This window comes from Gorilla gorilla, chromosome 19 (genome assembly GCF_029281585.2).
Source record: "Gorilla gorilla gorilla isolate KB3781 chromosome 19, NHGRI_mGorGor1-v2.1_pri, whole genome shotgun sequence".
NCBI lineage: Eukaryota > Metazoa > Chordata > Mammalia > Primates > Hominidae > Gorilla > Gorilla gorilla.
The window spans coordinates 30,504,574-30,576,662 of NC_073243.2; the positions used below are offsets into that span (position 1 = coordinate 30,504,574).

Below are 72,089 nucleotides of genomic sequence, written 5' to 3' on the forward strand. Positions count from 1 at the left end.
AAAAAAGAAAAAAAAAATCAATCTCATTTATGAACAGCAAAAAAGCTATAATAAAATGCTAGCAAAAAAAAAGGCAATGTATTAAAAGAACGATGCACCAATAAGAAGGGGCCTTTATTTCATTAACAAACCATTCAATGTTTAAAAAACTATTAATAGGATTTACCACAGTAATTGTTTAGAGGCAGAAAAATAAAACAGTCTTCCTGATAAAATCTGAAAAGATGGTAACATTTAATATAAATTATTGGTTAAAATCCCTGTTGAGAATCAAGAAATATTAGCACTAGCATTGCCATTAAATTCAGAAAAAGAGAAAGAAAACGATGTTCATTATCACATCTATTATTTGGCATGTTTTGGAAGGCAATAAAGAAAATTAAGAACTTTTGGGAAAGGAAGAAGAGGCATATTATCTCTTTTTTTTCTGCTTTTGCTCATGGTGTGATTATTTACTAACATGTGAAAAGCTAAAATAATTAACTGGAAAAATATTAGGGAAACTCAAAAACACAGTTCAGTAAGGGAACCAAGTATAAAACTGGTTTAGAAAATTCAACTGGTGACCAGGCACGGTGACTCATGCCTGTAATCCCAGCACTTTGGGAGGCTGAGGGTGGTGGATCACCTGAGGTCAAGAGTTTGAGATCAACCTGGCCAACATGGTGAAACCCCATCTCTACTAAAAATACAAAAATTAGCTGGGCGTGGTGGTGGGCACCTGCAATCCCAGCTAATTCAGGAGGCTGAGGCAGGAGAATTGCTTGAACCCAGGAGGCAGAGGTTGCAGCGAGTGGAGATCAGGCCCCTGCACTCCAGCCTGGGTGACAGAGTGAGACTCCATCTCAAAAAAAAGAAAAAAAAACTCAGTTGGTTTCCAACATGCCCACAAGAACTGACAATAAGATATAGCGGAATAAAATCAATTCACGAAAGCCACAAGGTATGTGAATGCCTAGAAACAAGGTTAATATATATTAACATATTTATTAATGAAACTCACTAATATATATTCATCTTTATAATGAAAACAAAAACTTTAGTAAAGTATAAACAAAGAACTAAATAGAGTTATTCATACTATATATCTGCTTGGGAAGATATTAATTTTCCCCCAATTAATTTATAAGTTTAACCTAACTCTTTCAAAATAAAAACTGAATGTTTGTTTTTAAAATGGAAGGGCCTTCTTGTATAATAGCTTACAGCAGATAAATTCTGGCTGAGAACTACTGGAAAATCTGGGTAAAATACCAAAAACAAAACAAAATCTACTTAAAAGCATTGAGAGATACCAAAGCCATCAGGACCTGACGGACTAGCAGGTTAGAGAAAAGGAAACCCACTGAAGTTAGCCCAACACTCTTTCCTGAACTTCCCCTTAAGGAATTTGCCAATTAATAAACAGACCAAGAGGTTGAAAAGTCCTGAAAGAAAATGCTAAGGGCAGAAAAACTAAGCAGAGTTTTCACACCCAAAAGCGTTAGGGAGACAAAATTGGAGTTGTGGTCTGCTAAGGCATGAAGTGCATGAAGGGTACACGATTCTGGAAAGAGAAGAAAGGCAAAGGAGCAAGCCAGCCACCCTGGACAGCTATTTCCCTCCATGCATTTGCCATTCGGTAAACAACACACTCCCTGAAGTCTGAAAGCAGAGCAGAAAGCAGCTGCTAAGAGGACAGTTTCTAATCAAAACTCCATTTCTGTAAATTCCTAAGACTGAAATATTTCTCAGAAGTGCCCAAGGATGGAAAATAAAAGTCATCAAAACAATCCCCTGGGAAAACCCAAGATTGCGTTAGTGAAGAAATATGTTAACTGTTCATCTCCAATATCCTGTTTTGCTTCATCTTGCTCAGAAGGAATAAGAATCTCATCCCTTCAAAAATAAAAATAAAAAATAACCAAAACCACAAGAATAAAAGGTGTATTACTTTTTTTTTTTTTTTTTTTTGAGACGGAGTCTCACTCTGTCGCCCAGGCTGGAGTGCAGTGGTGCGATCTCGGCTCACTGCAAGCTCCGCCTCCTGGTTTCACGCCATTCTCCTGCCTCAGCCTCCTGAGTAGCTGGGACTGCAGGTGCCCACCACCAAGCCCGGCTAATTTTTTTGTATTTTTAGTAGAGATAGGGTTTCACCATGTCAGCCAGGATGGTCTCGATCTCCTGACCTCGTGATCCGCCCACCTCGGCCTCCCAAAGTGCTGGGATTACAAGTGTGAGCCACCGTGCCCGGCCAAGGTGTATTACTTTTTAAACTGAAAGAACAGACTTAATTAGAGAATTAGCAACAGCTGGAGCAAACAGCTGTTTCTTTTCTTTTTTAACATCTTTATTGAGATATAGTTCTCATACCATAAAATAGACCCAGTTACAGTGTACAATTCATTGGCTTTTAGTATATTCACATTTCTGTTTTTAAATTATACTTTAAGTTCTGGGATACATATGCAGAACGTGCAGGTTTGTCACATAGGTATATACGTGCCATGGTGGTGTGCTGCACCCATCAACCTGTCATCTACACTAGGTATTTCTCCGAATGTGATCCCTCCCCTAGCCTCCTACCCCGCAAAGGGCCCTGGTATGTGATGTTCCCCTCCCTGTGTCCATGTGTTCTCATTGTTCAAGTCCCACTTATTAGTGAGAACATGTGGTGTTTAGTTTTCTGTTCTTGTGTTAGTTTGCTGAGAATGATGGTTTCCAGCTTCATCCACGTCCCTGCAAAGGACATGAACTTGTCCTTTTTTATGGCTGCATAGTATTCCATGGTATATATGTGCCACATTTGCTTTATGCAGTCTATCATTGATAGGCATTTGGGTTGGTTCCAAGTCTTTGCTATTGTGAACAGTGCCACAATAAACATATCTTTATAGTAGAATGATTTATAATCCTTTGGGTATATACCCAGTAATGGGATTGCTGGGCCAAATGGTATTTCTGGTTCTAGACCCTTGAGGAATCGCCACACTGTCTTCCCCAATGGTTGAACTAATTTACACTCCCACCAACAGTGTAAAAGCGTTCGTATTTCTTCACATCCTCTCCAGCATCTGTTGTTTCCTGACTTTTTAGTGATCACCATTCTAACTGGCGTGAGATGGTGTCTCATTGTGGTTTTGATTTGGATTTCTCTAATGACCAGTGATGATGAGCTTTTTTTCATGTTTGTTGGCTGCATGAATGTCTTCTTTTGAGAAGTGTCTGTTCATATCCTTTGCCCACTTTTTGATGGGGTTGTTTGTTTTTTTCTTGTAAATTTGTTTAAGTTCTTTGTAGATTCTGGATATTAGCCCTTTGTCAGATGGATAGACTACAAAAATTTTCTCCCATTCTCTAGGTTGCCTGTTCACTCTGATGATAATTTCTTTCACTGTGCAGAAGCTCTTTATTTTAATTAGACCCCGTTTGTCAATTTTGGCTTTTGTTGCCATTGCTTTTGGTGTTTTAGTCATGAAGCCTTTGCCCATGCATATGTCCTGAATGGTATTGCCTAGGTTTTCCTCTAGGATTTTTATGGTTTTAGGTCTTATGTATAAGTCTTTAATCCATCTTGAGTTAATTTTTATATAAGGTGTAAGGAAGGGGTCCAGTTTCAGTTTTTTTGCATATGGCTAGCCAATTTTCCCAACACCATTTATTAAATAGGGAATCCTTTCCCCATTGCTTGTTTTTGTCAGGTTTGTCAAAGATCTGATGGTTGTAGATGTATGGCATTATTTCTGAGGCCTCTGTTCTGTTCCATTGGTCTATATATCTGTTTTGGTACCACTACCACGCTGTTTGTTATTGTAGCCTTGTAGTATAGTTTGAAGTTAGGTAGCGTGATGCCTCCAGCTTTGTTCTTTTTGCTTAGGATTGTCTTGGCTATGTGGGCTCTTTTTTGGTTCCGTATGAAATTTAAAATAGTTTTTTCTAATTCTGTGAAGCAAGTCAATGGTAGCTTGATGGGGATAGCACTGAATCTACAAATTACTTTGGGCAGTATGGCCATTTTCACAATATTGATTCCTCCTATCCATCAGGCTCCTCTGCTGCAGGTCTGCTGGAGTTCACTGGAGGTCCACTCCAGACCCTGTTTGCCTGGGTCTCACCAGCGGAGGCTGCGTAACAGCAAAGATTGATGCCTATTCCTTCCTCTGGAAGCTTCGTCCCAGAGGGACACCCAACAGATGCCAGCCAGAGCTCTCCTGTATGAGGTGTCCGTTGACCCCTGTTGGGAGGTGTCTCCCAGACGGGAGGCACAGGAATCAGGAACCCACTTGAGGAGGCAGTCTGTCCATTAGCAGAGCTCGAGTGCTGTGCTGAAAGATCTACTGCTCTCTTCAGAGGTGGCAGGCAGGAATATTTAAATCTGAATCTGCTGAAGCTGTGTCCACAGCCACCCTTTCCCCCAGGTGTTCTGTTCCAGGGAGACAGGAGCCCTGATTGGGGCTGCTGCCTTTCTTTCAGAGATGCCCAGCCCAGAGAGGAGGAATCTAGAGAGACAGTCTGACTATAGCGGCTTTGCTGAGCTGCAGTGGGCTCTGCCCAGTTCGAACTTCCCAACAGCTTTGTTTAGACTGTAAGAGGAAGACTGCCTACTCAAGCCTCAGTAATGGCTGATGCCCCTCCCCTAACCAAGCTCAAGCATCCCAGGTCAACTTCAGACTGCTGTGCTGGCAGTGAGAATTTCAAACCAGTGAATATTAGCTTGCTGGGCTGCTTGCGGGTGGGATCCACTGAGCTAGACCACTTGGCTTCCTGGCTTAAGCCCCTTTTCTGGGGGAGTGAAGGGTTCTGTCTCGCTGGCGTTCCAGGCACCACTGGGGTATGAAAAGAAACTCCTGCAGCTAACTCAGTGTCTGCCCAAACAGCCACCCAATTTTGTGCTTGAAACCCACGGCCCTGGTGGCATAGGCACTGGAGGGAGACTCCTGGTCTGTGAATTGCGAAGACCATGGGAAAAGCGTAGTATCTGGGCCAGCACGAACTGTTCCTCATGGCACAGTCCCTCACGGGTTCCCATGGCTAGGGAAGGGAGGTCCCCAGCCCCTTGCTCTTCCTAGGTGAGGTGATGCCCCACCCTGCTTCTGCTTGCCCTCCGCGGGCTGCACCCACTGTCTAACTAGTCCCAGTGAGATGAGCCCTGTACCTCAGTTGGAAATGCAGAAATCACCTGCCTTCTGCATTGATCTCCCTGGGAGCTGCAGACCAGAGAACCTCCTATTTGGCCATCTTGCCAGCTGCTGTATATTCACATTTCTTAAAGGATGTGCAATCATCACCATGGTCAATTTGAAAACATATTCATCTTCTTAAAAGGAAATATCGTATCATTTAGCTAGTACAACCCGACATTCCCTTTCCAACTCCCTAGGCCTAAACAACCACTAATCTACTTTTTTTTCTCTATGGATATCTCTGTTCTGGGCATTTTGTATAAATGAAATTACATAATATGTGGTCTTTTGCAATTGGTTTCTCTCATTTAGCTTAAAGTTTTCAAGGTGTATCCGTATTGTAGCACGTATCAGTAACTCATTCCTTTTTATAGACAAATAATGTTCTAGCGTCATTCCTAGCATCAAATAATGTTCTAGTATATAGATATACCAAATTTTGTTTATCCATTCAACAGTTAATGGACATTTGGGTTGCATTGTAAATAAATGCTGTTATAATGCTGCATATCCATGAATTTCTGTAATACTATATAATATTAGATAATTCACCTTTTATTAATATAATAATGCTGATTATCTGTGTATGAATTTCTGTGTGGACATATGCGTTCATTTCTCTTTGGTACTAACCTAGGAGAGGAATTGCTGGGTCACATGGTAACTCTATGTTTAATCTTTTGAGGAACTGCCAGAATGTTTTCCAAAGCAGTAGCACCATTCACATTCCCAACAGCAGTGTAGGAGGGTTCCAATTTCTCCATATCCAATGTGTGTTATTATCAGTCTTTTATATTCTGGCCAACGTGGGTGTAAAGCAATATCTCATGGTTTTGATTTGCATTTCTCTGGTGACTAATGAGACAGAGCATCTACTCCTGTGCTTATTGGCCATTTTTATATCTTCCTTGGACAAATGCCTTTTCAAGGCCTTTGCCCACTTTTTATTGGAATAATTATCTTTTCATTGAGATGTAACGGTTTATTACTTATTCTGGACACAAGGCTCTTATCAGCCGTATGCTTTGCAAATATTTTCTTCTATGTGCTGCATTGTCTTTTCACTTTATTGATGGTGTTCTTTGAAGCACAACAATTTTGAATTTTGTTGAAATCCAATTTACCAACTTTTTTGTTGCCTATGCTTTTGGTGCTATATCTAAAAATCCTTTGCCAAATACAAGGTCATGAAGGTTTACCTGTAAGTTTTCTTCTAAGAGTTTTATAGTTTTAGCTCTTACATTTAGGTCTTTGTTCCATTTTGAGTTAATTTTTGTATATGGTGTTAGATAAGGGTCCAACATCATTCTTCGGCTTATGGATTTTCACTTGTCCCAGCACCATTTGTGGAAAAGCCTATTCTTTTCTCATTGAATGATCTTGACACCCTTGTCAAAAATCAGCTGACTTTAGATATGTGGGTTTATGTCTAGACTCTCAATCCTATTCCACTGATTTATGCATATATTTTTGTGCCAATACCACACTGTCTTGATTACCATTGTTGGATAGTAAGTTTTGAAATCAAGACAGTTGAATCCTGCTACATTGTCCCATTGTTCTTCTTTTTCAAAATTGTTTTGATTATTCTCGTTCTCTTGCAATTCCATTTGAATTTTATAATTGGCTTAACAATTTCTATAAAGAAGTCTGCTGAGATTCTATTGGGGATTGCATTCAATCTGAAAACAGGGTGGGAGCATTACCATCTTAACAATGTGAAGCTTTCCAACCCATGAACCTGGAATGGCTTTCCTCGTATTTAGACCTTTTTAAATGTCTTTCAATAATATTTTATAATTTTCACAGTATAAGTTTTGCAGTTCTTTAAATTTTTTTCTATTTATTTTATCCTTTTTGATGCTATTATAAGTAGAATTGTTTTCTTAATTTAATTTTTAAATTTTTAATTGCATTTGAATTTTAGAATCAGCTCACCAAATATAATTGATTTTTGTATATTAATTCTTGCTGAATTTCTTTACTAGTTCTAATAGGCTTTTAGTGGATTCCTTAGGATTTTCTATATACAAGGTGATATCATCTATGAATAGATATAGTTTTTATGTTCTTTTCAAATCTGGATGCCTTGTATTTCTTTTTCTTGCCTAATTGTACTGGATGGAACACCCTGTATAATGTTAAATAGAGGTGTTGAGAGCAGACGTCCTTGTCTTGTTCCTGATCTTAGAGACGAAGCATCTAATATTTCACTAGTAAATATGATGCTAGGTATGGATTTTTCATAGTTGTCTTTTATCAGGTTGAGGGAGTTCCCCTTCATTACTGGTCTGCTGAGTGTTTTTATCATGAAAGGATATTGGATTTTGTCAAATGTGTTTTCGATTCTAATGAAATGATCATGTGATTTTTGCTTTTTATTCTGTTTATGTTTTACATTCATTCGTTTTCAGATATTGAGCCAAATTTGCCTTCCTAGGATAAATCCCACTTGTCTGTGGTGTATAATGCTTTTACATATAGCTGAAATAGTTTGCTATTATTTGGTGAAGAATTTTTGAATTCATATTCATAAGAAATATTGGTCTGTAGTTTTTATTTCTTGTGATATCTTTGGTTTTGGTATCAAGGGAACACCGGCTACATAAGAAGAGGCCAGTGTTACCTACCTTACTTTTCTATTTTTTAGAGGAGTTTGTTAAGAATTGGTATTAATTCTTCTTTAAATATTTGGTAGAACTCAGTAGTGAAGCCATTTGGGCCTGGGCTTTTTTGTTTGTGAATAATTTATTAGTAGTAGTATTAACAGATCAATCTCTTCACTCATTATAGGCCTATTCTTATTATCTATTTCATATTGAGTCAGTTTCAGTAATTGTGTCTGGGGAATTTGTCCATTTCATCTAAGGTGTCTAATTTGTTGTATACAATTGTTCATAGCATTTCTTTGTAATTTTTTGTTGTTGTTTGTGTAGGGTCAGTATAATGTCCCTTCTATCACTGCAGATCCTCAAGGCAGACAGGTTCCCAAGGAAGCGAAGCTGTCCCCATAGGTGAGAGATCAATAACAATCATGACCCAAGGAACTGATAGCAGATAAGCTGTTTTTACTCAAGTGTTTTATTCTAACCCTTCTCTGTTTGGGGGGACTCCATGAGTTACATGTAGAATGTAAGGCTCCACTGTCAACTGAGTTGGTGTAATTTTCCTGGAGACTAAGCTGAAAATACCTATTAGATTCTTCAAAATATACACACCCTCTGTTTTGGCAACATCCTTACCAGAAATTTAAGATTTGGATATACTTTTAAAAAGTCACCAATGTTCATGTACAAGGATGTCCACAGAAATATTTTGATTAATACTAAAAAGTAGACACAACCAAAATATCTATCAATGGAGGGCTGGTAAATAAAGGTTTGTACAACAATACAATAAAATACTATGCAGAATTTTGAAAGAATAAAATAGTGTTCACTAAAAAGCATGAGGTATATGCTGGTATAGAATGGTATAGAATGATCCCAAATTTTTATCATTAAATGAAAAGGTGCAGAACAGTGTGAGTAGTATGATCACTTTTGTGTACATTTTAAAAATACATAGATGGATGTACATATGTGGGCAATTTTCTTTCCTGGAAGAAATCATAAGAAACTATGTCTTACGGTTACCTTTGGCAAAAGACTATGGGTAGGTGGGAAAGAGGCTTTCAGATTGTATTTTTCCCTCTAGATACAAGATAGGATGTTATAATCCTAGATATATGTTTTTTTTTAAATGCCAAGAGTGTTACCTGGGTAGGGAGATTTAGGGGCCGTTTTTGCTTTTCTTCTTTGTTCTTATCCCTATTAATTTTTAATCAAATGTTAGAAAAGTTTATGAAATAAAAGTGTATGTTTTCAAAGTACCAGCTCGTGAAATAAAATTCCTAGTTTTCTTAATCTCGCATGCATCTCATGGCCACCTGTGCCACCTTAAAACTATCTGAGTCAAAAGCAAAGTAGCAGTCACTACTGAAAACCTCAGAAAAGAGAAGTCCCTCCGTCACAGACACCCAAAGACAGAAGAGCACAAGGTACCTGAAGGTGGCTTTATGCTAGGCCCTTGCTACTCAAAGTGTGGTCGGTGGACAAGCAGCATCCACCTCACCCAGGCACTAACTGGAAATGCAGAATCTCAATCCCCACCTAGGCCTAAAGTTTCAGAATCTGCATGCTATCGGATTCCCAGGTGATTCACTAGCATGTTGAAGTATGAGACCTCCTGCACTAGCTCAGAGGTGTCATCCCCAGTTGCATGCTGTAATCACCAGAAGTGTTCTTTAAACCATGATGGGTGGGTCCCATCATGGAAACAGGGAATCCAAATCTCTAATGGGAACTCCTGCGTGGGAGATTCCAGTGTGCAGACTGACACTGAGAATCCTGCATAACAGTCAATGTCTCTCCTACATGCTCTTTCAAATATACCTCTGTTGTAACATATGTGATAACCACTCTAATCTATAGAGTCTCTCTAGGTACTAGTCACTATGCTGAACACTTTATCCATATAACTTCCTTTAAATCCCCTCAGCCCTATACCCTTGGTATTGGCATCCCCGTTTTATAGATGAGAAAACTGAATCTTAGTGTTTACGTAAACTTTTCAGGCTCCTATGGCTGGTAAGCAGCAAAGGACAGGCTCAAACCCAGGCTCTCATTTCTATGTTCTTAACCCTATTATAATATAGTCACTTGTTTACTTGTACCTCTCACTAAAATGTGACCTTTCGACGTTAAGATATATGTCATTCCTTCTTTATCTTTGGTACCCAATTCAAAATAGTTGCACAATAAATATTAAGGACTATCAACCACATCATTTGCTTGTTATTTTGCAGACACACAACAAAAGGTCGACGGGTAAAAATATGGACGCATGAGACACAACTCAGAAACCCTGAGCTGGGTGACAATGGTGGCCTTTTCTCTCCTTCAGGATGACATTAGGAGCTTAGTTGGTGCCAACCAATGTTTTATCTGCAAGTGTGGCCTCAAGTCACCATCATTCAGACCTTTCACCATATCATACCTCAAGGCGAGGGATCTGATATGCTTCTGCCAACATTCCCAGTATATCAGGGCAGCTCATGACATGCCTCCATGTCTTCCATGTGGGTCATCAGACAACAGAGCACCAGAGAGGGTTGAACTAAATGAATACTCAAGTGCCTTCCAGTCCATTTACAGCTTCCATTTCAGCTGCAATTCCCAACTGTCTCCAATTAGCAAACGTTTGCACAGACATCATGAAGGCATCATGTGCTCCCTGTAGCTTATAAAACAGCTATGATTTTGGTGCCTTAGCACCATCCTGTAACCCAAATCTCCAGCTCAACTTTGCTTTCCACTGAAGCTCTTCATCCTGCTCCAACAGGCACCTTGTACCCACACCCAAGTTCCCACAAAAACTCAAGAGAGACCAGTGAGTTACTCTGATGTTTATTTTAATGCATCTTAGTCCACACAGTTGGTATAAAATCAGAAAATGCAAAGCAAAAACAAAAGGTCTGGAGTCTTAGCATCAGAAGGGCACCATATATACATCTACAGTTGGTGGCCAATACAAGTCATCGCCAGACAGTCCTTGGAGGCACAGAACAGCCTAGACCCAGCCAAGCTCTAGGAACTCACGGTCCCAAGGAGTCTAGACACTTGTTCTGATGCTCCGACCGTAAGAAAAATGTGGGAGTGATGAAGCCTTTATGATTTACTCATTATAGTAATAATAGCAGCCTAGCTAGGTACAAAAGCAGTTATAAACCATTTATATTACACAGAATTATTCAGGTCTCCATTCTATCTTATGTTGTAAAATTGTTAATTGGATTTCCAGTGAGTCGTTTAGATGATTAGTGATAATAAGGAATGGTAAATCCATAGCACCATTTCAAAGATTTGTTGTCACTGATTTCTCATTTAGATGTGTGACGAAGATACTCCACCTGTAAGGGCAAGTATGCCAATGCCACAAGCCGTGTTTTTGCGAGGGCTCCAGTTTGGGCCTTTTGTCCGTGTGCGCGTAAAGCTTCACACAGAGGTTTGGGCAGCGGCTGTTTCTGTTGGATGCACTGGGTCACCCACCAGAAAAGGGCTTTTGGACATTTGGGGTTTCTACCCACACTTTGGTTTTCTAAATGAGGTGGACTGGGAGGGAGGTATCTTCTTTCAGATGAAAGGGAAGGGGCAAGATGGAGTTATCTTATTTCTGGGTAAAACAAAACAAACAAACAAAAAACAAAACAAAAATACTGAGCTGGATTATACTGTTAGGATGTAAAGTTCCTTAGCTACTTCTTTAAGGCTCAACACGAGGCTGATGGTCAACATAAAAAGCAAACAATACTATGTACATATATGTAAAAAGTGTTATAAATAGGTTTTATAAACCAGAGATATTATATACATCTTCAATCAACAGCAACCCCCACCTCCACTGCTTTCTGTTTGGTTTGGTTTGAGTTTGGGATTTTGGGCTAGCTCTTTTTTCTTTTTCTGCTTTCTGGTTTCCCTTCCTCCCTTCCCTATGTACGCTCAGAGCCTCAGACAGACCGTCTGGGCGCCTCATTCGCGTTTCCGCAAGATCACATAGATGACACCGCTGAGAAGGGCCAGGGGGAAGGCCACCCAGGCCAGGATGTAGGTGAAACCGTAGGAGTAATCCAAGTTGAGATGCCACTCCGGGTGCCTCACCGTGTAGATGGCCGCAGCACTCATCACGCACAGACCTGGGGAAGGAGAGGGGCAAGCTGGGTGAGGGAGAGTCCATGGCAGAGCGGCCCCCTCTCCGCCACCCCGGATGCTGACAATTGCTGGGTAGGAAGAACATTTCTACCTCTGGAAGGAAATCTGCTTCCAGGTCCAGAATTGAAAGGAGGTAGCACAAATATATGGGAACAAGGAAAACAACTTGCTCTCTACTTCCAATCTTGGCCACCTAGGCCTTAATATCTGAGGGTTTTCTTTACATTTTCTGCCCTATTTCTCTTTCTTTCACTGTCACCAATTCCCAGGCCACACTACATGGCCAGCAGGCATTCAGGCTGCAAGAAAAACCTACCTGTCTCTTTCCAAGGGTGGTTGGGTATGGAAACCCCTGGAAATCTATATGCCACTCTACAAGTGAGTGGTGGCATTACCTAAAGCCAATGGAAGTGAAGTGACATTTTACCATTATTGGAGTCACACCATGGTAAAAGGATTAAGCTCCACGCAGACCACAGGGGCCTATGGTCCCCCTAACAGAGTTGTCACATACCAGGTGAAGCAAGCAATGCCTATGGGCACTGCCAAACAGACAAAGAAATGTGTGGAGAGGGAAAAAGAAAGTGAGGAAGAAATAAGGATGCAGCAGACAGTATGACTGGGAAGCCACGCTGCAGAGGGGGAAGATGATCAAAGGCAAGCTCCATTTCCCTGGGTGCCCCAAGGTTGCATTTGAAGCCCAAAGAAGGCTAAAGGGCATTGGATATGCAGGTGGGTCAGGCCACCCTCCCTGGCCCACCAATGCAGCCCTTCGGTGTCGGAAAGAGAAGAAAAGCCTCCATCTTGGGCCCTGTGGAGCAGCCACGCTCAAACTGATGGCCCCAGCTCACGTGACAGTCAGCGTCCCCCCACAAGGAGGGGTCCAGTGATGTCAGCACCCCAGGCTGGAGCTGCACAAAGCCTGGTCTGTTTCCTCCCTGAAAACAGGGTCTTTGAGAAGCTCTGAGTGACTCTATTATAAATCCAGTATGCCGTGTGGGATTCATGCGGTTCCAGAGTTCCCAATGCACCCGCCCCCCCGCCTGCCCGGCCACCTACATCTAACCTCACTGCTATTTGGGCTGCTGTTTTACTGGACACTGCAACTTTGTTTGAAGACAGTGCAGAAGTGGGAATACGCCACAGGAACCACCCTGTTAAGCCTGTCCTCCTGCAACTCAGAGGAGAAAACTGCCACTTGACTGGCCCCTGTCAAGAGAGCCACACAATAGTCTTGGAACCAAAATGGGACAGCATCCAGGACCTGCCACCTACAGGAAGTTCAGAAGACAGCAAAGATGGCCATGTCAGGAGCGAAATCATTGCGGGTTAATTGTTGATTGCAGAAAACAGCAGTTTTGATCTGCTGGGGACACACTTTATTTGCCTTGAGGTCCAGGATCCTTAATTATCTTGCCCCACTCTTCCATGGCTTGCCTCTCCAAAGTGCTAACTCTTGTCTTTAAGAAATACTGAAGTTGTCTCTTGGGCTCTGTCTGACTTATCTAATGAAGGCAGGGCTATAAAAAAGGAAACATGACCTTGGCAGAGAGCAAGGTGTTAACAGAGTGCTAGCAGGGCAGGACAACACTTATCATCATGCAGGCAGGGCTCCCAGATGGACTGTCTAACCAGATCTGGCATGAGAAATGCCTCAGGAGCTGAGTGGACCAGCTACTCCCCGATTTCACTGGCTAAGAGGAGATATCAGATTCCATCCTTGAACAAGAGGGACAGAAAGAGGCAGTATAGAGAAGTGCAGTGACTAACTACACAGCTTAATGTGTATGACTTTCATCTTAGTAGAATCTCAGAAGTGAATGACTCTAAGCTTAACCGTGATAAGCAGTAAACTTAGATACCTACAAAGCCAAAGAGAGGATACACACTTCATATGATTGTTGTCATGAGACTGATGTTTTAGGGAATATATTATTACAAGATTGTCTGCATGTAAAGCAATAGATGTACACTGAAATAGAGAAAAGGATGATTCTTTGGCTGGGTTCCCTCTGTCTGCAACCCAAGACAGTTAATGTCATCCAGTAGTCATCTCCAAAAGCCAAATACCCCTAGTAAGTGGACTGTGACTCACTTTCTCAGCAACCAGTAGGTGGAGATGTATCACCAGGTCCCTGTGGCAAGGGTAAGTGAGGCCCTGAGGCACAGGCAGATGTTCTGCTCTTTGGCAATGACCAGGACTCCCTGGGAGGGGCCTGAGTCTGGGAGCATAGGTCATCTTTAAGCAGAAGGACACTGACCCTGTCCAGACAATACAAATGTGCTGAGCATTCAACTTACAGGAGTTTCTCCCTGTCTCAGGATGGGTAGGTCTGCAACAACTTCCTGCAAGTTCTGCCTAAAGCCCTTTTGAAGAGAAAGTCTTAAGCTCCTTTAACAGTGACTGCAACCCCATGAGAGTGATTAGAGCCCAGAGCCTCTGGAAGGAAGCACCCAAGGGGCCAAGGTCAAAGGAAGTAGTTGAGGGAATTCCCAGTACATCCTTATCATCTCCATTCCCTTTGGTTCAGTGAACATTTAATGAGTGCCTATTGCATGCGGGCACTGTTCTAGCTGCTGTTCTAGATGTACCAAGATAAGTGAGACATGGCTCCTACCTTAAGGACTGTGTGTCTAGAAGACAGACATTTGCATATAATTTCAATACAGTTCGATGGAATTTCGAGACAGGGAAGGAAATGCACCAGATGCCCCAAGAGCATAGACGGGCACTGAGTCCAAACTGGAGAACTGGCGAAGCCACACGGACTCCCATATAATAGGCTGATTAGCTCACTAAGGGTCAGGAAAGAGAGGGCCTTACATGACATGTTAAGGAAACTGTGATGAGAAGCCTCTGAGGAAACTTCAGCAGAGGAGAAACATGATCAGACGCACGTTTTAGAATGATCACTCTGGCCACGGTGCAGAAAACGGATTCAGGGGCAGGGACAAGGCAGGTAGCTGGAAGGTGCATGAGGAGGCCTTTGCATAGCTGCACTGGGGTTAGTGAGTCAAGACAAAGAAATGGGCGTAATGCCTACGGAGGATGCTACCCAAATGCAGGACTCAGTAGAAGGCTGGCTGTGGGGTGAGGGAGAGAGGAGAGGCCAGCATGACCGCCTGGTGTGTTCACTCAGGGAAGTGGGAACACGGGGATGTCTCAGAAGCCATGGGAATAGAGCTTCAAAGAGTGAGTAGCTAACAGTATTGAAAGGAGCAGAGTGATCCAATAAATTAAAGACTTCAAAGTGTACTTTGGTAACCTCAGCAAAAGCACTTTGATTTGAGAGCCTGAGGCAGAAGTCAGAGAGAAGTTGGCTGGAAAGGGATGTCAGTGAGACCACCAGGGTGGTCACTGGAAGGTGCAGCTATGATGTTGGGTTGATGAGTGGGTGCCTTTTTCTCCCTCCCCCTTCATCCTCAGGGCAACAAGAGAGGGCAGGAAGGGGCTGTGAGGCCTGTTCCTCTGAAAGCAAGAAACTTCTCTGTGTTTCTGTGATTGAAGCCCACTCCTTTTACATTTTCAGTATCCAAGTGACCATTGCTGCCTAGAATGCCACCCATAGCATTGACTCTGATCTGGGCATGGCCAGTGAGACATCCATAATCATCCATCCCTAACAAAAATTTCTAAATGTGGTATTTGACTTAAGCCACCTTTGAATCACTCTGAACAGGACGGCACTGAACTTTTATTAATCCCCCTCACCAAATTCTTTTTTTTTTCTCCTAGAGAGGCAGGGTCTCACTCTGTCACCCAGGCTGGAGCAAGTGCAGCGGCCTGATCATAGTTCACTGTAGTCTTGACCTCTCAGCCTCAAGCAATCCTCCTGCCTCAGCCTCCTGAATAGCTGGGACCACAGGCGTGCTCCAAGGCACCCGGCTAATTTTTAAATCATTTTTTGTAGAGATGGCATCTCGCTTTGTTGCCCAGGCTGGTCTTGAACTCCTGGCTTTAAGCAATCCTCTCACCTCAGTCTTTCAAAGTGTTGGGATTACAGGTATTCGCCACCACACCTGGCCCAAATCCTTTTATTTTAAATGCTCTATAGCTATATTGATCTTTCTATTAACAAAACAAATGAACAACAATAACAAAAAGAGAGAGAAAGTGAAACTCACTCAGGAGTCCCCTCTATTCTTTCTGTTCTTAATCCCGGTAACTACACATTTGACTTGAGTTTGATTCTGCCGAGGAAACACAATTATCTAATCATCCAACCAATAATAGTTTTTATTCAGCCTCCTCTATGTGCCCCACATGGAGCTTGATGCTGGGTGTAAGCAGTAAAATAAATCAAGATGTGCAAATCTTCCTTTTAGGTCTGTGTCTAGATTAATTTCTTGATGTTTTCCAGTCTAGTGCAACCCAACCCAACAGATCTAAGGCATGGATAACTACTGTCAAGGAATAGATGGCTACAGGTTCTGAAAATAAGAATGACTCCAAAGTCCAGATGCAGGATCAGGATGTTCCTTCTCTAAGAAGGTGGTTTAGTTATTTCTGGGGAAATATCCTAGAAAACCTTACAGTGGGATTAGGGACAGTTTAATGGCTATGTCAGTGGTTCCCAACCCTAAATGCACATCAGAGTCTCCTAGGCAGTGGATCCATCCCACAACTATTAAATGAGAGTCTCCAGGGATGAGACCTGAATACTGTCTTTTTTCTTTTTCTTTTTTTTTTTTTTTTTGAGACAGTCTTACTCTGTTGCCCCCAGGCTGGAGTGCAGTGACATGATCTTGGCTCACTGCAACCTCCACCTCCTAGGTTCAAGTGATTCTCCTCTGCCTCAGTTTCCCAAGTAGCTGGGACTACAGGCACGCACCACCACGCCTGGCAATTTTTTTATTTTTATTTTTAGTAGAGACAGGGTTTCACCATGTTGGCCGGGCTGGTCTTGAACTCCTGACCTCAAGTGATCTGCCCACCTCAGCCTCCCAAAGTGCTGGGATTACAGGCGTGAGCCACTGCGCCCAGCCCACTGTCATTTTTTTTTTTTTTAAAGGACCTCAGGTGATTCTGATGCACAGCTCAGGTTGAAAGCACCGAACTAAAGGAAGGAGCCTTTTGATATGCATTCAGGAAGCAGCCAACCTAATGCAATCAAGAAGAGATAGTTCCTAACTGTCAGCCTTGTGGCTAAGTGAGGAAGAGATAATTTGGCAAACCATGGAGACCCCACACAACACACAGAGCTGTAATCTAGAGCAAGGAGACAGAGACAACTCCCAAACCTACAGTCAGCTCCAAGAGCCCTAGCACCTTTCATGTGCTTTTCCTGAAAGCTCATGTGTGCCATCCATAAAGATCACAGCTGGGCCCACCAAGAGGAAGCTGTGCAGAGATAATGCAGCCCTCACAGCCACTTCCGGAGACTACACAGAGATTCTAGTGGTTTCCACTTAAAATGCTCCAGTGCATTGGAGAGGCATTTGCCGGGCATGCACACTTGTAGATTTCACATCCCATGAGTGTGGAGCTACTTTCTTCTTCCTTCTGTCCTCCCTCTCTTTCTTCCTTTCTTTCCCTTCTTTCTTTTCTTCCCTTCTGTTTGTCAGTTTTAGCTTTTCTGACTACTTCCTTGATGTTAAGTTGTCACTTGCCAGGTTTTCCCAAAACGTGGATTTCTCATCTCCAACAACCCTAATCTACTTAGCTCTCTAATTACTAACTTCTTACTAGTCTGTGAGTCGGAAAACCACATGACAAAATTGACTTAGAACTGTCACACGATAAGGGAACCAGGAAATCTCCAAATAGAGTTCCTAACTCTTTCAGTTCTCAGAATTAGTGGAAAGATCCTGCAGCCATTTCCAGTGCAACATCCTAGAGATCTGAGGTTCCCTGGAGACCAACTCTCAGATGATCTTGACTAGGATTAACAACGAAGGACAGGACACTCTCAGGACTTACAAATTACAACTGCTATTACAGCTCAGCATTTCAAATTCAAGATAATTTCTTGTTCAAATGTGGACCAACAGATAACTGAAAATTCAGTCTCATGAGAGGTAAGCAGCTAAATGTAAAGGGGATAAAGAGGACAAAGTCATGCGCTTTTACATTCGGAATTCTGCACTTCCAGCACAGTTCTAAACATCTTGTATTGACTTTGGAGGAGAATGAAAATAGTGAAGCAAGAGTGGATTAGTAAATATACTTAAATCGCAATACCTAGGAGAAGAGTGTTTGGCTGAACTGAAACACTTTTAACACACAGTGCAGTTACATGAGTGACTTAAGGGTTCTTATCTCTGGACTTTGAGTTTTGGCCTAAAATAATGTAATGATGTTGCTAAAAAGACATTGTTAAAGAACTTAAAGCCGAAACAGCTCAGCAGGATGAATGAAGATGAAGGTGCTGGCTATCCCAAGGAGCCCATTCAACAGCAGCTTACCTCTTCTCAGCTCCATATTTTCAATGTGACCGGGTCTTATGGTACAGGCTTGTATTCATCACAGATGTTTGGAACTTCAGAATAATACACGGTGCAACTTTGCATTTACCTTCCATTGTAAATCAGTTCCAATAAAAGATAATATAAAAGGCAGAGCTTCTGCCTTGGATTTTGTGTTCTTTAAATTTTTTGGTGCATTCTGTCTTTAAAATATAAGAAGTACCTCACTATATTCAGTGTAACACTCAACCGTCCCTGTCATGAGCTGGGTGACCTTGGTCATTCATTTATCCTCTGGTGGGCTCAAATTATTCATCAGTAAAACAACGAGCCTGTACAAATAAAATGTAATTTTTTTCACATCAGATGGGTAACGTGCCAAATCAGAACAAGGTTTGAGGGAGGCACATCTCACACATGGGCATGAAAACCCAATCATCGCTTGTGAAACTAACATTTCAATATAAATACATTATGAAAGTTCTGGTTCTAAATCCATATTATCTTGAGGGCATATCCACTGATGCAATGGATATGATCATTATTTGATTTGATATCAAACTAAAACGAGTGAGAAAAAAAAAAGAAACCCCAGAATATGTTACAGTTGTCTTTATTCCAACTGAAAATTGAGTAAGGGTAACTCTTCACTTTAACGTACCTAGAAATGATATCTCCTTGCATAATTGGTCATTTAACAGAGCCAGCAACCATCCAGGAGCTTGGCTTGGTGTCAAAAGACATGTGTAAGCAGCAAAGCACTGTCTGGTTTTGAAATCTCAAAACCATGAGTATTGAAATGTTGTATTTGAGTGTTTAATGAGAAGTGGTTAATCATTTACTTCCTTTTTTCAGGAAAGGGGAACTCTGTCTTCTAGACAAGGTCACCAACATCTAACCTTGGGCTGTGTCTTCCCATACAACCCTATTTAAGTCAACCTTCCAATGACTGCTCCTGGGCACAGAGTGGTGAAATGGTACCATGGGCATTCTGACAACCAACTCAGAGAAGAGATGCTACATCCTTTGCCCTCTCAGAGGGTCAGAATTGAGAACATCTCACAGTACCTAGACATACTCTGGCACATATGAAGTTTGTGATCTATGAATTTGGACCACAGAATCCACCACTACATCTGGCTCTTACTTCTCTCCAATGCCCTGCTGGTTCAGTAAACAGTAAGTCAACAGACAGACATGTAAGAGCTAATGTAAGATGCTAGGCAGAATGCAAGATGTAAGATGTAAGATGTAAGCATGTAAGATGCTAGGCAGAATCCAGAGACAAAGTTGGAAGATGTCACCCTGTGTAACAGAAGTTTCTAGGACTCTGCACACTATGCATATTAATAACGTATTTAAAGAGGGAACTTGAAGACAGTTTAGACAGGAGATTAAGGAGACCTCTCATGTGTTTTCATGTGTTGTCATGGCCCCATGTTTGGAAATGACAATATGTGACACGAGAGTGCCAAAATGAAGATACCAGAGGATGACAACAGTCAATCAAAGCCCAGTAGAATCTAGGAACTGGAAGCAAGGAAGGTGAGAATTTGTCAGTGTGACTTCATCACTACCTACTGGTGGAAGACACATACCCGATAACTACTTTGCCAGTTCTTAGCACATCAGGGCCATTTTCTGGAGGCATAATGTAATCTACAGAAACAGCTCTCAAGCCTGACCTTTGCTCTACAGATAGCCTCAGTATTCACCTCTGATTATGTGTCCAGATTGCAGTTTCATTCCTGTTGATACGCCTGGCTTGGGTGGGGACCTTCCTTCCAGATCCTCTAAGTTCTCTTTCATATGCATCTCATTCCAGGGAGAAGGGGAGAGTTCTAAGTCCCAAGTTCTAAGACACATACAGGTACACACCCACACATACAAGCACCCACCCTTACTTTATGGAAAGCATCCAGTGGAGAGACTCATGAACATCAGTCATTCTGAGGCCACATCCTTCTACTGAACTAATCATTCCACAGACTTGGATGCACCCCGCTTCCACATGGACTTTACCATCCACAACTTACCAGCAAGAATTTGGAAGATTCCAGTGATGTAAAACCTGCCCCCCTTGGTGAGGGTGAAGAGTTGGCAGAAGAACAGGAACAGAGACAGAATGCTGAAGATGATCGACAGGATCATGGTGGCCTGGACAGACTGCAGCCATTCTGGGGGAAAGAGACACTTGGTTAGGAGAGCTGGCCATGGCCGGGGGAGGGCTCTGCCTCGAGGTGCAGGGCCTGAAGGGCCGTGACTGCTGACAGCACAGTCCTCACAGGCAGCAGAAGCAGAAGTCCTTTTTCCTTAGCAGAACTCAGACAATTCACTTTTGCAATCTAAGAAGACATTCTTTATTGTTTATTTTGGAGGAAAAAATATATACATATATACATACATCTATATGTACCGATATATACATATACAAACACACACGTGCCAATATGTACACATTACATACATATATACCTATATGTACAAATATGCATACAAATATGTATGTGTTTCTATATATATATGTGTATATACACATATACAAATACATGACACACACATATATATAAAAAACACATGTGAACATTTAGGGAAGGGCTGTAAAAAAATATCTATAGTTCCATCACTAGGAGTTAAAGTCATTTTAAAATATATTGAATTTCCTTCCAGTGTTGGTGCAAATGTGTTACTTATGTATATGTGTCTGTGTTAAAGAGGGCCTGAGCCCTGCCTACTACCTTCCCTCTTCTTGCCCTCAGGGGTCTTTGAAGGGCTTATCAGAACTTCTGTATTCCAAGAAAAATAGCTTAAAATCACTGTTCAAATTATCTGCATTCCCCAAGGAGAGGTAAAGATCACGGGAATGGCTGTTAGAGCCCAAAGTAATTTTTTAGAAGAATGGAAGAAAATACTGATGAAGGAAGGTATGCTCTCTATAGGTATGGAAATCCATTTGCTTGGGCAACCTGTATTTTTTTTTTTTTTTGGTCAACTCTGATCATGGCCATTAGCCTCAGCACAGAGCAGTGTGTGATCGCAAACCACCAGATGGGATGAAGGCTTACACTTCCTTATCTCTGTTGAACCCCAAATCTCCAAGCTTCCAGCTGAAATTCAGGCAAGAAGACAGAGCCTCCTATGGTTTCTTCAGTTCATCATCCGCTGCAAATTCATGTCATTTCAGGGAGGAAAGAAGAAACAACCTAAGTTCCACACTGTAGAGGGAAGCCCAGGGTAAAAATCTGCATTTGGCCTCTGTCTTGTCTTCCAAGTGCCACAGAATGCTGGGGGCAGGCACTGCTCTCGTGGAGGAAGAGCAACTGGGGAAGCTGCAGCATTTAATCCTTTCAGCTCAGTAACTGACATATGTAATGGCTTCAAAAGCATACCTTCAATGCTTCACCCAGTACTCACAGCTCTGAAATCTGGATGGTTTATAATTAATAACTGAGTAAGATAAACTTGTTTTGAGTTGTAAGCAGCTCATGGCAGAATTTTAAGGGTGCCAATTAGGTTAACTGTTCCTAGATTTTCACCTAAGATGTTTCCAAGGCACAGACTGGAGATATTTTAGAGTTGGAAGAAACCTGAGAGATCAACTAGTCCAGCTCGTTTGCATTGAAAGAGATTTCCAGAGGTGTTTTCATGAGCCCAAATGACACAGCCAAATCTAAGAGGCCTTTGATTCTAGTCTAGTACTCTTCACATTCAAGCACAACATATGCTTCTTTCATTTTTTCGATTTCTTTGTCAATTAAAGTAAGAAAATGACGGCTAATGGGTTGTGAGCCATCCTGATTTCACTCTTACATAACCTTAATTAAATGTTTGTCTTTATCCAGCATAGAGGTTCTTCTGGAGGAGCACTTTGCAATAAAGATAATGTTCCCATAATATTATTTGCTTAAAATAAAAAAATTATCTAGCACTTTGGTAGATGCAGCTGGAATTACAAAGAAATCTGAGACTCAAATCTGAAACTAAAACAAATAAAGGGATTCACTTTGGCTGGGAAATGTCCTTCCATGTGCACGCTCATGAGGAGTATGGCTGGTGGAGACAATATCTTAGATTTCCTTCTCCAATCCTGAGATACTGTCTTCACCCTTATCCCCGCGCCCCTGTCATTTTCAGCAGAAACTACTACGAGACCTCACATATACAGAAAACTTAAAATCTTTATATGTTAAATCTATATAAACAGAAAGTGTCTAATATTTAATAATATAACCTAAATACTTCTTGAAACATCTTTCAACAATAACTTGACTTTTAGTCCCAACCCCATTACAATTGAGCTGTTTGCCATAAGTTATTTCTCGAATCAAATCAGAATTAGAGGATCAAGGACATTTTTATTCAATGAGCATTTGTTGAATACCTACTGCTTTGAGCCAAGCCCTCTGGTTGACTCTGATGATCCAGAGATGAAGAAGATGGTTTTCAACCATAAGCACAATAAATAAAACACATGCATTAAGATAGTAAGTCTATCATCAACCACATTATATGTGAATGCGTTCAAGGCACTCATAAGATATGGAATTTTATCTTTGATTAAGACATTTTGGGAGGCTGAGGCAGGTAGATCACTTGAGGCCAGGAGTTCAAGACCAGCCTGGCCAACATGCCAAAACCCCATCTCTACGAAAAATACAAAAAAAATGGCCAGATGTGGTGGTGGACACCTATAGTCCCAGCTACTTGGGAGGTTGAGGCAGAGAATCGCTTGAACTCAGGAGGTGGAGGTTGTAGCGAGCCAAGATCACACCACTGCACTCCAGCCTGGGCACAGAGAGAGACTCTGTCTCAAAAAAAAAAAAAAAAAAAAAAAGAGAGACATTGTAGCTATATTCTAATATAATAGATACACCTAAAACAAGCAACAGTCAAAAACAAAAAAGATTCTGAAAAGAAGCTTCAGGCAAATATTAACAAAAAAGAAAGAAGATAAATTAATAATATAAAATAGAACTTATGTTGAAAGGATAAAAGTGGCCAGAGAGTTGTTTGGTTGTTTCATAGAGGAAAGATTTGGTTTATTTGATCTTTACTTCTGGTTTACATGATCTATGACTGAAGAAAATAAATCATTATGCATATAATAACATGGCCTGAAAAAGTTAAAATCAAAAAGTAATCAAAATATGAGAAGAAATTGTTAAAATCACAATAACAGTAGAAGACTTTAGCTTCCTTCCTCAAAATAGATGTCAGGTAGACCAAAAAGAAGAAAGAATATAGATTACATAAGAGGATTAACAAATTTGTCCTAATAGATGTATAGAAAACTTGTGTCTATATAGCAAAAGACACAAATTTTCTATACAGCAAAACCATAAGTTATTTTCAAACACACATGGGACAGCTTTTCAAACTGACTATAAGGGCAACAAAGAATATCTCAATAAATATAGAAGCAGAAATTATATAGGCTCAACATATACCTAAAGGCAAACAGAAATTAGACATTAAAAACAAACTAGCTAAAATAAATTTGGAAATTTAAAAACAGTGTTCCAGATAATTCCTCGGATTAAAAAAAACAAGATGAAAAGTAAAAACTCTTCAGCAAGGAATTATATAGAGAGCCACATGGCACACCTGTGGGTTGTAACCAAAGCAGTTCTCAGAGGACAATGTATACACTTCTAAGCATTTGCTAGAAAAATCCTTAAAAAGAGTGAACTAAACTTTCAACTCAAGAAGCCAGAAAAAAAACAACAAAATAAGTCCAAAAATTAATTGACTTAATATGGATAAAAGCACAGACTAATGAGACAGAAAAAAATATTAAAATACATTTAATAAAAATGTCTGGTTCTTTGGGGATATATCAACAAGTTAGACAAATTTTATTCAAGTACATAAAAGAAATACTAAAGAAACATACTAAGTTCCTGGATACAAACACTCAAAGTTATAAAGATACCAATTTCATCCAAAATAATCTACAAATTCAATGCTGTCCTAATCCATATTGCAACTGGAACTGGAAGAAAATCAATTAAAAATTCATCTAAAAAACAATGAGCAATGACAGATAAGAAAAAATCTGAAGTAAACACAACAGCAACTAAAAACCAAAACGAACAAATGAACAAAAAGAAAATCAGAAAAACATATAAAACCAATGAGTCAAGATACCACCTACCAGATTTAAAACATATTTCTATATTTTGCTTATTACAGTATATGGTATAAATTAAATATACAATTAATTGTAACTTTATAATATATAATTATAGAACATATCATAGAACTATGATATATACAATATATAATTATAGAACATATCATAGAAGTATGATATATAATTATATAATATATAATTATAGAAGTATATATGTTCAAGTGCTTATATTATAATTATATAACATATAATTATAATTAATAAAATGTATTTTATTTATAGACATACAAAGCTTATATTTATATTATAAAGTTTTAGCAATTCAAAAATATGGTGTTAATCATGAAAGAAAAATAAAAGAATGGGACGGAATTAAGACTTTGGAAGCATACATGTAAATTTGGTAGATAATACACAACATCATATAAACCAGTGGGGAAAAATACAACAGACAATACATAGTGTTGGCTATTCATTTGGTAAAACATAAAATTAAATCTCTAGTTCACATCATTAACAAAATTAAATTACAGACAGAACAAAGAGAAAACAGCTAAGTATAAAATTTAAAAGCCATGTGATTAGCAAAGGAGAAATATGAACAGCCAATAAACATCGTAAAAGGGGCTCAACCTCACTAGCAACCAAGGAAATGCAAGAGAAACCCATGAGGAGGGTGACACCAATTTTCATCCAGCCAATAGGCAAAATTCCAAAAAAATGGATAATATCAGCAGAACAAATAAGTGATAGCTACCTGCAGACACCATTCACAGGAATAATAATAATATTATTATTATAATCCTTTTGTGACCAGCCGTTTTGTGGCAGAATATATTAGGTTGATACAAAAGTAATTGTAATTTTTGCCATTAAAAGTAGTTTAAAAATTGTAACACCTCTAGCGTAATGACACCATATGTGTTCAAGTGCTTATCTACTATATCCTGGAAAAACAGTGAACATATACTCAGAGGAAAATAAATAAGGACATTCATTGTAGCATTTCTATGAGGGAAAATAAATTATGGTATATCCTCACAATGAAATATTTTGCAGCAGTTAAAAAAATCATGAGTTAGAAAATGAAGAGTCTTTGAAAGATCTCCAAGACAATGAAAAGAGTAAGGTGCACACACAACACGTCATCATTATGAAAACAAACACCAAAAAACTATGTAATTGCATATAGACATCTGCAGGCATGCAAATATTCATAGAGAAAGAGCCAAAGTTGTGTCAAACTGATGTCAGTGGGTTCCCCCAGGAACTACTGTTGCAACGAAGAAGAGTTTGGTCAAGAAGCCTTTCAGTTGAGAATATTTTCATGTATTATAATACTTGTATTACTTAAATAATTAAAACCAATTTAAAAGATTACAAAGGTAAAAACAGATGCAGCACTCTATTGACTTATTAAGAGTCAGGATTCCAAAACTCAAAGGGCTACTGGAATTCTGGGCAGGACTGGGCTTCCACATGCCCAGGAAAACAACAAGGGATTTTCCTTTCCTCCAGTGCCATTGATCAAAAGCTACACAAGGACAGCGAGAGGAAAAAAAACAGAGCCCAGCCCAGGAGAAAGCAAACTCCATTCCAGCTCCAAAAGGCTGGTGCAAGATTCAAGAGCTCTCGTTGTTGCTCAAAGGGAACCCCACAGGGCCCTGAGGACATTTCTAAGCTCAGATGATGCTGCTCCCCAATCAGAGCCATTCATCAGAACTGGAATAGACAGGTAACAACCAGCACAGTAAGAGACAGCAGATATCACACACTCCAGAAATGACAGGGCTTTGATCCTGTCCAAGGATAGGGTCCCGTGTGAGCACGTGCAAAGCCTGACTCTCTCCAGCATTTATGTGCTCTGGTTAAGACAGCCCAGGCAGGGCTGGGCTCTGTTGCCAAGTTCTTCTGACCGCCCACCTAACTTGCCACATACATTTTTTTGGCCTTGAATTCTGCTTTACATACTTGAGGCACTAATATATTTTATTGGGTTGTCATAATGATCAAACAAAAGAGTTGCTATTGAAGCTCTGTTAAAGGATAGTGCAAATAACCCCACCTAAAAGGCTGCTGTGAGAAAACAGGGTAAACAAGCATTTACAGGCTGTTATTGAGGGGCCAGGTTCTGGAGCATTTCCATCTGGGTCACACCAAGCAGTATGAAAATGGGAGCCACAGGCCGGGCGCAGTGGGTCACGCCTGTAATCCCAGCACTTTGGGAGGCCCAGGAGGGCAGATCACGAGGTCAGGAGATCGAGACCATGCTGGCTAACACAGTGAAACCCCATCTCTACTAAAAATACAAAAAAAAAAAAATTAGCCGGGCGCGGTGGCGGGCGCCTGTAGTCCCAGCTACTCGGGAGGCTGAGGCAGGAGAATGGCGTGAACCCTGGAGGCGGAGCTTGCAGTGAGCCGAGATCGCGCCACTGCACCATTGCACTCCAGCCTGGGCGACAGAGCAAGACTCGTCTCAAAAAAAAAAAAAGAAAAGAAAAGAAAATGAGAGCCACAATGTTCACACAAGCCAGGTTATTAGCACATTGGCCAGAACTCCAAAAAGTGTTTTGATACAACTTTGGTATCAATTCATATCTCCTCTCCAGCATAAGGGTGCTACAGAGTCAGAGTGCAAATATCTGCACAGATAGCAAACTATCTATAAAGAATCAGAGAGCAAATACTTTAGGCTTTGCAGGTCATACGGTCTTCTTAACAACTACTCAATTCTGCCTTTGTAGCACAAAATCAGCCATAGCCATGGACAAGATGTAAATGAGTGGGTATGGCCCATTCCTTCAATAGCCATTTATCCAATAAAATCTTATTTACAAAAGCAGGTTGGATTCGACATGCAAGCTATTGTCTGCGAAACTCTGCTACAGCAAAACAAGTCAGCTGTACAGAAAGTAATTATTCGAGTTCAGAGAAATATAATGCAAGGGAAAATGCTGTCAATTACAAACCTGTTCTATTTAGATCAAACCTAGTATGACACCAACATCCCAAGTGGCTAAACTATAGATTAACACAAGCCCCAGTGTGGCGATACTCTTCCCCACGCCCCACCCAATTTGCAAGTATGCAATAAATAGTAGAACTTATGTGGAGTACCTGCTGTCCTCCAGGCCACACTCAGTTCCTGGTGCAAAGTGGAGGCCTGGTAAACATTTGTGGAGTTTCCAGTGGAAGTTTTAAGCCAATATCCAACCTTGGTGCTGAGCACTGGAATTAAAAACTAAAGCTCTGGCCGGGCGTGGTGGCTCACGCCTGCAATCCCAGCACTTTGGGAGGCTGAAGCAGATGGATCACAAGGTCAGGAGATCGAGATCATACTGGCCAACATGGTGAAACCCCGTCTCTACAAAAAATACAAAAATTAGCTGGGTGTGGTGGCATGCGCCTGTAATCCCAGCTATTTGGGAGGCTGGAGCAGGAGAATCACTTGAACCCGGAAGGCGGAGACTGCAGTGAGCCAAGATCACACCACTGCACTCCAGCCTGGAAACAGAGCAAGACTCTTGTCTCAAAAAAAAAAAAAAAGGCCGGGCGCCGTGGCTCACACCTGTAATCCCAGCACTTTGGGAGGCCAAGGCGGGCGGATCACGAGGTCAGGAGACTGAGACCATCCTGGCTAACACGGTGAAACCTCGTTTCTACTAAAAATACAAAAAATTAGCCGGGCGTGGTGGCGGGCACCTGTAGTCCCAGCTACTCGGGAGGCTGAGGCAGGAAAATCGCTTGAACCTGGGAGGCGGAGCTTGCAGTGAGCTGAGATCACGCCACTGCACTCCAGCCTGGGCGACAGAGCAAGACTGTCTCAAAAACAACAACAACAACAACAACAACAAAACTAAAGCTAAAGCTCTTTGCAGGCCTCCTGTTCTGAGAGTGTCCGGTATAAGAGCTGCTGACAGCTTTCTGACATGGGCCGCGGCAGCACCCAGACCCAGCTCCCCCAGCAGATAGTGGGAAGCTCGAGTTGCACAAAGATCAAAGCTCATTTCAAGGTCAGATTCCTGCGGTAGGAGCAGCTGAGCAATGAAGGAAATACATCAGCCCCCTCAGCTATATTCTTAGCCCAGGGCCTACAACCTAGTGAGTTAAGGGCTCAGAAAGTATGAAGCACTTTTCAATGTAACAGTTTATGTGCATCTTTCATTACCAGCATGGAAGCAACCCTGCCCCATATCAAGTCCCACTCTGGGCAATTCATAAAACTGTTCTGACTCAAGAGAACAGGTTTTGTTGAAAGTGAAAGGAAGGACAGTTGCAAGAGTCAGAAGAGACCTTGGAGAGGCCAAGAGAGAAAAAGCCATGAGAGGGTAAATCACAGAGGCAAAGAGTTATTAATACCTCCCATTTGCATAGTGCCAGACTGTTTTCAAAACACATGACCCCAAGACCAGGACTCCCACGCCCAAACCTCCCAACCCACAACCATCACACAGATCGCTATTTTCCTTATTTCTCAGTATGAATGTCATTCCAGAAATAGCTGAGTCTCTGAAAGGCCCCCATCCTAAACAATGTGGCCTTTGCCCATATGCTTCGCCCACCAGCTCAAGCATGCCCAAAGCCCAGCGTGGGTCTTGCCCCCTGGGCTTCAACTTCTCCCCCAGCTGGTGGCTTTGAAATGGGGCTTGCTGGTCAGGCTAACTTTGCCTATGATTCATGCAGAAAGCAAAACAGATGGAGACAACTACGTGCCAGCATGGAGCCCACAAAGGCGATGAAGGCCACGTGGGCGGCTCTTTCAACAGGTAATCCTGGGGGCATTTTAGCTAGAGCAAAGCCTGTGTCTGGCCACTAGTGGGCACAAACTGCTCAGTAAGTGGAAGGAATCTTCATGTCAAGGTATTCCAGCTAACTTTGATACAGTCAATGAACTGCATTCCTAATTAAGAGGCTTTGTTGCAGGCACAGAGCTAGTTTGTCAGGGTCGAGTTCTGCACTTTGACATCCATATTCTTGCTCTGCTAGTGAGTTTTTGGACTTCTAAAGGGAATAACACGCAGCCACTGAGGTACCTGAGGTTACTGGATAATAGTAAGCTGTCTGAGGCTTTTTTATACCCTTGTTGGAAAACTCTAGAAACAGGGAAACAGAGTAGGTTTTGTTTCTCTAAGAATTGCTCTTGGAAGACTTACTCCACCAGATACAAAAGAAAAAGGAGGGGGGTGCATTGTACGATGAAGGATATCAATCTCCCTCCTTGGTAATTCACAATGTACCATGAATGATCAAAGCCTGCTTAACTTTCAAAACTTAGTGTCTTTCAAATGGATTTATCAGGAAACTTCTTTTTGTTTTTGTTTTTTAAAAGAAGAGCTCACTTAAAAACACTGAGTTTGGCCATAGAAAATGACGGGAAAGGCAGTTGCAATTGCAGTCATGAACTGCATCAGTGGAGAATGAACAGGGAATAATTCGCTTAGTTTTAAGATCTTCAGGTTTAGGAGGAATTCTCTCTATAGAAATAATAGAGTTCTCCTCCTTTCCCCCAAAGTATGAAAAAAGACCATGCATTATGGAAATGAAAAGCTAGAACAACAGAGCTGCTACCCCCACCAGTGACAATAAACCAATGCCCATTTACAAGCACAAAACCCATCTCTGCTCCCTCTGCCTACTGCAATTCTACCCCATTGCCAAGGCCCAGCTCAGAGGCCACCTCCTTTTAGGATCCCTCGATGCCACAATTACATCCTGAACATGAACAGAGGCTCCGGGACCCATGCAATGTGCAGGTCCTACCTCAACTTCAGGTCCTACCTCAATGCCTGCTCTGCTTTTAGGAAACCAGGGTACCTGCCCCAGGTTACCTAATTTGTTAGAGGCAGACCCAGTGCAGAAAAACAAGGATTCCCCGATGCCCAGACTACTAGTTTTTCCACTACAACACACTGGGGGTGCAGAGAAGTCAATGATATGCTTGAAATCTAATGAATTAAATTATTCTAGCACCATTCTTCAGACTTAGAATCCACAAAAACTAGAGAGGGTGGAAGGAGAATGGTGTGGCAAAGAGAGAGCGGCTTCCCTTATTCTCTGCTCATCAGCCTGCCAAGCCAAACCACTGACCAAACTTCAGAAGGGCAAGAAGAGGCCCTGCTTATGCAGCTGGGATTCCAGTGGAATCCCCAGCACCAGAGAAGCCACTGAAAGAAGGAAGGAAAGAAAAACTGCAATCGTCAACTGTTTGAAGAGTCATCGTGTAGAGGAGAGACAGGGGTCACCCTGCGGTCATTGTCCAGGAGGCACTGTGGAGATTTAAACTCTTTAAGGACATGCCAAGCAACTTGATAAAACCCAAGTCCAGCACATCAGGCATGAATGAAGGCAACTAGAAGTGAATGGACAAAAGAGGGGCAGTGTTGGGTTTAACAAGGTAATTTCTTTTTTTGAGACGGAGTCTCACTCTGTCACCCAGGCTGGAGTGCAGTGGTGCGATCTCGGCTCACTGCAAGCTCCGCCTCCCGGGTTCACACCATTCTCCTGCCTCAGCCTCCCGAGTAGCTGGGACTACAGGCACCGGCCACCACGCCTGGCTAATTTTTTTTTGTATTTTTAGTAGAGACAGGGTTTCACCGTGTTAGCCAGGATAGTCTCGATTTCCTGAGCTTGTAGTCCACCCGCCTCAGCCTCCCAAAGTGCTGGGATTATAGGCGTGAGCCACTGCGCCCAGCCGAGGTAATTTCTTAAGTGACAATATCTCCTGGCATTCCTCCCTCATCACTGGCTGCTCATCCCCACTCTCCTCTCCTTCCTGTACCCTCGTTAACCCCTGGCATGCCCAAGACTTAGCTCTGAACCCTGTTCCCCTTTTCTGCCTTCTGCTCTCAACTCCTCCCCAAGTAACTGTATTCAGCAGCACAACATTGAATACCCTTCGGTATAGAGGAATGACTCTTGACTTTGAATTTCCAGCCCAGACCTCTCCCCTAAGCTAAAGACTTCTAAATTGAAGTGATTTGCTGACCTCTCTGATGGTCAAAATATAAATCCTGATTTCTACACCTTCCCCCAAATCTTCTGTTCCTCCTCCAGTCTCCCCATCTCAGTCCAAGATTCAGTTACACACCAGTTGCTCAAGCCCAAAACGTAGAGTCATCTAGAATCATTCTTCCCTAACTCCCTACATCTAACCCATCAGCAAACCCTGTCATGAGACCTGTTTTCTTCTCTACTTCCCCTCCCTAGCTAAGCCACCAGCTACCTCCTAGAGTTCTTGTGAGGATTAAATGCATTGCTTTTCAAAGAATGCCTGGCACTTACATGAGCTGCTTGTATTCTTAACATCATTGTCATTGTCATCATTGTCATCTCAGTGTCATCATCATGTCCAGTCTGGACTATGACCACAAACTCCTCACTGGTCCCCAGTTTCTACTCTTGCCTCTCCCCAGAATTCATTCTCAACAGCCAGAATGAGCTTACAAAACATGAATCAAATCATGACACTCTTCTGCTTAAAACCCTTCAATGATGTCCCAACTGTCCTTCTCAGTACCACAGCCTGTGAGGCACCAGCGATCCTGCTCCCATCCCTCTCTCCCGCATTCCCCACCCTCCTTTCTTCAGCTAACTCAGGGCCTTGGTTCTTCCCTTTACCTCCTGGAATTTTCTTCCCATGGTTCTTCCTATAACTGGTCCTTCCCTGTCTTCTAAATCTCAGACCACATCACTATGGAAGGAAGAGGCCTTCCCTGAGCAGCTCATTCCTCCAGTGATGACTTTCCATTGGATCACCCTATTTGTTTCCTGCAGAGCATGTTCCACTACCCATAGTGATGCATGTATTGTGTATTGCCTGTTTCCTCCAACTCCTTGTGAGCTGCACAATGGCAGGGACCTGCTCTTTCTTGTTCATCTCTGTGCACCCCATTTCTAGAACAGTGCCCAGTACATAGGACAGGCTCAATAGAGTTGAAAACACATCAATGGATCTCACTATTAGCTCTTCAAAAACAAAAGAGGCTCTCTTGAAGGTAATAAGTTCCCCATCAGTGGTAGGATGAACATGTGGTAGGCACACTGCAGAGGGGTCTGCGGCTCGATGGGATAGGAAGGAGGGATGGGCCAGATGACTCCGGGTCCCTGCCAGTGTTGGGGGCCACATGTGTGTGGATGACTGCACACTCATGTGGCCCCCAGTACTGGCAGGGACCTGACCACAGTCAGAAGGCTTCATCCCAGACAGCCTTCTCTCAGGCACCAAAGATCAACATCCACAACCTCAGGCTGCACCATGGCCAATCCCTGCTCCTGAAATGCAAGGGATGTTTTCTTGGTGCTGGTGAAATCTTGGGGATACAATTGAAGTTTTTTTAAAGCAAAGACTATAGATTCCAGGTCATACAGTTCAGACACAGGTTCAAACAAACATTTCATACTAATTCCTGGGTATTGGCATCACAGAAACTCTAAGGGTTGAAATCCTGGCATGCTGACAACACATTCTGTCCTCTGTACCTCCCTTGTACCACCAGGGTCTCAGTATCTCATAAGAGCCTGTAAAATCCAGAGCCATTCCTTGGGTAGAGATTATGGGTTGGCTCAGGGAGCCACAAAGATTTTAAAATGTAAAACATGAACCCATAAATGCAGAAGGTCTCCCGTGTTTTCTAAAATCTGGCCAAAAGCTGAGCCACAGACAAGGAAATTGTCTGGTGTCCTTGCCAAAATGACAGTGTCACCAAATTGATAAACAAGTCTGGGATCATTTTGAAGACAGCGATGATAGGAGACCACCAAGGGCTCAGGTTGGGGGCTGCTGAGACTGGCAAGATTTAGTTTCTCTAATTTTCAACCCAAAGCATTGATCTAATGCCTCACACAACCTATTGATAGTCATGAGTTTGCTGTTGCTGCTGCTGCTGCTGTTTAAATGGAAAAGAAGAGTAGTAAGTGGTCGTCATCTCAGCGTCTGGTGCTGGTCCAGCCCACACACTGTGGCAGAGCAGACCCACCTGTTGTCACTGGGAAATGAGGGGCTGCAGGTACTGCCCTTAGACAATGGAGGTGGCCAAGGATGTTTGGGGACAGATTACAGGAAAGCTCAACAATTCCCTTCATGCTTTGGTGTTGAGCACTGGCCTCCTTTTTAAAAACAAAAGTGATTCAGAAAGGGGCACATTTCTTGTGCCTAACACCTCAGCAAGAAAAAGTTTATCAACTACCTTTTCTTCTGAGACAAGAGAGGACTTTGTGAGCAGGGACAGGCCCTGAGAGACAGATTTTACTGAAGACAAACTCTGCCTGGGTCCTGCCTCATCACTGAAGCTGATGAAGACCAGCCAGGGGCCAGGGCAAGCCAGGACTGTGCCCTTCCAGCTCTTGGGCTCCCAAGCCGCCTGTGGCTTAATTCCAGTATTCTGACCCATTCTGCTACACATCAGGTCCACACAAATTAAACAAAGAGCAGGGGAATGCTTGTGAGAACTTGGACTTGATATTTGGATCTTGGAGACTTCAGAACAAAAAGCACTGGTTCATTCAATAGCAGGGCAAATGTTTTGCCTGAATCCTTTGGGTCAGTAGATTTTAAACTCACCCATAGGGTCTTGGGGAGGAGGCTTGGCACACCCCTCCCCCTCACCAGAGCCTTCCAGATTGTATGAGTTTGCAAACTAAAGCTCCAGGAACTGGCCTCATTCAAAGCTACGCCATGGACCCTGCGTGCCATGCCCCAGGGCTCCACTCACTTAATCAAGGCAGAGGGAACCTACTTATTACTCAAAACCAATTTTCTAACATAAAATGTTCATAGTTATTTTCTGATTGTGAAAATAAAAGATCTCAATGAGGAAAACAGGTAAGGCAGCAAAAGAAAGAAAACAGCCAAAGTGATAAGAATCCCGTCACCCAAAATAATCACTGAAAATATACTGATGCATTTCTACCTTGTACAATTTCTGATATATTCTGCCTTATAGAGGCTTCTGGACTGTCACTCCAACTTGGAATCAAACAGACCACTGAGAAACCCGTGGAAGACAGCAGGTCTGAGGAAATCACAAAGATTAGAAATGCATCCATGTGCACCCAACTCCTTCCTAGTGTGGGTGGGGGGGACCTTTGAAATGGTCTGTGATTCTACTTACCCCTCACTCTCTGTTCCCACTAGTCTGCCCTGCCCTCTGTCCCTCAACTACGCCAAGCTCCTTCCCTCCCCAGCGATCTTGCACTTGACGGTCCTTCTGTACGGAACCTCCCCGAGATGTTCATATGGCTGGCTCCTGGCCACTCCTCAAGGAGAACTTCCTTCACCACTGCAATCCCTCTTTATCCCGTTACCCTGTCTTATATAGTTCTTACCATTGCCCCCAAATTCTCCATGTTTACTGACTGGTTTGTCCAGTAAAACATAAGCTCTTGTTCACTCTTGTAACCTTAGCACCTGCAATAGTCTCTGGTACACGAGAGTTGTTCAAGAAATAGTCCTGCATGAAAGATCAGAAGAGAAATGGAGAGACTCCCGAAGTGGGAAGTTCACATTTCAGGAAGTGAGAAAACGCTGAAATTCCAAGATGAGGGGAAGAGAGATGGGAGGTGAGACTTAATAGAAGCAGGAGTGGATCATTCAGGTAGATTCCGATGGGCCTTGTTAAAGATTTTCATCTGAAGATTAAGACCAATGAACGGCCTCTGAAAGGTTTCAAAATGAGGAGTGATATAATTAGGTTTGTGCTTTTTTAAATATCAGCCTGGATTCCATATGAAAAATGAGTCACAGAGGAGCAAGAAAAGGTTCAGGCAAACTAGTTAGGAGGCTGCCCTGGCGCCTCTGACAAACGAGGAAGCAGCGTGACCACAGGTGGGCAACAGGCATTGGAACAATGGGGTGGCCTGAGGGACCCGTGACAATGCTGAGAAGAGAAAGAAGGAAACGCGTCACGGCAGACTCTAGATGTTTGGCTTGCTGGCTGGTGAAGCAGCATTCACTAAAATACTAGAAAGTGACAAAGGGGTTGAATTGGTGGAGGAAGATAAGGACTGTCTCTGGCCTAGTGACTTGGGGGCCTCTCTTAGATATCCCAAGGGAAGTGCCCAGGGGATAGCTGGATAAACAGGTCTGGGATTCAGAAGAGAGGTCTGGACTCATTAAATAATAATAAGATGGCCAGGCGTGGTGGCTCACACTTGTTATCTCAGCACTTTGGGAGGCTGAGGCAGGTGGATCACCTGAGGTTGGGAGTTCGAGACCAGCCTGACCAACATGGAGAAAGCCCGTCTCTACTAAAAATACAAAAAATTAGCCAAGCGTGGTGGCGCATGCCTGTAATCCCAGCTACTCGGGAGGCTGAGGCAGGAGAATTGCTGGAACCGGGGAGGTGGAGGTTGCAGTGAGCCAAGATGGCGCCACTGAACTCCAGCCTGGGCAACAAGAGTGAAACTCTGTCTCAATAATAATAATAAGACTTATTTATACCTGGAGAGGTGGTAGAAATAGAGAGAGAGAAGCCTCAACAGATCCTAAAGTTTCTGAGAAGAGTCCATGTGAGAATGGTGGGGTGGCTGACAGAGCCCAGGATGCAGCAGAGATGGACTCTTTGAAGAATGCTGAAATAACTGGGACTTATGGAACTGCATAGGGCCCAACTGAGCTATTGCAAAAGAGTATGATTGGGTATGGGAGGGGATGGTCAAACCCTCAAGGAAAGTATTCCACACCAGGCTTACAGAGAGGTACTTGCTGCCAAGTTTCTATGATTTGAAAAGCCATGCTTCCCCCAAGGCCGAATGACTATATTTCTCAGCCTCTCTTGTAAACAGGTGTAGGTGTGACCATGTCACATTTCATTAAAAGAAAAGGAGATTCATTCTTCCCCACCTCCTTTCTCCACCCTACTGCTTGAATCATGGATGAGATGGCTGGAGCTCTAGCAGCCTTTTGTTTCCTGAAGATGACAGCCAAACCCAAGAGATGGCAAAGAAATGAGCTAGAAAGTGTCTGCATCTCTGACAATTTCATGGAAACTCCATACCTCTCTCAGGCTACCTACTTCCAGACTTCTTTGAAAAGAGAGAAAAATAAATGATCTTACTTAAGCCCCTATCATTTGAAGATGTTCTCTTATACGCAATCAATCCTAATCCTAACCAGAACACTAGCCAACCAGTCTACCCCATCCCCTGCCTTGTTCTACCCTTACCTTAGGTCACAGGGAATATTCTCCTCCCCGTTGCCTGTATTGACTTAAATCCTGCCCACCCTTTGGAGGATGGATCAGATTCTACCTCCCACCAGAGATTTCCCTTCCGCTTCCTCCCTGAACTCAGACGCTGTCTGCCTGCCTCCCTTTGGGCACCTGGCCTGCTCTGCCTTCCAAGGGAGTGATTCACCCTTCCATACCTATCTCCTGACTCTTCGACCAGGCTCGGGACCATCAAGGCAAGGCCCATGTATTCCAGATCCTTGTATTCCCTGGGCCGGAGAGGCACTAGATACAATATCATAACGAATATCCCCACACTAAGCCTCTCTTACCTCTGCCCACACGAGGCAGATAAGGAGGGGGTGCCAGAAAGTATACAAACACATTTAGAAAAACGAGAAGGCAGGCGGAGTCAAAGTCAGTTAGTTAAAAATCAAAACTATTTCTAATATTAAGATGTAGCCTGGGGGCAAGATCTGGTGTGTCTCTTTCAAACTACACAACCTAGATGTTAGACTGCCTCATGGCACGATGCCAGGAGGCCCCATTCATGTAGAAAACAACATGAGTGGCAACCCCCAGAGAGAGGTGAAGTGTCATAGTCATGCACCAGAAAAATGAGTCCTTTCAGAAAAAAATACCAAGTCACATGGCGCAGTGGCTCACACCTATAATCCCAGCACTTTGGGAGGCGAGGTGGGTGGATCGCCTGAGGTCAGGCGTTCGAGACCAGCCTGCCCAACATGGTGCCCCTCTCTACTAAAAATACAAAAATTAGCCAGGCGTGGTGTTGGGCGCCTATAATCCCAGCTACTCGGGAGGCTGAGGCAGGAAAATCGCTTGAACCCAGGAGGTGGAGGTTGTAGTGAGCCGAGATTGCACCACTATTTATTTTTTCACACTTGCAACATATTCTTCACAAATCGATGTCAATAACAAATTACTTTTGATTACTTAACAAGTATTTTTTTAATATACTTTCTAAGAGCAAATACAGACAAGTTAAATGGTTCGCAATGAGCACAGTTCATTTGTAAAGACAGTATAATGTTTTTAAAAGTACACATTTTTTTCAGCTTATTGTCTGCTGCCACAATTGTTAAACTTAATCAAAGAGGCCCCGGAGGATTCGCCACTTAAGGCTGAAGTCGTAGCAAGTGCTGCCACGTTGGGGAAGATAGCAGCAGAGATAACCACCACTGGGGAAGTGTAAACGGAAATTTCAAATTTAGATTAAGCCTGAGTGGCGTGAAAACAAACCCAGCATGTTCAGGTGCAGTGTCCAGATGTTTTCAAAATGCCCTGATTGTGAGAGCTGAGAAGGGAGATGTGGAAAACAGACACTCTGGGGTCCTCACGGAAAGCAACGAGGCAGATTTGAAACCCACACTAAGGAGGCATTGTAAATGAACTCAAGAACATGAGCTTGGCACAGAAGGAACAAGTTGAGAGATAAGAAGTTTCCTGATTAAAATAACCCTAGTGCCTCTTTGAGATCTGCTTCTAGCACCAACTGACAGCTATTTCCAACGGCAGAAGACACCAAATGTCAATCTGTAACACGCTACAGGTCAATATTGCTTTGTTTCCTGCAGATGGTTTAAGCACAACTTAGCAACTCCTCTGCCGCCTCGTTTCTGCTGAAACTTCGCCGGGTTTTAACACGCCTGCCAAAACTGCCCCCTTCCGGGCCCAAGAGTCCAGGATTCTGTGCCAAGCCGCGTGGCCAGATGCCACTTGGGGATGGCGCCTGTGAGCACCAAAGCCTGCCCTTTTCGGGCTGAGTCACTACTTGTAACCACCAGGTGTCAGTAGCGAGTACGGAGACTCCCATCCGGAGTGCTCCGGGAACTTCAGCCAGATCCTAAAGGGGGAGAAACCGGATGCTGTGGCTTTGGGGACAAGCAGTGCTACGGTCACATTCTCAGGCACTCATGAGTATTTCATTTACTCAGTTGCCAACTCACCATGCAAACCCACCACGTAATTTCTGGGATGGCTTTAATTCAATGCCTTTCACACACTCAGAGACAAGATTAAGCACTGTTCTCACTCCAATAGGATTGGGACCTTTTCTCTGCTCCCTCCCCAACCCAGAAGGTAAAAACATAAAGCAGGGTTTTCTACTCCTTGCCTATCTTCTCCATGTAAATTACCAAATGAGTATTGTAGCAGTTTCTATTTGTACTGTGGTTCAAGGAATTTGGTTTATAATGCTTCAGCTGGGGACATGCTTGGGTATTACTGGGTACAGAGCTGTAAGAGGGAAAGTCCAGCAAAGCAACTGGATTATGCAAAGCCAGGACCAAAGGCCACTTCACTGCCTGTTTTATTGAACTGGATCTAAACTGGTTTCTCTCGTCTGGTGTAGCATCTTGAACATATATACTGGATCTATGAGTAGCTGCAGCAACATTTAAAGCTGTATTTCCGTGGCCTTTTAAACCCAGGATGTTAGGAAAGCTCTGCTGTATCTCTAGGTCCTTCCAGCCTGAGGACACATCTTCTGGAACAAAAGATCATGTGGATCCAGGTCCACGGGCTCTTAACATCAATCGCTATGGCCAACCCAGCCACCAAAACAGCTCATCCTGTTTACCTCCACCTGTCTGCATCCAAACACACAGGGCTCCTGGCTGGGTGTTCTTTTCCCTCTGGGTGCTTGGGGTATCTAGTTGGTGCTTCTGCTGCCAACTATCCCTTAATTTGACCCTCATGAAGCCTGGCTTCCATATCTCACAAGCAAAGATGCTGAGGACAGAGGAGAAATACAATCTTCTGGATTAAGGACCCCAAGGCTTAGCTTAGGGTTTTGCAAATAGCTTCAAGTCCCCATCTTGCAACAAGGAAACATTCAAAGGTTTTGATGCTAGGTGGCATTACTGAGGCCCAAGACCTGGAAAGGCAGCCAGTCTTGTGTCCATGTAACTGATGGTGCAGTGAGCTAGCCCCACTGTCACTGCAGCAGAAAGGGGCAGGACATTTCTGAATAGAGACAGCCACCAAACCAAAGATACACGTTTGATCCAATGTCCCAAGGGGGTCTGCCAAAGGCTTAGCTATCATACCACCTTCACAGCTCCCAGGTCGACATTTTTTTCAATCACAAAAAGCATTATCCTAAGTGATCAGGAGGGTGCTAAGGGCATGTCTCTAGGTAGAGTGAATCACAATGATGCCCAGGATCTCAGCTTCCCCAGCGAGATCACCACCCCTCCCATTCTCCCTGGACTCATGGCTCCCTGTCACATCCCACCCCACCCCAGCAACGACATTCTGGCTTGTGTCTTCCAATAAGTGTTTCCAGCTCTGGACTGAGAAACGTGTTACAGGCATCTGAGGACAAGCTCACGGAGCACAAAACCAGCCTCACCGTTTGGTGATGATGAGAAACAGTGGTGGACATTTCCTGAGGAAGAGGTGCTACAGTTCTGCCAGAGATCAGTTGCGTGTCCATTGCCCACGATCCATTGCTAGAGAGAATCAGATAGATATCCTGAGTCAGGGAGGGAGGGAGGAGTGAAGGAAAAGGGGAAGGAGAAAGGCCCAGGGATGGCGAAAAGCACCCGCATCCACCTAGCCACACCGCCCACCCCTGCATGGTAAGAGCCAGTGTTTTATGACTTAAAAGCACCTTGTAAATGGAGAAGTTCCACATGCACACAGAAACGATTATGTGCAGAGATGTTTACTATAGTAGAAGGAGCCATGAACTCAACCTGAGACACCTGCACTCAAGCCTTCTCTCCTCCCAGCATCTCAGGATCATTCCCCAAGCCCGCCTCTCTCAGTCTATTTCCTTGTTTATAGCTCCTATCAGTCTGATATCATCATCACCAGGCACAATGGAGATACTGTGAAGATGCTTGTAAATGTTAAACTAAGTCACAAATCCCCAACATAATTATTTCTCACAGATACTAGAAAATCATGCTTACAGGCCGGGCACGGTGGCTCACACCTGTAATCCCAGCACTTTGGGAGGCAGAGGTGGGCGGATCATGAGGTCAGGAGTTTGAGACAAGCCTGGCCAACATAGTGAAACCCTGTCTCTACTAAACATACCAAAAAAAAAAAAAATTAGCCGGGCGTGGTGGTGGGCACCTGTAATCCCAGGCTGAGGCAGGAGAATGGCTTGAACCCGGAAGGCAGAGGTTGCAGTAAGCCAAGATCATGGCACTGCACTCCAGCCTGGGTGACAGGCTGGAGACTCCATCTCAAAAAAAAAAAAAAGAAAAGAAAAGAAAACGAAAAAGAAAATCATGCTTACAAGGTGCCTTAAATTAAGAAGTGAAAGCCACCATTGGAAAACTGCCTGAATGTCTGCTCATCTTCATCGCCAAGAAAATAATTTTAAGATCTAAGGGGCTGGACAGTTTTGTAACAGAAGTTACTCTGATGGCCTGTTCCTACCAGTGGAAGCTTTAGTAACAAGGTGTTGTGTTCATGCCATAAAGCCGACATGGGACCTGTGAACTCTTTTCCAGAAAAGCCCATTTTAACTTTCCAATTTCAAGTCCTAAAAGGGTGTTTTATAAATTAATTCACCCATCTGACTATGGTTTGGAGAAAAAAAAAGTCATAAATACTCCTCTTCTTCAACGAGGCTGCATGAAGAAAAAAAAAAACTTAAACAATCTTATCAAATGAAGGTCGGGGACCCTAGATCGGCTCTGAAGTTACTTGGCTTAAATAGAGACCTGCGCAGCTAACCCAGCCCAGCGCTCGCTTGGTTCCTATCACTGAATCTGCTCTCGTTTTCTCAAAGCAACCGGAAGGGGGCAGATTGCCAGAAACTTCCCTGGGACGTCTGAGACTTCCAACTGTCTGCAAATAACACAGTCCTGAACCAGAAGGAGCACGGGCTGGGAACCCAGATGGGGAAGGGCGGGCCGCGCAGGGAGCCTCCCCGCCAGGCACTCACGCTGACGATCGTGGAGACGAACAGCAGCACCAGCACCGCGACGTGGAGGACGATGATACTCAGCAACAGGAGGAGCATTCTGGCGGCAAGTTCTGCTCAGCGGAGTTTCTGCCTGCGAGGAGAGCGCTGGGCGTGAGGCCGAACGCACTGGGCCGAGCGACGGAGGCGCGCGCAGAGGGAGGGTCCCGCGCACTAGCGGAAGGCCCGGCCTGGCCCAGCGCCCGCAGCCCGACCGCCCGCGCGGGTCAGGAGCCTTCGCGCCGCCTGCCGCCGAGAGGGGGCAGCAGCCGCCTGCAGGACCAGCGCCCAGTGCCCAGCGCCCAGCCGGGCCCGCCTGCAACGGAACATCTTTTGCTTTTGGAAACAAAACAAGCGGTTCGCACGTCTAAAACCACCCAGGGAACAGAGGGGTTTCCAGAAAATATGAGCAGAAGCCACTGCACGCTTCCACCCACCCCAAGCACCTCCCGGCGACCTCCCTGGAAGGTGAGAGGTCACGTTCTCCGAGACCCCGGTTCAGATGGTGAATTCCCCTATGGGGTGGAGGTAGGGGTGAGGGGAGTAGGTGCCCAGATTTCCGTCTGAGACCTGGAGACAGCCGTGGCATGCGGTGGGGGAGACAGCGGCGAGGAGGCTGGTTTCCCAGACCCCAGTGCTCTCCGCATTCCGTTCGTCTCCAAGTTTCCACCCAACTCTGCCAGCGTAGAGGAACGGTCCTGGCCCCAGCTCAGCCTCGCACAGACTCTGGCGGCTCCGGAGAGGTGGTGCAGAACCAGAGTAGTGTGGAAAGGAAAGAATGGCTCGAGAGGGTTGCCCGGACCCTGCGCTTCCCGTCCACCGCGCGCTTCCCCAGGCAGCCCCTGGGGGCAGGGGGCATTCTGCTCTTGCGCTAGACCCACGTGCTCGCCTAGGGGTCCAGTCTGCACCCCAGGCACTCAAAGCCAGGACACGGACCCCAACAAGCCTGAGCTCCGGTCTGGGTGCGGTGGGACAGGAGCCCAGGAGCCTGGACCGAAGGGAGTAGATGTCCAGCGGACGGGAGAGAAGAGACAGAGGGTAAAAGGCTGGGTCCGAGAATTTCAGCCGGTCAGAGCCGGCAGGACATTTATCCCAAGTAATGCGGTCCTCGCCCCTCATTTTAAACTTTGGGTGAACTGAAGGCTGGGATGACCTGTTAGAGGACATGCATGGCTGTGAAAGATCTGGCTGAGACTCTGGGGACCATTTTAGGCAGAGTCTTGGGCCAGGGAGACAACGTTTCAATAACCCAGTTTGGAAAGTACCCAATCCCAGGCCCCTCCGTTCCTGTCCACAAGCATCACATTCAAAGAAACTCTGGAATGCACTGGAAGAAATAAACAAGGATTTCTGATGACTCCCAGAGGGTTTGAATTAAACCGATGGCAGGAGGCTGGGAACTGGGGAACCACAGGAGTCCAACACTCTCGGGATGTCCGCCACAGGGACTGTTTTGCCAGTGTGTCCCAGAGTCAACGCCTCTTCAGCAAGGCGAGAACTGGGCCGCCCTTATCCTCTATCCAGACACCAGCACCATCACCCTTGCCCTGTAAGGTCTTATAGACCAGAAAGGCTCTCCTCGTTGTATTACTCCAAGCCCCACTGGAGGGAAACAGGACACACAGGGGACCCTGTGCCCCTAAACAGAAGCCCCAGGGAGCTGGCCAAAGCCACGCGCCTGCTCTGCGCTTTCTGGCACCCTCACTGGAAGATGCCCACATTTCTCCTCCATCTCCTTCACTCTCCCCACCAAATCACTTACAGCCCAACGGAACAGCTGTCCCGATCCTCAGGGTGGCCTCAAGCACAAACTCGGGTGCGTTGGCTCGGCTGCTGGTGCCGCCAAAGCTGCGCTGCGGGGCTGCGCGCGCGCGAAGCAAGGGGGCAGTGGGAGGCTCCTGGCGTTCCCCTTTAACGGGAACAACGCCCTGTTTGCGTCGCTGCAGTAGGGTGTGTCCCTGGGTCAGCGTGTGCGGGAGGGCGGGACTCAGGGAGGAGAGGGGGCAGGAGAGAGGGAGGGCAGGAGACAGTTACTTGGCCTTAAATGCGCCTCAAGAAAAAGTCGGTCTCTGCAAAACCGCGGCGACTTTTACTCGAAACCAGAGGCGGCTGAGCTTTCTCACCTCCCACCTCCCTTCTCCCCTGGCCCCGTGGAGACCTAGTGTTGACCGAGAAACTGGCTCCTCAGCCCACTCTGGGAAGACCCAGCCAAATGTAGCTCAGCGGATGCCCAGGGCTGGTCTTCGGGGCCCGCCGACGCCGACCGCGCCCGCGCGGGGCTGAGGCTGGATTCCTCTCCCACTAATAGAGGGCAGCGGGCGCTTGAGCGCTGGAAGAAGTCCCTCTCCTCTTGGGTCCTGGAGCCCCTGCCCTGTCCTGGCGTCTTAGCCGGACACACCTGCCCCGCGCCGGTCCCCGCTATTACTGTCTGCACCTACGAAGCATGCCAGCTTCCTAGGATTGACGGGGATTGATCTAGCGGGCTCCGCTTGGGTGCGAATTAGGGGAAGAAAAGCCCGGCCGACTACTGGATAGCATGGTCTGGGATTGGGCTCCTCCTAGCCTAGGCAAAACCAGACTACCACCGAATAAGCTCCAGGCAAAGTGTTCCTGCAGCAGTCAGGCTTGGCTGTCAGCCTTGGCTGGAGTCCTGGCCATGGGGTTTGGGGGGCGGGTGCGAGGTGGCCATTTGAGGTGGGGTTGGAGCAGCCAAGGAAATCAGCTGATTCATAGCCTCCTAACGTGGCCCGCCCAGCGTTACAGGGAGAGAGGCTAGCCCCCTTCAGTCTCGGCTTGGCAGAGGCGCGCCCAACTGAGACTCCTGTACGCAGGCCAGCCTTGAGGCACGGGACAGAGAGCAGGAATGTGGATGTTAAAGGTTTTTGCCTGAAAATGCAGCAGTTCACGCACGCGTGCGCACACACACACACACACACACACACACACACTTCCCTACCTCTAGTGTACTGTGTCATAGAAGCTCATCACTCTCAATGATTCAAATAATTCTATATTATTTTACGATTTGAAAGGAGCTGCTATTTTAGCTAATTGTATATTCTTACGGTAAGTAAAAATAAATTTGAAAAAGATCTTCAAACAATGCTCTTTTTAAAACTATCGTGTTATCAGATTAAAATGAAGTGTACTTGTAAACACTGCATTTGCAGTGCCCGTTATATGCCAGGCACTTTGCCTGGACTTTATATGCATGGTCAGTGAGAGGCAGTATGATGCAGTGGTTAGGCACTCTGGCTCTGGGCTCCAACAAACCTAATCACCCTGCTTACTTTTGTTGTGAATTTGGGCAATTTCTCAAGTTCACTGAGCTTCAGTTTTCTCAGGTGCAAAAGGAACTAGTAATGCCTGCTTTAGAGGTTTATGGTGGTGATTGAAGGAGACAATATGTACAAAGCAGTTAACATCGTGTCTGCAACATAATAAGGGCCCAGTGCCCAAATTGCCACCACTATTATTATATCACATTTAACTCTCACATCAACCCTTCAGGGAAGACCTGAGCACCTCTGCACTAAAGTAGCTTGTAACTCTGATAGGTAGGTAGGTAGGTAGGTAGGTAGATAGATAGATAGATAGATAGATAGATAGATAGATAGATAGATAAAGATTTATAAATGAAAGTGCATATGCAAGTAGAAAAAAAAGTCTAAAGACATGGAAGTGTTTTCTTTCCTCCACAGGTCATTTTATAGGTTAGATTTGCTCTAGAAATTATTACTTTGTTTTATGCCATTTGGACATTTATTTATTTAACTAACACTTATGTGATCACAACATACTCAGGACTGTTCTAAGTAAGCACTTTACAAATATGAGCATATCTAACTCAGGGTTTTCTTTCCCTTCCTTTGTGATTTTCAAATAAACTTTTTAATAAAGTCTAATACACATACAGAAAAGTGCATATATTGGGTGCTACAGCTCGCTTCTTCCTTTCTTTTGAACCCAGTAGTTTAATCAATAACCACCCAGGTCACAGCCACACCATATGCTGCCAGACAGGTAAACCCAACCCATCTGTCCCTCACTGCCTCTGGCCTCCTGCCTGGTTCTCAATGGTGGCAGAGGAAATGCTACTCAGTGCCTGCTGACCAGGCTTGCCACACCCAGAGCCCGGCTGGCCAAGGCTCTGCCACAGGTGGCAGCTTCTCCCTAACCTGCTTACCAAGGCCTCCTGCCAGCTGTGTGTGCACAGCTATTTTCCATGGGGGAAAAAGCATCTAGATTCCTTTCTTCCTTTCAATCTGGATGCATTAGGGTTTCTAGATGCTCTCAGATGGCCCCCCACCTCCCCAGCCAGAGTATATATCCACCTTTTAACCAAGGATATAAAAAGCCCTCTGAATCTCCAGTCAATTCCAACACAAATGTACCATCTCTCCTGCAATCCTTTTCATTTGCGGCTTGCAGGGGGTGGGAAATTAGGCAATTCTTGTAAAGCATAGGCACACATCACCCAGAGGCACAGTTTGCCAATAAAACTCACCCGGCCAAACAGCGTAACCCCTTCTTCCAAGCAGATTTCTTTGCAGTCAAATGCAAGGGATGTTAAGGCAAGACCCTCCCCACAGGGCAGTCAGAGACCCGCAGCCGACAGACTAAGCCTGCAGCTTCCAATCAGGCTCCCCGAGATGTTCCCTGGTGGTGCTCCCTGTAACTGAAGCCAGACCAGGCGTCTTTCCAGTTTATTCAGGGGCTGGTCCAATGCTGGGATATGTCATGGTGGCCTGAGAGGTTCTCAGCCTCTATTATTTAAAGAGACAGTGTCCAACTTTGTTTGCTTTCCAGAATACGATAATCCCAAGAGGCCCTGCAGGGCATGGAGAAACTGGAATCAGAAGGGAGAAGAGCTTTGAGTATGCCTGAAGTCTGTGATGCCAAGACTGTTCTCTCTGGAAGTGCCAACCTGTGTAATAGCCAAGAGGTCCCACTGGCTCACCTCCCCTCCCAGTGAATTCTGCAGAGATTAAATATACTGTGGGAAGGATCTGTGTCTACAGTGTTACATACGTGCAGGTAAGTTTTATTTTAAATAAACTTCATTTTAAGGAGCCCAAACATTGCACAGCTAATCTCTCACAGCATCACAGCAGTGAGCCAAATGTCTGAAGAGTCACCAAATCAAGCCTCCTTTGTTCCAACCCCTGGTTGGAAAGACTCCCTGTTACCTGCCTTGTCTGCCTAGACCCCATCGCAAATGATCACATGTGTTGTACATTAGAATAAAACTTAGGGAAATGTGTTCTTCTGACTCTGTCTTTAATGTGCCCGAATCAAGCTGACCTTCATGAGATAATTCAGTGCAAGTAAACAAACCTCTATTGAAAACTACTGAAAACTTTCTGTCAGGCAGGATAGGCTGGAAGAGCAATTGGAAATTCTTGGAGAGGGAAGTAAAGGAAGTTATGGCATATTTAGGTTCTTTGCAGCGTACCACTCCGGCTGCCAGAGAGTCCTCCATCCCTTGAACGGCTTCTAGCTGCAAACTCTGACACAAGGGGACTGGTTTCATTGCATGAGTTTCCTGGAATTCTGGCACTTCGAGCATAAGACTTCCTCTTGTGTTAGGGATCCCCAGTCTGGAGAGACCTGCAGAGTTTGGAGAAGTCCCTCCCTGTCACACACTTTACGTTTGGTTGGACTCTCCAGTCACAAGGGCCTCTCAATGGCCCTCTCCCCTGTTCTGCCCACAGCCAGCATCTGCCCACAGCCAGCATCTGCTCACAGCCAGCATCACAGCCAGTGCCAATAAAACAGTTTCACCTTTCTCTCTTTGCTGAAATCATTTTTATTTTTCACAGCAGTGGTTCTTTAGAATCACTCAAGAGCTTTGCAAATGACCTAGCCTGGGCCATGGTCAGAGAAGCTGACTCAGGTGTTTTGGGATGGGGCTCAGGTATGGGTAATTTCCAGTGTCTTTCTCCCCACTGGATGTTTCGTTGTCCAGCCAGGTTGTCATGTGGAGTTAGATTGTCGCTGATTTCCTTCCAGCTCCCTTCTGTTGTGGAACCCAAATGGAGATGAGGTACAGTGTGGGCTGCTGCAGTATTATGCAAGTTATAAGTCTGTTCTGCCAGGCAAAACGGTGTGTGTGTGTGTGTGCGTGTATCTCTGTGTGTGCGCGCATGTGCGTGTGTGTGACAGAGAGAGAGAGAGAGGAGCCTCCCTCAGTCCTCCTCTGACATGGTCTGTACGGGGACTGGGAACAGTGAGCATGGTTTTTGCAGCCTCTCCAGACAGCCTTTTCCTGGGTACTGCCATGATCAGCTCCAAAGGCTACATGACAGAGGCTGCTGTCCGTCAGGCCAGGATCAAGCCTGAAGACACGTAAGATTATTTCTGATCTAAGAGCTAAAGATTCAGAGGAAAAGGGGTAGGGCCTGGTGAGTGTGGGACATAGCTTCCGGCCAGATAGGAGCAGTCTGATTAACCCTCCCTCTCTCTTTCCACGAGCTCCACATTCTAAGACCTGCTCTCTTGGCCTCACGTCTCTTTTGCCCAGGTCCCCCATCTCCAGCAGCCAAACCCCGAAGTCCCTGTTAGCTGTCAGCAGTAGAGCTGTTCACTGCTGTGTGCCACTGGCCCTGTCTACCAGATGCCAACACACTTGTCTTTACCCATCTGGGCCAGACTCTCTTCCCTTCCCAGAGTCAGGTGAGGAAAACTCCTTCCTGGTCTCCCATTTCCAATAACCCTGTTCTCAGCCAAATGGGACCCCTATCCCATGCATCTGTGTTGAGCAATGTCTCTGCAAAGCTGTAGGCTATATCCCACTGAGCCTCTTGCAAAATAAACACATAGGATAGTCACCAAATAACATTTATTATTATTTGCTATCCTCCCTTCCATTTACAGATAGGAAAGATGAGAATCAGGATTCTCTGAGGAAACACAGTTGAGTCAATGAGACTGGCTATTTCTAGCACCTGAGCTGTTCTGCTACACCACGCTCCATCGGCTCAGTAGCATCAATTATCCGCAAGTCCTTGATAATGATGATAATAGGTTATATTTACTTTGTGTTTAGCATATACCAGGCACCATCTTGAATATTTTATATGCATCAAATCACTTAATCCTCACAACCATATGAAATAGGCACCCCATAATCCTCTTTTAGAAGAGGGAGAAACTGAGGCACAGCGAGATGTTCAGTCACTTTCTCAAGACACACTGCAAAGAAATGACAGAGGCTGGATTCCAACCAGGCATTCTGGCTACAGATCCCGTACTCACAGCCTGGGCTATCTCACATTCTACCATGCCCCTAATTGTGCCCAGCACGTTCCTAGCATATCTTCTCATCATGCTTCCATAGACACTATCATTTAATGTCCTATTTGTATGAAAGATATTCTCACATTATACATATTTATGCATTCATGTTTCTTTTTCCATTAAAAAGCAAGAACATATCCTAAGACATCCATTTTTTTTTTCAGCACCAGTCGCATTAGTACAGCTTTCAAGAATCCTGTCTCATCCTGCCAACAAGGCTGTGTGCTGCTCCGAGGACATTTGCATTCCATATGTCTGTATAGCATAAGCACTGGCAGAATCCTGCCTGTAGGTGAAATTTTAATTTCATAAGAATGAAATGTTGTCCATGACAGCGGAATCCCAGCAGACTCTTGAAGAGGGAGGAAGCCCTTCCGCACTTTATAGCTAATAAAATGCTGTTAACATGTAGCAGTATCTTATTTAAGAGGAATCATTATAATCATTTTCTATGTGAAGAAACTGAGGCTTGGAAAATTTACAGTGTTTCCTCCAGGGACTAGCTAGTGAATGCCAGGGCTGGGGCTTAAAAAAGTCCGTTTGTCTGACTCCCAAACCTGTAATTTTTTCACTGTGCAGGCTCCCCAGAGAGAAAACCAGAGGCAAGTCTGAATTTGGTGTTTGTCCAGGTGATGAAGTTGTTGTTGCAGTATCTATCCCACCAGGTGCTCAGTCAGTATCTGAAAAGTGTTTACACTAAGAATGAAGTCTTTCCTGTGTCCTCATAGCCAGCAGCCTGTGTGGGAGTTCTTGGCCAGCCCTGGACACAGCTGGCCTGGAAGGGTCCTCAAAAGTCAGTCCTGCCTCATCTAGACTCAGCTAGACTGTTTTGATGTTGAGTGAGAGCAGCTTGCTGAAAGAACAAGCAAGGCAGGGAAAGAAGGCAGGGGGGAAGGAAGGAAGGAAAGAAGGAAGGAAGGAAGGAAAGGAGGAAGGAAGGAAGGAAGGAAAGAGGGAGGGAGGAAGGAAGGAAAGATGGAAGGAGAGAGGGAGGGAGGGAGATATAGATAGGAAGAGGGGAGGGAAGAGAAGGAGAAGGGAGAAGAAAAGGAACAGAAGGAGCCAGTTTGACTTCTGTGGCAGAATCTTCTACAAATAAGCAAGTTTGAAATTATGACAGGTCCCAATCCCTAGAAGATATTCTTTATGAACAACACAGACGCAGTCAGAAAGCAACATAAAGACACACAAAAAAAACTCACATTGGCACAGGACTGTTCCCTAAATGACATCTTTAAAATATAGAAAGGTATCTTGGAGTAAATTGTATATTAACTCCTTCACCTGTGGGAGAGAGAAGTCACAGAATTATTATGTTGTGGCAGTGGGACCAGACCGAGTACAAAGGATTCTCTGTTCACAAATGCATTGTTGCTTAGGAAAGCCAGATTCCACAGATGCAAGTGGAGGGGGGAAAGCAGTCTTTTCTCTGACATCTCATGAGCTAGCAGCTAGAGGATTGGGGAGCAATTTAAGCAAGAGTCAGAAATGGATGCGTACTTGGGATTGCAAACTCTAAAACTTTTCTAAGACTGTTTACTCCTAAGTGAAAATGCTTCTGCTCCAGTAGGGCATAGGTTCAAATAAAATGGGGAAGCAGAGCAATCTTGCCACATGGGAATGGACGGAATGGGAAGGAACACAGGGATTTTCTAGGCCACTGCAGACCAGGCATAGCAATGTCGAGAAAAGCAGCCTTGGCTTGATGTGAGAGATTGTCCTTATTGAGAGAGGTGCACAGGAAGGCCCACGTAACGCAAGGAAATGCCTGCTTCAAGCAGTCGAAGCCACACCAAGAAATGGGGCATTAATCTCCAGCAAGGACGAGGTGAACGCAAACGGTCCTGGATGGGACCCTGGGAGGACAAGCCCCACGACGCATCATAGTCCCCACAATGCATCATTCTGTGTGCACTTCTGAGCCTAGGGAGCACCAGTTGTACTTAAAATCAACTGGAGACCAGATGTTTTCTTCATCTCCGAGTTCCTGAACCACTTATCAAGTGTGAAACCTCAGCTAAACCAGGGAAGTTCACAGACAAAGGTCAAATCCTTTCGAGACGTTCAAGGGAAAGCCGGGCAAAACTTCAAGAATGTTTACTCTTCATTGTTAGACTAGGAAATATCTAATCTAGAGGATTTCAGTGGTAAGCCTGGGCCTCAAATAATTGTTTTACTTTAAATTTTGGGCCCAGAAATTAAGATTCTAGAAATGTATCTTTAGAAAGTCATGGATATGCAAAAATTTGGCTGTAATGGTATTCATAGCCAAATAAAGGTGATATGTTTTATAACAAAGAAAAGTGTGAACATCCTAAATCTCAAAGACTAGAGGAATGATTGAGTAACTTTTGGTACAGTCATAAGATGAAATATTATGTAAGTATTAAAAATAATGTCCAAGAAGAATGTTTAATGAAATGAAGAGCCATTCGTGATGGATACAAAATAGCACACCTAGAATTTGTTGAGCACTGGCTATGTGCCAGGCACTGTGCTAACCCTCTCATTAAATACCTCCAACAATCCCACGAGGGGAGAACTGCCATGACCCCCAAGACACCCACACAGTGAGAAAATGGTGGAGCCAATATATAAACTTTGACCACTTGAAGCCAAGACCCCAGGTTCTTGACCATTAAATGCCACCAAATGTACAGTCTTTGAGTACCACTGTGACAAAAATGAAAGTAAAACTGAAAGAATGCGAAGACTGAAGAATGCAATATGACAGAATTTGTTCAACACTGTGTCTCCAAGTTCTAACATTAAATGGGAGAAATAACTGCATGGAGCTGAACACATAACAGGATTTTCATTGTGACGAGCGATCGCACATCTCAGCCTCGTGCCTCCATCATAAGGAGTCTGTGACTCTGTAACTTCGGTGTAGGAAATGCACACTGCGTCAACCCCAGGGAGGCACTGGGAGGGCCACGAGCCAGGTCTTGCTTCGTCTTTTGCACTGACCCCAAGTGGAGTCACTCCAGGCACAGAGGTGGTATGGCAGTATTGGAATGAGCTGTGCATCTTCCAATGTTGATGGTAAAATGCAGGCATTTATATAGACCATGAGTTTAATAACTGTACCTTATACTTATTTAAATACATTGGGAGATTAAGAAAAATAAAAGGAAAAAAGAGAAGTGGTTTTGAAGTTTCTTGATCTTGAGGGAGCCTGAATGAGCCAACAGTTCATTGGTTTAGGCGTGTGACTTTAAATATGAGAATCCCTCCAACCCACAGCAAGAGCATGGTCAGACATGTGGTTCAGATGAGTAAAACTGCACTGACATTTATGGTCAATTTGACCGAGGGAGAAAACTCTCATGGTTGCCAATGGTCTATCACCTACTGCATTGCCTTCTTTCTCAGAATCCCTCTCCCTCTTGCTTTCCCTACCCTCCCTCCCTTTACTTCTCTCTACCCCTTCCGTTTTTTTTCCCTCTCTCTCTCTCTCTCATGTTCCAGCCTCACAATGTGAAACCATAATGAAACTGCAATCACTTGACTATCTGAATTCTATGATTTTGTGAGCTCCTTGATTATTGGGAGACCCCAGGTCATTTTCGAATTCCTCATCCCAGCAAAATGTTTCTGCCCATCCTCCCCAGGGGACAGTCCCCATGCTCTCCTGCTTTACTCCTGTCTAATCTTGGATCGTTTAACCTGCAACTGTGTCTTGGGAATCGTTAGGAGGAAACGCGATTACAAAGCATTTTCTAAATGTATGGGACCATGGAATTTTTATTCCCAGGTTACCTCCAAGACTTAGGTTCCACGGACCTCACTGTTGGAAACATTGGGCTCCACGATTCTAGTCTCTAACCATGGAGGCGAGCTGACGACAGTCACTTCAGGAAATGAAAAGGCAGATTTGAAGGCAGGAGGTAGAGGCTTAAGGACTCCAGGCCAGCGAAGAGGGAACAGAAAACATCCATAGAAGCCAACATTGAAGAGAAATGCCAAAGAAATGTGTTGCTGTGATTCTGAGTAAGGAGCTGGGTGGATGTGGTCTGAGGTCATGCGGTTCTCCACAGGAGAGACATCGTTCCCAATGGGGCTCAGGCTCTCCCTCGTCATATGTTTTTTCCCATTTGGGGAAGAACACAGTGATTCAATTCAGGGAGTGACCTTGTCACAGTCTTTGGAAGAACTGCCCAGAACCCAGGTAAGGCGTTCTATAAATGAGCCCACGATGGCCTCTGGGTATTGACCACTTGGTGGTTTATTTCTTCACAGCAGGCTGGGAACCATCAGCTCAAAAGCCCACTGGCCTCAAATTCAAATTTTTACACATCCAGTTATTCTTAAAGTAGCTCAAACAAGCAGCCTTTTTAGCCACTTGGAACCTGCCTGCTTTGCATGCCTCATGAAATCTTACTCGCATCGGCTGGTCTGGATACCATAGAGCCTTGTGGCTCCAAGACTCCAAGCTGCTATGGCCCTTCAGAGCTTTCTGACCTGGAGACTCCTCACCACACTGCTGAGTGACATTGGTATCACCTAAACTAATAAGCCCTGTCTCCACATCCCCCTGCCCCAGGAGTTCCCTTTTCTCTTTAGCTTTCTCGATAGTGGCCCCTGGAAGATCCCCAGCTGTGAAGGATTTTCCCCATCCTGAAACTCTGTCCAAGGCCCACCAATAAAGTTTGTTGTAATTTATTGCCTCTTGTTGTCTTCTTTTCTGATCAGATCCCTTCCTGGAACAAATCCCCACATATGGACCGGGAGGGGTGGGATGCAGAGGAACCTGGAGCTGGGCACAGAAGCCCAGCAATGCCGCCACCATCTGTGCATGAGGGAGGGGCAGGAAATCCTCCAGAGAAATGGAAGCATCCTGGTGGCCTCATTACACAGGCCTTCCCAGCTTCCTCACATCACCCAGGGAAGAGTTTCTTCCAAAGAACCCAGGGGAAAGTGGTTCATGTGGATTGCTAGGGATACACCCCCAACTGGAAGGCCTTGTGAAAAAACCTTCACCCCGCAAGCTGAGAGCGAAGACTTGTTAGGAGGCTGAATGCATGGACTTCTCAGCCTTGGAGCTATATCAAAAAACCTGGTGCCTCAGCCCGTGCATAAGCCCAGTGGCAGTCCACATGGTATGCTCCCACTCAGGGGACTGAGAGACCCCTTTTCACCCAACAATTTCAGTGTCTGATTATCAATCCTTACATTTTCCACACAATGTTATGTGCAAATACCTCAATAGAACCCAATCTGGCAGGTCTCTTCTTAATAATTGCACATTGAAATGTCTGTTCGTCATCTAAGCCAGCGGTTTCTTGTATAAAGGAAACAAAAGTCATATAATTCCTTTTACTAAGGTCACTGACCTTTGCAGCTTCTTCCACGATGAGAGAGTAAACAGAAGATGACTAAGTGTTTTTGACATCCAAAGTCACCCACAGCCAGAACCAGAGTCTGGGAGAAGTGTATTTTGGACATCGTGACCTCAACTATGTGAAGGAAAGGAAAACTGAAGTCCTCTTAAAATAATATTCATTCAATAGATATTTATTGAGCAACAGCTACAGGCTAAAAGCAAACATCACACAGCCTCTTCAGTCTTTATTAGCACGCAAAACTAGCCCCAAATGCTCCCCATCCCTGTAAGGATGCTCCCTTGCGATGTGGCATTTCTGCTCCCTTCATCAAGAGGTGAAGTCTGATTCCTCCACTCTTTGAGTCTGGACCTGGCCATGTGACCTCCTTTAGCGAATGGGACATTAACAATGTGACACAAGCAGAGGCTTTAAAAGAACATTCTCATTGGGATTTGCTCTGTTGCTCCTGGGGACCCTTCCACCATCATCTGAGCAAGCTGGAACAAGCCACTGGATATTGACAGGCAACACTGAGAGAGATCTGAACTGCCTGTGCCATCCCAGCTGAGGTCCTAGACACATGAGCCACCACAGCAGAGAATAGCTGTGCCTGATCTAGACCAGAATGGATGCCAAATAAAGCCCAGCTACCCCTCAATATTGTGAAAAGGAGTAATTTGTTGTGTTAAGACACACTAAGTTTTGGGGTGGTTTGTTACCCAGCAAACACTAACTGATACATTAACAATCCTGGACTTCGGGTTAGACACCAAATGCATTAGATTTGCAAATAGGTCTCTATGCCAGCAGGGGCAGAGGTGATTATCCCTGGCAGTAGCAAATTGACTTCCACTTGTTCCACTGGTTGTCTGGGACCTGAAAATGGACTGTAATAGTTGGCTCAGTTTTATCTCTAAAGGAGGAGAGTGGTTAAGGCCAGAGAGATTGAGAAGATTCCTGGAGTTCTTTGGGAGTCGCTTGACTCTATAGAGACTCTCAGGCATTTTCTGAGAGTCTTGTGGTTCTCTGGAGAACGCTATGGATCTGTAGAGAGTCCCATAGATTTGTGGAGTGCTCTGAGGTATGGTGTCGAGGAGGACTTCTCAAACCAACTGGGGTGAAGCACCGTGTTTGTTTGTTCTTTATTTCTAATTCATCACAGTCAGTGACATGACCTGCAGGCGGGCCATGGGAGATGGAACATGCCCACTATCATGCACTTGGATGCCACAACAACATCAAATTTCTATCAAATGTTCTAAAGTTTTATTCTCACTGTCTGTACTCATTTCACCACAGCCCTTTAAAAGTTTGTGAATTGGCACTGGTCCCATGTGGGAACAACACTTTGAGTAGCTTTGCTGTAGAAAGAGCTGAGGAGGGGCCTCTAAGTGTACAGCCCCAGGCCTAGAACCATGAACTCCCAAAAGTGAAATGAGCTTGACCATTAACATTTTTCTTTGAACACTGAACCAATATGCCATTTCTTCAGTGCCCAATGCAAGACCTGTGGAAAATCAGATAACAGGTGTATTTGTCTGTTTTTATGCTGTTGTTAAAGACATACTGAGACTAGAAAATTTACAAAAATGAGAAATTTATTGGACTTACAGTTCCACATGTCTGGAGAGGCCTCACAATCATGGCAGAAGGCAAGGAGGAGCAAGTCACATCTTTCGTGGATGGCAGCAGGCAAAGAGAGAGAGCTTGTGCAGGGAAACTCCCATCTTTAAAACCATCAGATCTTGTGAGGATCCATTCACTATCATGAGAATGGCATGGGAAAGACCCACCCCCATGATTCAGTCATCTCCCACTGGGTCCCTTCCATAACACATGGGAATTATGGAAGCTACAAAATGAGATTTGGGTGGGGACACAGTGCCAAACCATATCAACAGGAAAACGTTTATAAAGAACAGAACATTTACTTCAGAAGGGCACTGAGTAATAACAATAACTCTCATCATTTAGCACCTCATTGGCTAGAAAAAGTAGTTGGGGTAGGAAGCATTATTCTGTAGCCATCCATGAGCCACAGTCTTTTTTTAATAATATTTTTAATATATACCATTCTTTTGAGTGTGGATATATATGTAATCCATACAAACGATATTGTGCTCTAAGACCTCATCGTTTTTCATTTTTATTCAACACTGCTTCTGAAATCTAACCATGTTGCTATGTGTACATCTAGTTCAGGTTTCTTTTTATTATTATTATTATGATACTTTAAGTTCTAGGGTACATGTGCACAACGTGCCGGTTTGTTACATACATATACATGTGCCATGTTAGTGTGCTGCACCCATTAACTCATCATTTACATTAGGTATAGCTCCTAATGCTATCCTTACCCCCTCCCCCTATCCCACGACAGGCCCCGGTGTGTGATGTTCCCCACCCTGTGTCCAAGTGTTCTCATTGTTCAATTCCCACCTATGAGTGAGAACATGTGGTGTTTGGTTTTCTGCCTTTGTGATAGTTTGCTCAGAATGATGGTTTCCAGCTTCATCCATGTCCCTACAAAGGACATGAACTCATCCTTTTTTATGGCTGCATAGTATTCCATGGTGTATATGTGCCACATTTTCTTAATCCAGTCTATCATTAATGGACATTTGGGTTGGTTCCAAGTCTTTGCTATTGTGAATAGGAGCCACAGTCTTGATGACAAGGTTGATCAAGTGCCAGTTCGTCCCTGAAAGCTGGTACAAGGAGTGCTGGCGAGGGCTGCTTAAGGAGCCACAGGAATGACCCCCCCGTGCTGGCTGGAGTTCTCATCCACTTTGTTCTCTGTACTCCAGCTGAGCCCTTTCACCAATATGGCTCTACCCTCTCTGGGCTCCATGGGCCACACTAAGTACTTGTCAGGGAGGAAAAAGGCCCATCGCAGGATTTGTTGATAAACATGTAAAAGGACTCTAAAGGGTCTAAGAAGTTGTGCAATAAAAACAACAAAGTAGAACAAAATAAAAACCTGTTTATGGCCTGTTTCTTAGCCAATTAAGATCCTTTTTTCCTGTAACCCAAAAGGTAGCATGATGGTGCTTTGAACTATGTCCCAGTACATTTTCCCTTCTAGGTGATGGGTGGGTTACTACTCATGGTTTCTCTACCTTCAGACCCTGGCACTGGCATTCTAACCCTGGAAATTCTCTTGTGACCTCCATCTGCTCTTTATCTCCCTGACTCTCATTTGTCCTCTAGGTCTCAGGTTGTTATTTTTTGGAAAGTTCTTAAACTCCCTGAAAGGACTGGTTACTAATCCGTCTCTTGTATTCTTACAGCACCCCACGCTTCCCCACAAAAAGCACAATGTATTAGACCTGAGTTGTCTTTTTCTTTGTCTGTCTTCTGCACTAGTCTCTGAATTGGGCAAAAACACCATTTCTGACTCATACCACATGCTCCATAGATGGCTGCAAAATCATAAAAGTAAATTTTAACCTTATAGCTCTGGGCAGAAGGTAAGTGGCTCAGCATGTCACAGAAATAAACCCTTGGCCAAAGTTTTGTTGCATGTGTTTTCGTCCCACAAAACTGCAAATATCGCAATCCTGTCACATGACATGAAAGAGATTGTGTGCCTGGGAGCCTGTGCCAAGCTGTTCTTCACCCAGAGGGAGCCCTCAATTGAGATGGGGTGGGGGACCCCAGGCTGACTGCTGACCTCAGTCATAGCTGGACCTAGAGGACTGGAAGTGAGTGAGATGGAGAGAGCCTCAGGTCGCTAGGTCAATTTTATAATTCCAGTTCAAGTTCAAAGGTTTTTTGTTTGTTTGTTTTTGTTGTTGTTGTTGTTTTAGACCAAGTCTCACTCTGTTGCCCAGGCTGGAGTTCAGTGGCACGATCTCGGCTCTCTGCAACCTCCGCCTTCCGGGTTCAAGCAATTCTCCTGCCTCAGCCTCCCAAGTAGCTGGGATTACAGGCATGTGCCACCACGCCCCGCTAATTTTCGTATTTTCAATAGAGATGGGGTTTCACCATGTTGGTCAGGCTAGTCTTGATCTCCTGACCTCAGGTGATCCACCCACCTGCTCCTCCCAAAGTGCTGGAATTACCAGCCTGAGCCACCGCGCCCAGCCCTGACATACCTAGATTTTTAACACTTCTCAATGTCATTGCTGGAGAGTCATTTTTAGGTTAGGAATACTAAAATGGGCATGATTCAGTTTATCCAAAGTTTTGGGATAAAGATGAGATGTGGAGGGAGAAGGCTGGAAGGAGGCATAGCTTAGGGACAGTGCGGGTTCCTACCCAGGTGTGTTCTAGCAGGTTGGGGAGAGCAGAAGGCAGCTGGTGCTTGGATAAGGGGTACCAGGAGCAAGTAGAAGGAAGATGTTGAGAAAATTTAGTGAGTACCAAAATGTGCTAAGCCCTAAGCGTATCACACACTGTTTCTTGCATTCTTCAGAGTAGCCATGTACAGTCAGCCCTCCATATCCAAGGGCTCTTCAGATTCAACCAACTGCAAATTGAAAATATTTTAAAATAAATAAATAAAAATTAACAGTGCAACAAAATAAAAAAAGACAAATGTTTAAAATGCAGTGTAACAACTATTTACATAACATTTACGTCGCATTAGGGAATCACAAGTAATCTAGAGATGATTTAAAGTACACACAAGGATGTGCACAGGATATATGCAAATACTACACCTTTTTATATCAGGGACTTGAGCATCCTCACATTTTGGTATCCTCAGGGGCTCCTGGAACCAATCCCCTGAGGATATTGAAGGATTACTGTAATCTCAAATTATCTTAGGCTCAGAGAAATTCAATGAGATGTCCAAAATCACACAGTTACCATGAGTATATAAAGAACTATACTCACTAATGATGCAATTACAGAGAAATTTTTTTCAGAGCTTTTTTCACCTTGCCTTAATTTTTTTTTATACCTAAAGTGACAGTGTTGAAGTTCCACCCAAATTCTGTCAAATCCCATTCAATCTTTTCCGTGTATCTGCTCCCTGGGCTGCCCCCATCACTCGGCTTCCAACAGCCAGTCCTGCCGCTCTTCTCTTAGCCTGCTTGGGCTTCTGAGCCACTTAACCTGCAGGCAGAGAGAGCTGGGAATGCAAGAGCCCACCTGCCTGCCCCCCACCCCACCTTGGCCATTAACCAGACTGTCAGATTGAGGAAAATGAAGTCAGGTCGCTAGCTTTGGGATGGGATAATTATGGGCTGGAACCTACCTTCCAATGTTCCTCCTGGGATCAGGCTGAAGCTACCCTCTGTGGATTTTGCCTGAGATCATACCCTTGCACGGCTTCTTCTCCTTGCCTGCCCTGTTTCCCCTCCCCCTTCGCCAGTCTGCCCTGGGAGCCCTCGCATAATAAGTCATTTGCTTGTGAATCCTTGTTGCGGTGTCTGCTTCTGGGAAACCTGACCTTAGGCACCACCTCACATATTTTCTTAACGGTGGTGGAAAAGGAAAGAAGCAAACAGGAGAGCAGGGAAAGAAGACAGAAAAGATGAAAAAATGGTTTCACTTTGGATTATGGACTGTCCTTTGTCAGTCATGGCCTCATAACACATTAGACTGAAATTTCTGAGACATTTCTTTCCACACCACTGTTTCACATAATTGGTGCTTTTATGTCTAAAATTACAAAGAGACTATAACATTTACAGTTTGCAAAATACTTGAGTAGGCTAGAGGGAACTCAAATTGGAAACTGGCAGCTGATGGGCTGAACTCAGCTCACTGATATGTTTGGTCTACACAGTATTGGGTCACAGTGTTTTAAAACTGAATTCATTTTCAGCGTTTTAAACCTAGAGTCACATGAAAATCCCTGCTTCTGGCTTCTCTTGAAAAGCTGGGCTATTTGGCAATGCCATGTGTACATGACTGTATGGCAGCAGTCATTTGGAGCTGAGTAATGGCTCACAATTAGGTAGTATATTAGTCAAGATAGAATGGACTCTGCTGAAATAGCAAATAAAATCGAAATCTTTGTGGTTTAATCCAAGGAAAGATGATTTCTTAGTCACTCAAAGTCCAATGAGGGTTGGTAAGCACTATAATCCAAGCAGTGACTCAGAGATCCAGGAGTCCTCCTTCTTGTGACTCACCTTATCAACAAGTAGCCTCCAAGGTCACTGGGGGAAGAAAGAGAAGGTAGAGGGAGGAACACGTGCTCTTAATTCCCTGAAATGTCATTTTTCTTCAGAGCCTGTTGACCAAAATTAATCCAATGGACCCAAGCCAACTGCAAAGGGGACAGGGAAATATGGGAGAGCACACAGAATCTGGTGAGCATTGTCTCTACCATAGCGAGATATGTATTCTATTTTACCAACTCTCCACAGACCCTACTGCCTCCCTGAAACTGACATTTATTTTTCATTTATCATTTTACACAATCCTCTTCACTCATTACATTACTCTGGGTTAAAAGAACCTGTATGAAATTGGAGAGCGTCTGGAATCCTAAGAATACCTCACCTCCCTCTTCAGGACTGACATGATCTGAAGTAGCCAGGAGCTTTAGACAGGCCTCTCCAGGGAGGAAGAAGCCCTCCAAGGTCTTAAACAAACCCTTCATCCAGTGACTAAAAGATGCCCTTTTCCTAGACAGAGGTGACATCCAGTTTTTTCCGGAGGCCAGACCCATCACCAGCACCTATTTCTGTCTCAACAGACACTGGCAACTGGCAAAAAAGAACCTTTTGAATAAATGTGATGTTTTCTCTCTGCTTATCACCCAACATCTCCAAAAAACCATGTCTAAAATGGTGACTGAGTCTTCAAACCAGGCCACAAAATCTTCTGAACAAAGAATGTGGTTGAAATTCCCCATGTGGCTGAATTCCCTATGTGGCTAGCTAGGCATGAAACTATCACTTAAAACCAATTCTATGGGAAATGATATTTCAAGAGCAAATAACTGACTTATGAACAGTTCTTACAATTATTGCTTTGTAAACTAGAAATTACTTGCAATGAACTATCTGAAAGTGACTCATTAAAGGTCAATTTTTTCCCCTGGTTCTTGTATTAAAATTAGATTTCAAATTCCTTTTACCCTCAGGGTAGAAGACACCTACAGTAACCAATTAATATCAATCAAAAGCTGAGAGAGTCCTTCACAGTCTTGGACAATTGCAAAAATCCTCTGCCTAATAGAACTATAATGTGAACTATGTATGTAAATTTAAAAACTTCTAGAAGTCACATTATATAGAGTAAAATAAGACAAGAAACATTAGTTTAAACAATAAATTTTATTTGACCCAATATGTCCAAAGTAATTTCAACAAATAATTAATATTAAAATATTGAAATGTTTTGTTCTTTTTTGTACTAAGTCTTCGAAATCCAATATACATTTTTTATACTGTAGCATATCTCAATTTGGTCTAGCCACATTTCAAAAGCACCATAACCCTTTGTGGCTGATGGCAACGTAGGGGTCATTGCAGATCTAGATGTCAAATTAGAGGAGTTAAGCTACAATATAAATTGCTTAACTATTAAAGAGGAATCAAGAATCCAAAGAAAGATATAATTCAATAGGATTTATTAAAGACAGGCATCTTCTGTAAAGCTTAGCAACCAAGGAATTGCTAAATTAGGAGAGAATAGGAATTCTGAGTGCAAGACTGTGTGAGAAGTTGGTCAAGAAGGGAAGTGTCTTGGTTTTGGAGTCCTCCAAAAACTCACCTGGAGGCAAGGGCTTGGTGCAGGCTTTCTATCTGAGAGATGATTCCAGCAATCAAAAGTAGGGAATGAGAAAAGTAAGATAAGATGGCAGGGGGGTTGGGGGAAGCCAACATGGGATTCTTTTATGAGAGGGTTACTATTGCTGGGAAGTTTTTAAAGACTCAGGTAGAACACACCTCCCAGTGTCTCTCTGATCATGTTGATGGGATGCCAGACAATGTGAATTTCACCTTACTGGGTGCTGAATATTTCTGTCTTCCTATAAGTATTCTTGATCTTAGTTTTATGGTACAGTTACATTACTTGGAAACAGTTTGATTCTTTCTGGATTTGCTTTTAACATTTGTTGGGCAGATCCAGAAGAATAGCATTGTCTTGATGCAGGAGGACCCAATTCAGTCTTCTCGTTAATGGGCATAGGGAAGATCCTTTATATTGTCTGAGCCTCATTTGCTTCATTTTGGGTATTATCCACTGATTCCCATTTGTCATTGGTTGAGAGTTGCTCCTAGAAGCATTAAATCCTGTCACTTTCATCCTTGCATACAGGCTGAGAAAACTCCCACGGCTCCTTTGAAACCCGCCCCCCCACCCTCTGCACCAAAGCAGGGATGCATGTGCTTGAAGTGGGAGAGCTGTCAGCAGGTATAGGAACCTCCCCTGAGCTCACAGGTAAATGCAGAGGAAGGCTGAGGGGCCGAGCATCAACCATTACCAAAAGGGGTTTTGTTTGTTTTTCCTTTTTGCGAAACAATTTTATTCAAGTGTAGTTAGCATGGAGTAAACCACACAAATTTAAGGAACACAATTTGATAAGTCCTTATTTTGCCTTTGTTTTTGAAAATATTTCTTCCTCTGTATAGAATTATGGGTTGACAGATATATTTTTCTCTCTGGCTTTTAAAAATGTTGCTTCACTGTCTTCTTGCTTGCATTGTTTCTGATCAAACATGTGTTATTCTGAGACCAGCTATGTTATTTGTGAGGCCCAGTGTAAAGTGAATATGTAGACCCCTTGTACAAAAATTATTAAAAATTTCAAGATGGCAACAGCAGGGCATTAAACCAAGCATTGAGACCATTCAAAGTGTACCTTGTGCAACTGCACAGGTTGTGTGCACAGGAAGCTGGTCCTGCTGTTTTCATCTCTTTCTACCTCTAAAGAACTTGGATTTTAAAATCTGTTTATAAGACTTTCTCTTCATTAGTCACTTTGAGCAATTTGAGTAGGATGTGCACTGATGTCATTTTTTCCTATTTCTTGTACATCAGTTTCATTGAGTTTCTTGGACCTGTGGTTCATTGTCATCAAATTTGAAAAACATTGCATTCATTCTTCAAATGTTTTCTTCTGTCAACTCCTTTCTTTTCTCTCCTCCTTTAAGGGCTGCCTACACACACACACACACAATCAACTTAAGGTTGTTCCATGGGGCACTGATGCTCTTTTCTTTCTTTTTTTTTTTTTTTTTTGAGCTCACTTCATTTCAGCTCACTGTAACCTCTGCCTCCCAGACTCAACAAGTCCTCCCTCCTCAACCTCCCGAGTAGCTGGGATCACAGGTGTGCACCACCACACCCTGCTAATTTTTGTATTTTTAGTGGAGACGGAGTTTCACCAAGTTGACCAGGCTGGTCTCAAACTCCCGTCCTCGGGTAATCCCCACACCTCGGCCTCCCAAAATGCTGGGAGCCATGGCACCTGGCCTCATTTTTTAAAAATTATTTTATTTTCTGTGTGTTTCACTTGGGATAGTTTTCATTGCTATGTCTTCTAGTTCACTTATCTTTTCTTCTTCAAGGTCTAATCTGACATTAATCTCATCCCATGTATTTTTCATCTCAGATGTTGTCATTTTTATTTCTATAGGTTTGATTTCTGGTTACATACATTTCACATCTCTACCTAACTTTTTCAACTTGAATTCAGTTATAATAACCACTTGAATGTGCTTGTCTGCTAATTCTGACATCTGTGTAAGCTATGGGTTTGTTTCACTTGATTGATTTTCTTCTCATTGTGGGTCATTTTTCCTATTTCTTTGCACGCCTGGTTATATTGATCAGATGCTAGACAGTGTGAATTTCACCTTGTTGGGTGCTGGATATTTTTGTCTTCCTACAAATATTTTTGAGCTTTGTTTTATGGTACAGTTAAATTACTTGGAAACAGTTTGATCCTTTCTGATTTTGCTTTTGAGATTTGTTAGGCAGGTCTAGAGCTAATTATTGCCCACTACTGAATCAAGACCTTTCTGACTAGCCTACTTAATTATGAGTTTTTCCAGTTTGGATGGTGGAAACAGGTATTACTTCCACCCTTGTGTGAACACAAAGTATTGTTCCCTCAAATTCTTTTGACTGGTCCTTTCCCTGGGTCTCACGTTGTTTTTGTTCTTACACAAGTGGACCAATCAGTACTCTATTGAGTTTTCAAGGGCTCTCTCTCTCTCTCTCTCTCTCTCTCTCTCTCTCTCTCTCTCCTCTTTGGTACTTTAGTCCTATGACCCCTAGCATCCTTAGACTGCCCAAACTCAGTTATTTCTCCTCAACTCAGGGAGTTCACTGGGCTCTTCCTGGATTTCTCCTCCTTGTGTCATGAACTGGAAACTCAGTGGTGTGAGCTGAGGCTATTATAGGATTCATCTCATTCATTTCTTGTCTCTCAGAGATCACTGTTCTTTGTTGTCCATTGTCCAGTGTCTTGAAAACCGTTGTTCTGTATATTTTGTCTGATATTTGTTTGTTTGTTTTGTTGTTGTTTCTGGCCAGAGAGTCAGTCCAGTCCTTATCACTCCATCTTGGCCAGAAACACAAGTCCCTTTGGTTTGTCAACCACTTTATTAACACTTGACCTTAGTCAGAGGGTTAGCACGTGACTTATCTTCCAAGAATCTGATCCAAGACCATCTCCTTTATGAATCTTCTCCTGACATCTTTCACCTACCATTGCACAAGGTACATGGAATAAAGCTTATCCTATTCATGAGGGCTACATTCTGAGCACTTCATGATTTTCCATGGTGGTGTCCAATACAGCATTATTCTTCCTCTCAAAATGCTTCTGTTTTCTGGATAAGAGCAATTGCTTCCTTAGAAGAATTTAATTTTTCCTCATTTCCATCATCAATAGCCATCTGGCTTTTGTATCAAGATTGTTTCTCCCAGACCATACTGAGAAAGTATTTTATTAAAAGAAGGCAGCTGTGCTGGTGGCTACCATGGAGAACCATGCATCTCTGAGACATGGGCAACGAGAAGTCAGCTGGTATCTTTTTGTTTGGTGCCTTGTTTCTGCTTATTATTCTCAGCCCATTCTGTGCCTCAGCAGAATTAAAATTACTGCAGATCACAGACCTGCATGACTGCTCACGGACTGCTGACATCATGAATACCAAATCGAGTTGTTATGGATCTAATTATACTTTGTTGAATTTATTTCTTCATTTATTTCTTTACTGGACTCCTCCTTCTAGGCTATATATATGGAGACCATCAAAGGCTGGGACTTGTCTTACAATTTTTTATTCCTCTGCCTAATTACAGTCTCTGGCATAAAACAGGTATTTGCTGAATGAATGAATAAAAGCACAAGAAGAAAAGTGTACAAATCTCCAAACCTCTATGTATTACTAGAATGCCTGCACTTTGATGACCCTGTGTTTATATTTGTCACATTTTGGCTGTTAAAACATCATTTTCAGCTGTTTGACAACTCACTTGTTTATGTTGCTTCAAACGTTTTAAATTTCTAACCTAATGGCTCATCTAGTGTCATTCTGCCACTTAGACTTCAAGACTAGAAAACAAGAAAGAGTGCAGCATAGTAGTATCATAGAATGTCTCAAGAATCCCTAGTGCAGGGATAAACACCTCTTGGAAGAGCTATCAGGACATTATCATTTTACCACCATCACCCCTGAGGCTTCCTGAATGCTTATTATGTGCAGGGACTTCCAGAGCTTTACTGTGGCAAAGTCAATCCCTTTTTGCTTTTCAAACTGATAAAATACTTAGAGGCCATGCATGCCAAGGCACATTAATATTATCACACTTGGCCCTCCACCATATCAATGGGTTCCACATCCACAGATTAAACCAACTAGAGATTAAAATGTTCAGGAAGAAATAAAATAAAATAAACCAATACAACAATAAGTAATACAAATAAAAATATAGGATAACAACTATTTACATAGCATAAGTCATCTAAAGGTGATTTAAAGTGTACTGGAGGATGTGTATAGGTTGTGTGTGAATACTATACCCTTTTATATAAGAGACTTGAGCATCTTCAGATTTTGGTATACACAGGAGGTCCTAGAATCAATCCCTGCAGATACTGAGGCATGACTTTTTTTCTGTTCTAAACATCAGGAAAATGAGGATCCCAGTATAAAGAAACTTTATTAGCAAAGAACACTGGAATTGGACCCTCCTGTGTAAGCACAGTGTTGTTCCAGCAGCTCAGTGTGAAACTTTAACTTTCTCACTGGTTCACTTTTATCTCTGAAGGATAAACCCTCCAAGGTGTTTGGTTACTAGAGCAGTGGATCTGATAACTCTTCACTGGCCGCTATCTGGGACAGGATCAGGATTTAACATGAACTATTTGAAGGCCTCAGATGAAGGGCCATGCAGCCGAACATTTAGTCATGTTCAAAACATCAAACATCTGAGGGACTGAATTATGTTTATCCAGACCTGGCAATTCCTGCATCCAAAACTATTTTCCTGGAGCATCTTGGAGGATTAGTCTTTGCCAGAAAGCATTCCTATGATTTTTCTCACCATCGCTACTCTCTACGTGCAGATGATGGGATGGTACCTGCCTGTTTGGCTGCATGCAGGGACTGGAGCACAGGGACATCAAAACACAGTTCTCATCCAAATGCTTACAGACACTTCGGCTCAGCACAGCCCTCCCAGCATGCACATGGGGACACTATGGCCATTTGAAGTCCCTGGATGTACAGACCGGTTTCTGGAGAATTCTGTGGTTGTGACACCTGGATTCTATGCCTCCTTTCTTGGTCTCAAATTCCAGGCACAGGCCACTTGTGGTTGTGCATGCCAGCTCTGGTCTCAGCCATGTGAGCATAAGATTCCATAGCAAAATACCCACGGCCATACTGTAGGGCTTCCCCCTTGTAGGCATAGAGGGGTAGGGGGACCCAAAGGCTTCCATCCCTGGACAGACACTTTTATGCCTGAGATGGGTTGTTAGTTTTATCTTAGTTTGTGAGTTTGGTTCCCTGTTGCTGTCTCTCAACTTTTACAGAAACCTATTTTTTTATTCTGTTTTATTTTATTTTATTTTATTTTATTTTTTAGAGACAGGGGCTCACTCTGTCACCCAGGCTGAAGTGCAGTGGCGTGATCATAGCTCATTGCAGCCTCAAACTCTTGGGCTCAAATGATCCTCCTTCTTCAGCCTCCCAAATAGCCAGGACTACAGGTGCGTACCAACACTTCAGGCTAATTTTTAAAGTTTTGGTAGAGACAGAATCTCGCTATGTTGCCCAAGCTGGTCTCAAACTCCTAGGCTCAAGCCACCTTGGCCTCCCAAAGTGCTGAGATAATAGGCATGAGCCACTGTGTCTGACCCAAAAGCCTATTTTAAATGTCTTCCCACAACCATGCTATAAGACATCAAAAGGGTCATTTTTTTATACACCCTGTATAAGTTTGCTAGGGCTGACATAACGAAGTACCACAAATTGGGTGGCACAAACAACAGAAATTTGTTTTCTCACAATTCCGGAGGCTAGAGTTCAAGATCAAGGTGTCAGCAGGGCTGGTTTCCTCTGGGCCTCTCTCCCTGGCCTGCAGATGGTCGTCTCCTCCCTGTGTCTTCACGTGGCCTTCCCGCTGCATGTGTCTGTCCTAGCTCCTGGTCTTATAAGGACAATCATCATACTGGAATAGGTCCCACCCATATGACCTCATTTTCCTTTAATTGCCTCTTTAAAAGTCCTGTCTCCAAATATAGTCACATTCCAAGATACTGAGGGTTAGGACTTCAACATATGAATTTTGTGGGACACAATTCAACTCAACACTCTGCTACAGAGAAAGTGTGGTGGGACCTTAACAATTAATAGAGGATCTCCAAAGGAAGGAAACTTTCAAAGAAAGTCTGGCTTCCCCTCCCCAAAAATAGATCATCCTTCCAGGGCAGCTTGGAGTTCCTGGTTTCCTCTTTATTCATAAGAATTCTATTTCTCTGCAGTCTGTCTCTTAGCCAAACTCAATTTCTGCCAAACCATATCTCACCCATACCTAACTCTCCTGCCCCCCTGAGCCCTCCCTTTTTCCATAGACCCCACACAGAACAGCTCAAAGTGTCTTCCCAAAGCACAGCTCCATCCTTTAATGCCCCCTCATGGACTGGTCATTGAAGTTTGAATTACTCCACCATATGCCCCAGTATTCCTTCCCAGCCGTGTCTTCCACAACTTTCCTGGATCTTTTTAATTGAGTTGTTTCTGGTTTTTTTTGTTGTTGTTGAGTTGTAGGAGTTCTCTATAGATTCTTGATATTAACCTCTGATCAGATATATGACTTGTAGATATTTTCTCCCACTCCATGGGTTGCTTTTCAGTCTGTCATGCCCCTTAATGCACAAGAATTGCCAATTTCCATGTCGTCCAACTTATCCAGTTTTTGTTGACTGTGGAGTTGCTGCCCCTTGGATGTAAGCCCAGCACCACGTCCAAGCTGTTCACTGCTGCCACTGTCTTCTGAGTCACTAACACTAGTGTCTACTAGAAGAAATACTTTTCTCTGTCTTTTCATATTTTGGCCCATAGAAGAGTAGATTTTGCTCTCTCTCCCATCTAGAGGAATGGTGAAGAGAACATATGCAGCCTTTCCCTCTCTTTCCTTCTCCAGGTCCTCTCTCGGGCAGCAGAAGGGACTGTGCAACTCATCAAAACTTGACATTCATTGGTTCTACAGGCAAACAGGGCCATGGAGTCAGAGCCAGTGCTCATGTGCCACCCACCTTTTCTGGTGTTTACAGTGGCTTCCTGAAGCAGGCCAGTTATCGCAATCCTGAGTGATAAAGTGAAAGTGTTTCTCTGTTGCTTAATGAGAGTTTTGTATATATTCCAGCAGCAGAAAGAGAGAATGGCCTCCAAACCTCTATTGGTGCCATGGAAATAGATAGAAAGTTAAAAGGGAAGGAAGGTCAACTAAATGATTGAGGTAGCTCTTGCACAAAGTGGGAAAATGTAGTTAGGGGTATTGAGAGGGACATTGTCTGATTGCACAGAGAAAAAAATCTGGTTCTCCGGAGATTCCAAGTTTTCACCTTTTCAGATCATACCTCATTTTCTGAGAATCAAAAAGGTAAGGTCTTATGCATGATCTATCTCTAGGGATGTGGAGTTTTGCTTATATTTTTTCACAATACAGGATCTCTGGGACACATAAGCTACTTCCCCTCTAAATACTTTACTCAGAGATATTCTAAATTTAATTTCCTGGTATATGCCTTCCTGACCCACTTGCCCGGTGGGAAAACATTTTCTGTTGAACATTGTAGAAAAAAATTGATGTATTTTAAAATCAACTTTTTGTCAAATACATGCATTCTCTACAATAAAGTCTACCTTAATTCATTTAGCACAGTTTTATTTTCTTTGCAAGTAATTTCTTTTTAAAAAAAAGTTTCTGTATTTTGTTTTCACTATTCTGTTGGGTTAAATTCTCAGTTTACAAAAAAGAATCACTGATTCAAATCTGGTCTGTTAAAGAATAAAACTGTAATGAAAATAGTAATATAAATATTGCTGCTCAAAATAACATCATAAATATAAATAAGAGAGATGACTCCAGTCTAGTTCAAATATAGACTATAAATCTGCATATTCTAGAACAAGGACAGGCAAATATGTTTCCTACAAATAACGTCAACTGCAGAGTTAAATTTTTAAATTGGATTTCCCTGGACTAAGGAATCTGCTTCTACTCTGCAATGATTTATCTGTTTAGAAACATTGTTGAACAGAGATGTGAAGATTTTGCATCATTTTTCAACAGTGGCCTTTTTTAATATGCCCACTGAGATTTTTAAAATCCTAAAACAAACACAAAATATTGCTTTTCTAGTTTTAAACTTAATATTTCTATCTAAAGAGGCACACAGCCAACACTCAAATCCTTCTCCAAAGCACACACAGGTTTAGGTCAAAATAATCCCCCAAAGTTTGTAAAACCAGTTTCATTAGTTTTTGAACATTTCTGCTCAGAAAGGAAACAGCATACGCTTGTGGAAATCATTTGTGCTGTTCACTACGTTTCTCTAGCTCATCAAGAGATTGCATCTCTCTGCTGCCCATAAAGTGACACATGACCCTATAACCGGCTTCAGGAAATGAGAGTGGAAACACAGCTTGAAGAGTTGGTCTGCCATGTACCATGCTGTCTCTCCCCTTGCCGCCATGACAACTTGGCACTGTTCCAGTAATGGCGGCTCCGCCAGCCTGGGTCCCAGAGTGTGGAAGGCAAGCAGCAGAGCCTTCAGGTGATCTGTGCTAGGTATGAACTTGTCTGAGTAAGATTTGGAGGTCATTTGTTACTGCAGCATAACTTAGTCCGCTCTGAGTGATACGTAGTGACTGACAGAGCTCTTTAACCATTAGACATAAGTTGGATGAGGCAGAGTATTAATAGCATATAAAGTGCGTATGCACAGCATACAATGAGCAACGTCGCATGCTTGTGTTTGCTTTTGGTTTATGGTTGGATTAAACCACTGATATAGCAAATTTGGAACTCACTCTTGGACTAAGAGTGATATATATTCAAGGAAAAAAAATGGCTGGTGATGTTTTCCTGTTGGAAACTTACGTTACAAAAGAAGAGGTGTTTGTTTTAGTTAACAATTATGGTGTGAGTCATGGTAAGGACTGGAAAATGTGTGTTGAAATCAGGATACATGGAAACTAGCTACGTAGGCACTGAGGAAAGGAGATGCCGTGACAATAAAAGAAGTTGCTTCTCGGCCGGGCGCAGTGGCTCACGCCTGTAATCCCAGCACTTTGGGAGGTCAAGGCGTGCATATCACGAGGTCAGGAGATCGAGACTATCGTGGCTAACACGGTGAAACCCTGTCTGTACTAAAAATACAAAAAATTAGCCTGGCGTGGTGGCACGTACCTGTAATCCCAGTTACTTGGGAGGCTGAGGCAGGAGAATCACTTGAACCCGGGAGGTGAAGGTTGCAGTGAGCCGAGATCATGCCACTGCACTCCAGCCTGATGACAGAACGAGACTCCATCTCAAAAAAAAAAAAGTTGTTTTTCAATGTCAGTCTTCTCACTACTTGGTATTCAACATTATACATATTAATTGTGATGCAATAATGAAGGAAGTACATTCAGATTGGAAATTAAAACGAAGCAACGCCTATTTGGTGTATATATACCTTCTGAGTGCATAGTGTGAAGGTATTGGCAGAATATAAAATTTATTTTCCACACAGACTGTTAGGATAAGGGGTACCCAAATGAGGATTTCAAAGTAGGAATGAGTGGTTGTGAGGTTTTTGTTGTTGTTGTTTGTTTATTTACTGTAGAGATGGGGATCTCACTTTGTTGCTCAGGCTGGTCTTGAGCTCCTGGGCTCAAGTGATCCACTCACCTTGGCCTCCCAAAGTGCTGGTATTACCGACGTGAGCTGCCACAGCCAGCTATTAGTGTGTGCGTGTGTTTTTTAAGGCATTATTACTGCGTGGCACTGATAATATCAGTTAAGGCCATTTAAATAGTATCAAGTGATTTGTCCATGTGGCATGTGGAATATCTTAGCAATATATTTGGCAATTCATGAGGATTGTTAGAGATGGACGCTGGATGCAGATGACTTAATTGCTAAGAATTTGACTCCTTTCAGATATTTGATGATTTTCTTCAATTACTAGAGGAAGAGAGTAGTGGCATGTTGTTGGGTACACAATACTTCAAAACTGTAACTGAAGGATGCCATGGAATTTGAAAAATTCCAAAACCCAATTCAAATAAAAACTGTGTTAGGAACCATTCAGTGCTACCTTCCAGCTTTTGAGTTTAATACACTCTTACTGCACTTCTAAATGTTCAGATGGATGCAGGGAGTACAGAACAGTTTCTCACCATAATCTATTTAGTTCTTCGTCAGGTGATTTCTGAAAGAGCCACCTAAAATTTCCTTCCGTCTGAATGGCCTGTAATTGTGAGCTAGG

General features: G+C 43.6%; 1 protein-coding gene and 1 pseudogene across 2 annotated transcripts; both read right to left on the reverse strand.

Annotated features, from left to right (window-relative positions):
• Window positions 1–10,593: 10,593 nt before the first annotated feature.
• PMP22 (peripheral myelin protein 22) lies at window positions 10,594–46,461 on the reverse strand. 2 transcript variants are annotated; one of them, XM_004058616.5, is made up of 5 exons: window positions 46,063–46,461; window positions 41,538–41,649; window positions 39,987–40,086; window positions 20,353–20,493; window positions 10,594–11,895 (listed from the first exon to the last, which is right to left on the reverse strand). In XM_004058616.5, the coding sequence occupies exons 2-5, from the start codon at window positions 41,613–41,615 to the stop codon at window positions 11,732–11,734; spliced, it is 483 nt and encodes a 160-aa protein (XP_004058664.1). In that variant the 5' UTR covers window positions 41,616–41,649; window positions 46,063–46,461; the 3' UTR covers window positions 10,594–11,731. The 2 variants fall into 2 exon arrangements, with proteins under 2 accessions (XP_004058664.1, XP_004058663.1); XM_004058615.5 differs by lacking the exon at window positions 46,063–46,461 and adding an exon at window positions 43,318–44,184.
• LOC115931359 (uncharacterized) lies at window positions 18,677–18,773 on the reverse strand (annotated as a pseudogene).
• Window positions 46,462–72,089: the final 25,628 nt, after the last annotated feature.

Coding starts and splice junctions, on each gene's coding strand:
- PMP22 (XM_004058616.5), bottom strand. CDS start 41,615: ATGCTCCTCCTGTTGCTGAGTATCATCGTCCTCCACGTCGCGGTGCTG. Junction 40,087..41,537: donor TCGTCTCCACGATCGTCAGC/GTGAGTGCCTGG, acceptor GATTCTCTCTAG/CAATGGATCGTGGGCAATGG. Junction 11,896..20,352: donor AATCTTCCAAATTCTTGCTG/GTAAGTTGTGGA, acceptor CTCCTTCCCCAG/GTCTGTGCGTGATGAGTGCT.